The sequence below is a fragment of the Ranitomeya imitator genome, chromosome 1, assembly GCF_032444005.1.
Source record: "Ranitomeya imitator isolate aRanImi1 chromosome 1, aRanImi1.pri, whole genome shotgun sequence".
Taxonomy (NCBI): Eukaryota; Metazoa; Chordata; class Amphibia; order Anura; family Dendrobatidae; genus Ranitomeya; species Ranitomeya imitator.
This window is the reverse complement of record NC_091282.1, coordinates 167,708,503-167,775,016: the sequence shown is the minus strand read 5'-3', so window position 1 is coordinate 167,775,016 and position 66,514 is coordinate 167,708,503. Positions and strand designations below refer to the sequence as shown.

Here is a 66,514-nt window from a genome sequence, read left to right as displayed (position 1 = left end):
TGCACAGTACCACTCCTCCTGTCCTGTATATATACACTGCACAGTACCACTCCTCCTCTCCTGTATATATACACTGCACAGTACCACTCCTCCTGTCCTGTATATATACACTGCACAGTACCACTCCTCCTCTCCTGTATATATACACTGCACAGTACCACTCCTCCTGTCCTGTATATATACACTGCACAGTACCACTCCTCCTCTCCTGTATATATACACTGCACAGTACCACTCCTCCTCTCCTGTATATATACACACTGCACAGTACCACTCCTCCTGTCCTGTATATATACACTGCACAGTACCACTCCTCCTGTATATATACACTGCACAGTACCACTCCTCCTCTCCTGTATATATACACTGCACAGTACCACTCCTCCTGTCCTGTATATATACACTGCACAGTACCACTCCTCCTGTCCTGTATATATACACTGCACAGTACCACTCCTCCTCTCCTGTATATATACACTGCACAGTACCACTCCTCCTGTCCTGTATATATACACTGCACAGTACCACTCCTCCTGTCCTGTATATATACGCTGCACAGTACCACTCCTCCTCTCCTGTATATATACACTGCACAGTACCACTCCTCCTGTCCTGTATATATACACTGCACAGTACCACTCCTCCTCTCCTGTATATATACACTGCACAGTACCACTCCTCCTGTCCTGTATATATACACTGCACAGTACCACTCCTCCTCTCCTGTATATATACACTGCACAGTACCACTCCTCCTGTCCTGTATATATACACTGCACAGTACCGCTCCTCCTCTCCTGTATATATACACTGCACAGTACCACTCCTCCTGTCCTGTATATATACACTGCACAGTACCACTCCTCCTCTCCTGTATATATACACTGCACAGTACCACTCCTCCTCTCCTGTATATATACACTGCACAGTACCACTCCTCCTGTCCTGTATATATACACTGCACAGTACCACTCCTCCTCTCCTGTATATATACACTGCACAGTACCACTCCTCCTGTCCTGTATATATACACTGCACAGTACCACTCCTCCTCTCCTGTATATATACACTGCACAGTACCACTCCTCCTGTCCTGTATATATACACTGCACAGTACCACTCCTCCTCTCCTGTATATATACACTGCACAGTACCACTCCTCCTCTCCTGTATATATACACTGCACAGTACCACTCCTCCTGTCCTGTATATATACACTGCACAGTACCACTCCTCCTCTCCTGTATATATACACACTGCACAGTACCACTCCTCCTCTCCTGTATATATACACTGCACAGTACCACTCCTCCTGTCCTGTATATATACACTGCACAGTACCGCTCCTCCTGTCCTGTATATATACACTGCACAGTACCGCTCCTCCTGTCCTGTATATATACACTGCACAGTACCGCTCCTCCTGTCCTGTATATATACACTGCACAGTACCACTCCTCCTCTCCTGTATATATACACTGCACAGTACCACTCCTCCTGTCCTGTATATATACACTGCACAGTACCGCTCCTCCTCTCCTGTATATATACACTGCACAGTACCGCTCCTCCTCTCCTGTATATATACACTGATGCAATGCAAGGCTTGCGCATCGCTCTCGCATAATTGACATATATAAAGGGTTGACTTATATAAAGCCCCTCTGCTGTATGGTATTGTTGAATGTACAATAGCTATCACTCATGTTAGAAGTGAAATCTGGCATTGTACTATGCCTAGATTTCTCTGCCGTATCTGGGCATCATGAATCGTGGTATGTGTTAAAGGGGGGGGGCACTGAGACTCTGTCGCCCGGGGCCCTCAAAAACCTGGAGCCAGCCCTGTATACATCCAAAGGATGTATAATGGGTCACAAATGATAAGAGTGACCCACTAATTCCAACATATGAATCAATGTAGGAGCTGTACTGTTAATCAAAAGGGATTTTGACTACTGGCCCCCAAAATTACTAGTCAAATATATCCCCTATAATTACGTCAGGAAACAGGGCAGAAGGAGCATACAATGTATCTGTCAAAAAAATATTTTATACTTGCCTATAAGCTCCTATCCTATGGTTTACATTTATAACCACATAGGGTTATTAGCAGTCTTAAGTCTCAGCCATAATAGACAAACCTTCCCTAAGTTTGGGATTAATAAATTATCCCAAGGGATATTGGGCTAAATGTAAGTTATAATGCAGCGCCAGAATATTAAGCGCTGCTTATACTCGTTTGGCAGAATCCCTTTTGATTAACAGTATTTCCATTCACATGACTGGGAACACGATCCTCCATGCCTGTAGTAGTCACCCTCAACACACCATCCAATCCATCCCAGTAGGTGAATTCATCCAAAATTAAATCAGAAACATGGCTTTCCTGTAAGGAGTTTTACAGATGTGGCAGTAATCAATGTCAAATGTCCACAATATTGGAAATTTGGGGAAAATTTCACAATTTTCAAACTTTATTTGTTATGACCTTAAACTGGAGAGATATGTCACACAAAATAGTTAATAAATAACATTTACCACATGTCTGCTTTACATCTGCATCATTTTTAAAATATATATATTTTAAGAAAATTAGAATGGTTAAAGGGAACCTGTCACCCCGTTTTTTGAGATTGAGCTATAAATACTGTTAAATAGGGCCTGTGCTGTGCGTTACTATGGTGTATGTAGTGTACCCTGATTCCCCATGTATGCCGAGAAATACATTACCAAAGTCGGCGTTTTCGCCTGTCAATCAGGCTGGTCTGGTCAGGTGGGCGTGTTCACAGCGTTCTTTTCTTCCCCAGGTTTCCGTTGGTGGCGTAGTGGTGTGCGCATGTCCAAGGTCCGGATTCCCTGTGCCCACGTGAAGACACAGCGCGCGATCTGCGCTGTCATTCCTTTCATCGGTGCGGGCGGCCATCTTCCTGGGGCCGCGCGTGCGCAGATGTAGTGCTCTGCTGCACGGGGCTTCAGGAAAATGGCCACGGGATGCCGCGCGTGCGCAGAAGAGATCGCGGCGGCCATTTTCCCAAAGCCGAGTTTGCATCTCGGCTTTGGGAAAATGGCCGCCGCGATCTCTTCTGCGCACGCGCGGCATCCCGCGGCCATTTTCCTGAAGCCCCGTGCAGCAGAGCACTACATCTGCGCACGCGCGGCCCCAGGAAGATGGCCGCCCGCACCGATGAAAGGAATGACAGCGCAGATCGCGCGCTGTGTCTTCACGTGGGCACAGGGAATCCGGACCTTGGACATGCGCACACCACCAACGGAAACCTGGGGAAGAAAAGAACGCTGTGAACACGCCCACCTGACCAGACCAGCCTGATTGACAGGCGAAAACGCCGACTTTGGTAATGTATTTCTCGGCATACATGGGGAATCAGGGTACACTACATACACCATAGTAACGCACAGCACAGGCCCTATTTAACAGTATTTATATCTCAATCTCAAAAAACGGGGGTGACAGGTTCCCTTTAAAAGCAGATCACCAATTTCTAATTTTGCCAACAAAATTAACAAAATGTACAAAATTTTTATAATGACCACATCACATTTGAAGTGACTTTGGGGGGCCTGTATCAAAAGTGATGCCATTCTAAAAACTGCACCCCTTAAGGACCTCAAAACCACATTCAAATAGTTTATTATAAACTGTTCAGTTGCTTCAAAGGAACTAAAGCAATGTGGAAGGAAAAAAATAACATTTTACTTTTTTTTTCACAAAAATGTTACTTTAGTTCCACATTTTTTTATTTTCACAAGGGTAACAGGAGAAAATGGACCGAAAAATGTATTGTGCAATTTCTCCTGAAAGTGACAATACCCCTTCCAGGGCTTGGAAAGTAAGAAGCACCGTTTGACTTTTTAAACTCAAAAATGGGTGGAATAGAGAGCGGATACCATGTCACGTTTGGAGAGCTTCTAATGTGCCTAAACAGTGGAAACACCCCACAAGTGACCCCATTTTGATACCTAGACCGCTCAAGGAATGTATCTAGATTTGTGGTGAGCATCTCGAACTACCTGTTACTTCACAGAAGTTTATAACATAGAGCCATGTAAATAAAAAATCTAATTTTTCCAACCAAAATGTACTTTTAGCTCCCATTTTTTTTATTTTCGCAAGGGTACCAGTTATGCAATTTCTTGTGAGTACGCCAATACCCCATATGTGGTGGAAAACTACTGTTTGAGTGCATGGCAGGGCTCGGAAAGGAAGGAGCACAGTGTGATTGACTTTTTGAATGCAAAAATGTATGGAATCGAGAGCGGACGTCATATCGCGTTTGGAGACCCCCTGATGTGGCAACACAGTGGACCCCCCACAACCCTATTTTGGAAACTAGACCCCTGAAGGAATTCATCATTGGGTGTATTAGCATTTTTAATCTACAGGTGATTCACAAAACTTTATAGCATTTAGACAAGAGAACAAATAATTACACTCTTCCAATAAAGTACTGTTTTAGCACCTCACACGTGCTTGTACACTACTGTTTGAACACACGGAAAGGATCGGATGGGAAGGAGCGCTTCTTGGCTGTTAGAATTGGGCTCCTGAGCCTCTGATGTGCTAGAACAGCAGAAACCTCCCAGGTGACCCCATATTGGAAACTTCACTGCATAGGGAATTCATCTAGGGTGTAGAGAGTATTTTGAACCCACAGGTGCTTCACAGAATTCTATAACATTGGGATGTGGAAATATGACATTTTAGTGGTAAAAAATGGAATTTTTTGTATTTGCTGCATATTTGTCAGGTACACAAGGTTTAATGTCACAGTTCCACCCCTTAGTGTGTCTGTGATGCAGTTACTGACAGCTTGGCCGTCCAATCTGGTATAGGGGTATGCTGAAGCTGTCAGTACCTTGATTGACAGCTTGGCCATCCAATCTGGTACAGGGGCGTACTTAGCTGTCAATGTGTTGATTGACAGCTCGACTATCCATTCTGAGATTGGGAGGCGTTGGCTGTCTCCATGTGTTCATTATTCCAGTTAATTGCCATGCTTCTTAACTGAGCTGTGTCTCCCAGAACTCTGCCAGTCGTACATTCAGCTATTGAGGTTTGTTCTCCTGTGCCTTGAGTTATGTATGCTTGATCTGTTGCGTGACCTTGGACTTCTGACCATCCACCTGTTTAATCCCTTGAGCTCTGATCCGTTATCCTCCCCATACTCTTGGCATCAGAATGTTACCTGACTACGCTTTTGTTTCTTACTTCTATTTACATACCCTCCTGGCTTCTGACCATGGGTGTTATGGCTGGCAATCAGGCAACACAGCGTGCAGTAATCAGCGCACATACAGAGATCTGGCAATAACCAAAAACAATAGGACAAGCTCTGAGACGTGGAATCTCTGTAGACTGCAGTACCTGATCTATCCTCACACAACTATAAGCAGCAGTGGATTGCGCCTATAACTACCTATGCAACTCGGCACTGCCTGAGGAGCTGACTAGCCTGAAGATAGAAATACAAGCCTGACTTACCTCAGAGAAATACCCCAAAGGAATAGGCAGCCCCCCACATATAATGACTGTTAGCAAGATGAAAAGACAAACGTAGGAATGAAATAGATTCAGCAAAGTGAGGCCCGATATTCTAGACAGAGCGAGGATAGCAAAGAGAACTATGCAGTCTACAAAAAACCCTAAAACGAAAACCACGCAAAGGGGCAAAAAGACCCACCGTGCCGAACTAACAGCACGGCGGTGCACCCCTTTGCTTCTCAGAGCTTCCAGCAAAAGTTAATAGCAAGCTGGACAGAAAAAACAGAAAACAAACTAGAAGCACTTATCTAGCAGAGCAGCAGGCCCAAGGAAAGATGCAGTAGCTCAGATCCAACACTGGAACATTGACAAGGAGCAAGGAAGACAGACTCAGGTGGAGCTAAATAGCAAGGCAGCCAACGAGCTCACCAAAACACCTGAGGGAGGAAGCCCAGAGACTGCAATACCACTTGTGACCACAGAAGTGAACTCAGCCACAGAATTCACAACAGTACACCCCCCTTGAGGAGGGGTCACCGAACCCTCACCAGAACCCCCAGGCCGACCAGGATGAGCCACATGAAAGGCACGAACAAGATCTGGGGCATGGACATCAGAGGCAAAAACCCAGGAATTATCTTCCTGAGCATAACCCTTCCATTTGACCAGATACTGGAGTTTCCGTCTAGAGACACGAGAATCCAAAATCTTCTCCACAATATACTCCAATTCCCCCTCCACCAAAACAGGGGCAGGAGGCTCCACAGATGGAACCATAGGTGCCACGTATCTCCTCAACAACGACCTATGGAATACATTATGTATGGAAAAGGAGTCTGGGAGGGTCAGACGAAAAGACACCGGATTGAGAATCTCAGAAATCCTATACGGACCAATAAAACGAGGTTTAAATTTAGGAGAGGAAACCTTCATAGGAATATGACGAGAAGATAACCAAACCAGATCCCCAACACGAAGTCGGGGTCCCACACGGCGTCTGCGATTAGCGAAAAGCTGAGCCTTCTCCTGGGACAAGGTCAAATTGTCCACCACCTGAGTCCAGATCTGCTGCAACCTGTCCACCACAGAATCCACACCAGGACAGTCCGAAGACTCAACCTGTCCTGAAGAGAAACGAGGATGGAACCCAGAATTGCAGAAAAATGGAGAGACCAAGGTAGCCGAGCTGGCCCGATTATTAAGGGCGAACTCAGCCAACGGCAAAAATGACACCCAATCATCCTGGTCAGACCAATAAACAATCAAGAATTTATCCAGATACTCACGGAAAATGTCATGCATAAAAGACTGAAAAACAGATGGAGCATTGGCAAGTCCAAACGGCATCACCAGATACTCAAAATGACCCTCGGGCGTATTAAATGCCGTTTTCCATTCATCTCCTTGCCTGATTCTCACCAGATTATACGCACCACGAAGATCTATCTTAGTGAACCAACTAGCCCCCTTAATCCGAGCAAACAAGTCAGAAATCAATGGCAAGGGATACTGAAACTTAACAGTGATCTTATTAAGAAGGCGGTAATCAATACACGGTCTTAGCGAACCATCCTTCTTGGCTACAAAAAAGAACCCTGCTCCCAATGGTGACGACGATGGGCGAATATGTCCCTTCTCCAGGGACTCCTTCACATAACTGCGCATAGCGGTGTGTTCAGGTACGGACAAATTAAATAAACGACCCTTAGGGAATTTACTACCAGGAATCAAATCGATAGCACAATCACAATTCCTATGCGGAGGTAGGGCATCAGACTTGGACTCTTCAAATACATCCTGAAAGTCCGACAAGAACTCTGGGATGTCAGAAGGAATGGATGACGAAATAGACAAAAATGGAACATCACCATGTACTCCCTGACAACCCCAGCTGGTTACCGACATAGAGTTCCAATCCAATACTGGATTATGGGTTTGTAGCCATGGCAACCCCAACACGACCACATCATGCAAATTATGCAGTACCAGAAAGCGAATAACTTCCTGATGTGCAGGAGCCATGCACATGGTCAGCTGGGCCCAGTACTGAGGCTTATTCTTGGCCAAAGGTGTAGCATCAATTCCTCTCAACGGAATAGGACACCGCATAGGCTCCAAGAAAAATCCACAACGTTTAGCATAATCCAAATCCATCAGATTCAGGGCAGCGCCTGAATCCACAAACGCCATGACAGAATACGATGACAAAGAGCACATTAAGGTAATGGACAAAAGGAATTTGGACTGTACAGTACCAATAACGGCAGAGCTATCGAACCGCCTAGTGCGTTTAGGACAATTAGAAATAGCATGAGTAGAATCACCACAATAGAAACACAGTCTGTTCAGACGTCTGTGTTCTTGCCGTTCTACTTTAGTCATAGTCCTGTCGCACTGCATAGGCTCAGGTTTACTCTCAGACAATACTGCCAGATGGTGCACAGATTTACGCTCGCGCAAGCGACGACCGATCTGAATGGCCAAGGACATGGACTCATTCAAACCAGCAGGCATAGGAAATCCCACCATTACATCCTTAAGAGCTTCAGAGAGACCCTTTCTGAACAAAGCCGCTAGTGCAGATTCATTCCACAGAGTGCGTACTGACCACTTTCTAAATTTCCGACAATATACTTCTATATCATCCTGACCCTGGCATAAAGCCAGCAGATTTTTCTCAGCCTGATCCACTGAATTAGGCTCATCGTAAAGCAATCCGAGCGCCAGGAAAAACGCATCAACATTACTCAATGCAGGGTCTCCTGGCGCAAGAGAAAACGCCCAGTCCTGTGGGTCGCCGCGCAAAAAAGAAATAATAATCAAAACCTGTTGAATAGGATTACCAGAAGAATGAGGTTTCAAGGCCAAAAATAGCTTACAATTATTTCTGAAGCTCAGGAACTTAGTTCTGTCACCAAAAAACAAATCAGGAATCGGAATTCTTGGTTCTAGCATCGATTTCTGATCAATAGTATCTTGAATCTTTTGTACATTTACAACGAGATTATCCATTGAGGAGCACAGAGCCTGAATATCCATGTCCACAGCTGTGTCCTGAAGCACTCTAATGTCTAGGGGAAAAAAAAGACTGAAGACAGAGCTAAGAAAAAAAAATGATGTCAGGATTTCTTTTTTCCCTCTATTGGGAATCATTGGTGTGGCTCCTTGTACTGTTATGGCTGGCAATCAGGCAACACAGTGTGCAGTAATCAGCGCACATACAGAGATCTGGCAATAACCAAAAACAATAGGACGAGCTCTGAGACGTGGAATCTCTGTAGACTGCAGTACCTGATCTATCCTCACACAACTATAAGCAGCAGTGGATTGCGCCTATAACTACCTATGCAACTCGGCACTGCCTGAGGAGCTGACTAGCCTGAAGATAGAAATACAAGCCTGACTTACCTCAGAGAAATACCCCAAAGGAATAGGCAGCCCCCCACATATAATGACTGTTAGCAAGATGAAAAGACAAACGTAGGAATGAAATAGATTCAGCAAAGTGAGGCCCGATATTCTAGACAGAGCGAGGATAGCAAAGAGAACTATGCAGTCTACAAAAAACCCTAAAACGAAAACCACGCAAAGGGGCAAAAAGACCCACCGTGCCGAACTAACAGCACGGCGGTGCACCCCTTTGCTTCTCAGAGCTTCCAGCAAAAGTTAATAGCAAGCTGGACAGAAAAAACAGAAAACAAACTAGAAGCACTTATCTAGCAGAGCAGCAGGCCCAAGGAAAGATGCAGTAGCTCAGATCCAACACTGGAACATTGACAAGGAGCAAGGAAGACAGACTCAGGTGGAGCTAAATAGCAAGGCAGCCAACGAGCTCACCAAAACACCTGAGGGAGGAAGCCCTGAGACTGCAATACCACTTGTGACCACAGAAGTGAACTCAGCCACAGAATTCACAACACATGGGCTCCTTGACCACTCTGATCGGTTTGGCTGTGGAAGAGACTAGCATTACAGTTAATATGTGAAAATGGACCCCATAATTTATTGCACAATTTCTCTGAAACACAGTGATGCCTCATATGTTGTCAGAAATTATTGTTGGGCCACATGTCAGGGCTGAGAAGGAAAGAGCACTATTTAGCTTTTGGAGCACAGATTTTGGTAGAAGAGTTTATGGAAGACATTTGCGGAGTCCCGAAGGTGCCAGAATAGCAGAAAATCCCCAAAAGTGACCCCACTGTAGAAATTGCACCTCAAAGAATTCATTTACATCTGCAGTGACTATGTTATAACATTCACGACATGCTTTTTTCTGAAGAATTTCAAATATACCAGATTAGTTCCCATACATTGTGCCCCCTTAAAGTGTACATCCCCCATGTTTTGTAGCTCCTGCATATATTGTGCCCGGCTTGTGCTTCATTTGACAAGCACCCTGTAAATGGATAAGCACTCTTTCCCCACTACAATAATGCCAAACATGAGATCGCTTAGGCTACTTTCACACTAGCATTAACTGCAATACGTTAAAATGCGTCGTTTTGCCGAAAAAACGCATCCAGCAAAATATTTTGCTGGATGCGTTTTTTCCCCATAGACTTGTATTGGCGACGCATTGCGACGGATTTGCATACGTCGGTATACGTCTTTCGACGGATGCGTCGAAATTAGGCGACATGTCGTCTGGAAAAACGTAGATTGTAACGTTTTTTGGCCCCGACAAAAAAACGTGTCGCGGCGCATCCTGCGGCATGCGTCTTTGGCTACAATGAAAGTCTATGAGCGACGGATGCGTCGAGACACGTCGTACGACGCAATGCAGCGCTGCAATACGTTTTTTTCTACTGAGCATGCTCAGAATCAGGATTTTGTAGTTAATTGGCCAGACATCCCCAAATCTATATAAACCTGGCCTGGGCCTTCAACCCCACATATGCCAGCAAGACACAGAGAAGATTTGAAGCCTGCAAGACCCCAGCCTGACATCAAGACCCCAGCCTGGCAGCAAGACCCCAGCCTGGCAGCAAGACCCCAGCCTGCCATCAAGACCCCAGCCTGCTATCAAGACCCCAGCCTGGCAGCAAGGACCTTCCAGCCACACTCCAACAGTGTGAGTATTGCCATTTTTGGGTGCGTGTGTGTGTGTGTGTGTGTGTGTGTGTTGGCGCGCATTTGTGTGTGTGTGCGCATTTGTGTGTGTGTGTGCATTTGTGTATGATGTACTGACTACAGCAAGAGCTTAAAACCTGAAGACAACCTGAGGCCTGCCGTCGTCCTGCAACAGCCAGTGCCCTGCTACAGTCCAGATCCACCCTGAGGCCTGCCACTGTGAAGACATCCAGCTCCAGCCGGAGGACTGATGGCCGTGTGTGTGTATTTTTGTACTGCTGTGTGCTTTTGTATGTATGTGTTCACGTGCCTGCACCTTATTATGCCTTCGCCAATATTATGCCTGTTCATGTGTTATTATGCTTGTGTTATGACTCTGCTTGCAGGTATGTTTGTGTGTGTCTTGTTGGTTGCATGTGCATTTGTCAATGCCATATTTTAATGTTGATTTTTGATGTATTTACTAAAGGTACCGTCACACTGAGCGACGCTGCAGCGATACCAACAACGATCCGGATCACTGCAGCGTCGCTGTTTGGTCGCTGGAGAGCTGTCACACAGACAGCTCTCCAGCAACCAATGATGCCGGTAACCAGGGTAAACATCGGGTTACTAAGCGCAGGGCTGCGCTTAGTAACCCAATGTTTACCCTGGTTACCAGCGTAAAAATTAAAAAAAAATAAAAAATACTTAACTTCCGCTGTCTGTCCGTCTGTCCCCTGCTGTGCTTCTCTGCATTGTGAGCGCCGGCCAGCTGTAAAGCAGAGCACAGCGGTGATGTCACCGCTCTGCTTTCCGGCCGCTGTGCTTACACAGGGCAGAGAAGCAGAGCGCCGAGGGACAGACAGCGGAAGGTAAGTATGTTTTTTTTTTTTTTTTTTACTTTTACGCTGGTAACCAGGGTAAACATTGGGTTACTAAGCGTGGCCCTGCGCTTAGTAACCCGATGTTTACCCTAGTTACCAGCGAACACATCGCTGAATCGGCGTCACACACGGCGATTCAGCGATGTCTGCAGGAAGTCCAGCGACGAAATAAAGTTCTGGACTTTCTGCAGCGACCAACGACATCACAGCAGGATTCTGATCGCTGCTGTGTGTCAAACTGAACGATATCGCTAGCCAGGACGCTGCAACGTCACGGATCGCTAGCGATATCGTTCAGTGTGACGGTACCTTTAGTATAGTGGTTTGTGCAGCATGTGTGTTTTTTTTTTTTTTAATCGGATGTATTATTGCAAAGTCTAGTGGTCTGCAGCTTGTGGTTAGAATGTGTGAGTGCTTTTTTTTAAAAAAAAGTGTTGATTTTTTTAATTAACTGTTGAAACCATTCCCAGTTGATGTACTTGTATTTAAAATAAAGAGCATTTCTGCTCCATTGCGATTTAGAAAAAAAAAATATTAATAAAATGTTTATTAAAAAATTGTCCGTAGTATAATTTCATAAAGGTAAATTTAAAACAGGTGTATGTACCAATGGTTACACATGCAATACAGGACATGGAAATGAATGGTATAACGTGCACCTGTTTTTGGGTTTTGGTGTTCACCTATTTCTCACTTTTTAACAGGGTGTTTATTGTTAAACATTATCTAGTTCTGGGGTGGTCTAACTATAAATCCATTATACTTATTATATTACAGATACACTAGGGACCACAGCCACCGGCCGTAGCCACCAGGACCACAGCCTCACATTTTTTAAAGTAAGTTTTGAAGACCCCAAATCTGCTACTTCAATGTATAGAGCAGATTGCAAGTGTCTTTTAACTTACCAGGACCACAGCCAGGGCCGTATTTGCCACTAGGCACTCGAGGGCACGTGCCTAGGGCGGCGACATTGCGGGGGGGCGGCACCTGGGCAAGGATTTTTTTTTTTTTTTTTAAGTCACAAACGCGACCGACGCAAAACCCGGCCCCCCCGCCTGCCTCCCCGCACCCCTCCCCGCCTCCGCATCCCACCCACCCTCCATGAAGAGAGACAATACTCACCTCCTGCTCCAGCCTCCAGCGATGCCTGTTCTCACCGTCTGTAGCGCGTAATGAGTGAGCGGTCACATGGTACCGGTCATTAAGGTCATGAATATGCGCATATTCATGACCTTATTGAGCAGTATCACATGACCGCTCACTCAGTCAGGAAGAAGGCGCTGCGGCGGGACAGAGCGCCAGAGGGATGTCGGCGGCTGCGGCGCGCGCAGTGTGTGGGACAGGCAGCTGAGCTGAGTGACAGGTGAGTATGAGGACGGACGGACGGGGGCGATGTTCTGCAGGGAGGGGGGGCGATGAAGCTCTGCAGGGAGGGAGGGAGGGAGGGAGATGAAGCTCTGCAGGGAGGGAGGGGGGGGCGATGATGAAGCTCTGCAGGGAGGGAGGGGGGCGATGATGAAGCTCTGCAGGGAGGGAGGGGGGGCGATGATGAAGCTCTGCAGGGAGGGAGGGGGGGCGATGATGAAGCTCTGCAGGGAGTGAGGGGGGGCGATGATGAAGCTCTGCAGGGAGGGAGGGGGGGCGATGATGAAGCTCTGCAGGGAGGGAGGGGGGGCGATGATGAAGCTCTGCAGGGAGGGAGGGGGGGCGATGAAGCTCTGCAGGGAGGGAGGGGGGGCGATGAAGCTCTGCAGGGAGGGAGGGGGGGGCGATGAAGCTCTGCAGGGAGGGAGGGGGGGGCGATGAAGCTCTGCAGGGAGGGAGGGGGGGCGATGAAGCTCTGCAGGGGGGGGGGGGCGATGTTCTGCAGCTGTCACGGTCCTGTAGAGTTATCGGACATGTTTGTCTTCTCTGTTGGGCGCAGATGGAGCAGATAACGGCAGCCGACCCCCATCCTCCGCGGAGTCCCGTCCACACTGGGAGATCCCGCGTCCGCAGTCGCTTGTGCCGGTGTCACCCGCGCGGATCAGCGCCGTCCTCCCGCGGAAATATCCGGTGATCAGACAGTGAGGCTTCTACTCTGATATTCTGACCTATAGCGCCGCTCCTCTGGTGAAAGTGAGTGCAGGCGTCACATGACCGGCAGCCGCGTGCTATACTGCACGTGTCCACGGCTACAGAGCGCTCTGTCCCCGCCGTTCTCCGGTGTCTCCTTGTGCTGCAGCTTCAGCCGCCATTTCCATTATATTGCAGGATGTCAGCGCCGGACCGAGCGTTCAACCGAATCTCAAGACAAGTGGACGAGGAGCGCAACACCCCGAAAGGTGAGCGGAGGATACTTGTAACAACCACAGGAAGGTAGACCCCGGCAACCAGATCCAACAGTCACAATAGGAGATGTCACAGCTCACCTCCTCCTCCTCCTTAAAGGGAACCTGTCACCGCCAAAATCGCGGGTGAGGTAGGCACATCAGCATCAGGGGCTTATCTACAGCATTCTGGAATGCTGTAGATAAGCCCCTGATGTATCCTAAAACATGAGAAAAAGACGTTATATTATACTCACCCAGGGGCGGTCCCGCTGTTGGTCCGGGTCTGGCGCCTCCCATCTTCATCAGATGACGTCCTCTTCTGGTCTTCACGCCGCAGCTCCGGCGCAGGCGTACTTTGCCTGCCCTGTTGAGGGCAGAGTAAAGTACTGCATTGCGCAGGTGCCGGGAAAGGTCAGAGAGGCCCGGCGCCTGCACAATGCTGTACTTTGCTCTGCCCTCAACAGGACAGGCAAAGTACGCCTGCGCCGGAGCTGCGGTGTGAAGACCAGAAGAGGACGTCATCTGATGAAGATGGGAGGCGCCAGACCCGGACCAACAGCGGGACCGCCCCTGGGTGAGTATAATATAACGTCTTTTTCTCATCTTTTAGGTTACATCGGGGGCTTATCTACAGCATTCCAGAATGCTGTAGATAAGCCCCTGATGCCGGTGGGCTTACCTCACCCGCGATTTTGGGGGTGACAGGTTCCCTTTAACACCCTCCCATAGAAGTGAATGGTCCCCACAATACAGTCTGATGTTACTTACATATTACAGTGTCACCCGGGCTCAGTACATGGGGTGTCTCGCCCGTCACTCGGGCTCAGTACAGTCATGGTCAAAAGTATTGACACCCCTGCAATTCTGTCAGATAATACTCAGTTTCTTCCTGAAAATGATTGCAAACACAAATTCTTTGGTATTATTATCTTCATTTAATTTGTCTTAAATGAAGAAACACAAAAGAGAATGAAGCAAAAAGCAAAACATTCATCATTTCACACAAAACTCCAAAATTGGGCCAGACAAAAGTATTGGCACCCTCAGCCTAATACTTGGTTGCACAACCTTTAGCCAAAATAACTGCGACCAACCGCTTCCGGTAACCATCAATGAGTTGCTTCCAATGCTCTGCTGGAATTTTAGACCATTCTTCTTTGGCAAACTGCTCCAGGTCCCTGATATTTGAAGGGTGCCTTCTCCAAACTGCCATTTTTAGATCTCTCCGCAGGTGTCCTATGGGATTCAGGTCTGGACTCATTGCTGGCCACCTTAGAAGTCTCCAGTGCTTCCTCTCAAACCATTTTCTAGTGCTTTTTGAAGTGTGTTTTGGGTCATTGTCCTGCTGGAAGACCCATGACCTCTGAGGGAGACCCAGCTTTCTTACACTGGGCCCTACATTCTGCTGCAAAATTTGTTGGTAGTCTTCAGACTTCATAATGCCATGCACACGGTCCAGCAGTCCAGTGCCAGAGGCAGCAAAGCACCCCCAAAACATCAGGGAACCTCCGCCATGTTTGACTGTAGGGACCGTGTTCTTCTCTTTGAATGCCTCTTTTTTTCTCCTGTAAACTCTATGTTGATGCCTTTGCCCAAAAAGCTCTACTTTTGTCTCATCTGACCAGAGAACATTCTTCCAAAACGTTTTAGGCTTTTTTAGGTAAGTTTTGGCAAACTCCAGCCTGGCTTTTTTATGTCTCGGGGTAAGAAGTGGGGTCTTCCTGGGTCTCCTACCATACAGTCCCTTTTCATTCAGACGCCGACGGATAGTACGGGTTGACACTGTTGTACCCTCGGACTGCAGGGCAGCTAGAACTTGTTTGGATGTTAGTCGAGGTTCTTTATCCAACATCCGCACAATCTTGCGTTGAAATCTCTTGTCAATTTTTCTTTTCCATCCACATCTAGGGAGGTTAGTCACAGTGCCATGGGCTTTAAACTTCTTGATGACACTGCGCATGGTAGACACAGGAACATTCAGGTCTTTGGAGATGGACTTGTAGCCTTGAGATTGTTCATGCTTCCTCACAATTTGGTTTCTCAAGTCCTCAGACAGTTCTTTGGTCTTCTTTCTTTTCTCCATTCTCAATGTGGTACACACAAGGACACAGGACAGACGTGGCCATTATACAGTGTGGAGCACTGTGTGGCCATTATACAGTATGGAACATCATGCAGGGCCATTATACAGTATGTGGAGCACTGCATAGCCATTGTACAGTATGAAGCACTGCGTGGCCATATTTTTTTTTTGTTTTAATGTATATGAAACAGTGTGATCAGCAGTGCTAAATGGGTGTGGTTGGGACTTGGATATGGGTGTGATTAGTTGTGAAATGGGTGTGGTCAGAGGCATGGCCTAAAATTTGCCGCGGCGCACTACGTGCAACCTTTAGACCTTTTTCCCTTCAAAAGTTGGGAGGTATGGCACCGCATTTCCCAGATCACATCAAGTACCGCAAATCCCATAAGGAATGAATGAAACCAAACGCAGTGTTGCCGTAAGTGATCCGTTACGTGTCAGATGCAGAAAAACTGCCTGATCTGCTGCAAACGGCAACTTTCACATCAGTGATTCTTCCCAAAGTCACTGCCGATAGTGTCATACTCACCAGAGGGGGAGGCAGAGCTAAAAGTGCCTAGGGCAGCAGAAACTCTAAATACGGCCCTGACCACAGCCACCAGCCGTAGCCACCAGGATCAAAAATGTACTACTAGATAAGGGTGCAACCATAAGTAAAGGGCATCAAGACTTAATATAGATAAATGAATGGTCCTTAATATCCCTAACTAATGCACAGATATAAGCCCAAAGATTGGCGCACCATAGAAAATCAACGTATGATGAAAATATGACCCATACCACCTCCTAATAGAGGTAAAAGTCAGAGTGGTCCCATGAGGAAAAAATTCCCCAGACAGAGCAGTGTGCGACCCAGTCACCCAATAATCACCTGAAGTAGGGAGGGTGAAAACGGCAACCAAAAGTGTGACAGGCCCGGGAGGCAGATGAGCCCAACGCGTATCGCGGCAGAAAAAAGCCGCTTCCCCAATCATACGTTGATTTTCTATGGTGCGCCAATCTTTGGGCTTATATCTGTGCATTAGTTAGGGATATTAAGGACCATTCATTTCTCTATATTGAGTCTTGATGCCCTTTACTTATGGTTGCACCCTTATCTAGTAGTACATTTTTGATCCTTTGCAGTGTGTCCCAATAGCTGTACACACATAATATTTTGTACAGTATTTATTACTACTTTGGTGCCATATCTGCAGTTCACGCAGTGTTGTACAGGCCTTTGGTGTGTGGGGGGGGGGGGGGGCAGATGTTGTTTGTACTGTTTTTAACTGTTCTTAAAATTATGCTTCTAATAAAGTTATTCCTTTTGATACGTATCATTGGTGGTGTGCGAATATGTTTCAGTGGCTTCTTTTTCTGATATTATCTTAGCCACTTGGTTTCGCACCCCCATTATTCTTGTATGAGTATCCTATAATAGAGTGCGCCAGCTTTTTTCTGTATTAAAGGTTAAATGACAATAAACACCAAATGTTTGAAAGGTATAACAATGGTTTTATTACCAAACAAACCACACTTTGGGAATTTTTTTTTTGTTTTTGCCAGAAACACAATTTTTACATAAACAACTAAAGCCATGAAAAAAATGTCACACAATGATGTCTTGCCATGGAATCCGCCCAACAGGTGTCAAAAAATAATCCGCAAACTGGTCCCTCATCCTAGTAACAGAACCTGTGGAGCGAACAGAGGCACTGCGGTAATCCCACAAGGTTGTCTCCAATTCTTCTTCATCCAAGGTAACGGGCTCCTTTGAAATGACAAAATTATGGAGCACCACACATGCCTTCACAACATCGTCTACAGTTTTGGTTTCCAGTTTTATTGCCGTCAGCAGAACTCTCCACTTTGCCGTCAATATACCGAAAGAGCACTCTACTGCTCTTCTTGCTCTGGTAAGACGGTAATGAAATACCCGCTTGGTACGGTGTAATTCACGGCTGCTGTATGGTTTCAGTAGGTGCGGCGACAGTTGAAAGGCTTCATCACCTACACACACATATTGCATGGCTGGTTCACTTGTTCCTGGGAGCGGTCTGGCTGGCGGAAAATCGTATGTATCTCCATACAGGCAGCGACCCATTGGAGAGTTTTTAAACACTTGTGAGTCGTTGGACCGGCCATACGCTCCTATGTCCACAGCAAGGAATCGGCAGTTGGTGTCTGCAATAGCCATGAGTACAATGGAGAAGTATTTTTTATAATTATAGTACTCGGATCCTGTTCCTGCCGGTTTAGCAATCCTTATGTGTTTGCCGTCCACGGCACCAACACATTTTGGGAAATTGCAAATTTTCTCAAATTGTTCAGCACTTCTCAACCAGATTTCCATTGATGGTTGTGGGATATACTCCGGCTGTAAAGTGTCCGAAATCGCCCGACATGTGTCCTTCACTATTCCGCCAATAGTGGAAATCCCCAGCCTGAATTGGAAATGGAGTGAAGTCAGAGACTCACCCGTAGCTAGGAAGCTGAAAAAAATTTTATTTTTTTTTTAAAAATTGCACAGACCATCAACAAAACCAGTGGAATAGCCTCAAACAACCCAAAAAATTACATGCTGCAGAAAATGCTGCGCAATGTGTCAGCGCAGTTTTGTCTGCAGCATGTAATAACAATCAATATGAGCAATCACATAAAAAAAAACCAGTGGAATGGCCTCAAACAACCCAAAAAATTACATGCTGCAGAAAATGCTGCGCAAGGTGTCAGCGCAGTTTTCTCTGCAGCATGTAATAACATTCAATATGAGCAATCACATAAAAAAAGAGGCTTACCGCAGTGTCACCAGGAGCCGCTCCGCCGGTGTGATGGCAAGCCTCATCCTTGTGTCCTGCCTTTGGATGACATCCTCTAGTTTTCCAACCAAATAATCGAAATGTTCCATCCTCATCCGTACATAATTGTAGAATTTCTGTGGGTTGCACCGCAACTCCAGATAGAGAGTGGACTGGACACCCCTGGTCATCCGCAGCTCATTGATTGGATGTATCCAGAATCGTCGCACTCTCCGTTGCATCCTCCGTCTTTCTGCTGCCGCCTCCTTCTCCCGCACTATGATATCCAGGCGATTCGTCTCAAATATAACGTCAGTAACCAAACTTGCAATCCTACCAAGTACACCATCCATCCTTGCCACTAAACTTAAACCCTCAAAGATGGACTGTAAATACAGTCAGTATATAGATTTCCTTATTTTCCAGTAGCCAATCAAATTTTGGTGCCTCCCATTTTAACAACGGGTCCGTCGTAAAAACGGATGCAACGGATGGTAAAAACGTATGCAACGTATGCAACGCATCCAGCATTTCAACGCAACCGTTTATCGGATTTGCGACGGATCCGTCGAAATGCTGTATGCGTTGCATACGTTTTCCACTTTTTTGACGCATCCGTTTTTTCGGGAAAAAGACGTTTTTGTGACGGTTTGCAGTTAACGCTAGTGTGAAAGTAGCCTTACTGTGGTTTAGGCACAATGGAACTCAGAATGAGGGGGCATTTGGATTTGGGAGCATAGAATTCACTGGATTTTTTTTGAGGGGGTGGGATCTATGTCACTTTTCCTGAACTTTTGTTCTACCAGTTGTCATGAATATGCAAACCTACACAGCTCTGCTACATCTCCTTGGCCTTGTACTAGCACGCTCCAGCCCTGATCCCCCCCCCCCTTGCAGCTTCCCCCCTTCACAGCTCCATGTGTGTGTCCACTTCTCCCTCTCCCCTGCTGTACAGCTGTAATGTGAAACCAGTGTGCTAGCACTGCAGCCCTTGCTGGTTAGTTTTATGGCTCTGAACTGGTTGAAAGCAGACTACAGCCTCATGGCCATCTCTTTGTCTACTGCAGTGTTCATTCTAAGACCAAAATATAATGGCATCGATTAGGTGAGATAGGGGGTGTCACAATAATGTAAATATGCCATGTTCTGAGTATACTTCTAGAAGGTTTTATGGCTTTACAAACACATACTGTGGGCTTTCTAACCCCCTCTCTTCCCCCCAGCTGCCTGTGGGTGAATACACTTCTCTGCCTGCCAGCTCTGTGTAATCCTAAACCATTCCCCCCTCCCTCCTGCTTGCAGCTGTGAAACCGAAAATAAAGAGTAGCAACACATGGCAATCCCTTTGTTTAGTTAAAGTCGTCCTTTAAGACCAAATATATCAACACAGGATATTCACAGAAATAGGCAGTTCATATTTCTGGAAACCGCAGGGACAGCGCTCCCAACTGGTGGGTTTTGGAAGCTCAGCGCTTAGCAGAAATTGAGAAACACATTACTGCTTAACCGAGGCTCATAGCCAAGCCATCTTTTGATTTAAATGAACGTCCATGTCGTGCTGAGAAAAACGGTAATTGTGTCGTCCTACGAGGTTCATACACCGAGATATCTTTAATAGATGGTTTTCCATATCTTTCAAAAGGGGGAGTATCCAGCCCACTAAGTGATGTCACGACCAGGGGTATAAGACAGGGAGACCTCATTTTGCATTAGTCTTTGTCCAGGGAGCTAGCTGAGAGACGTTCTGTGATGCATTATGATGTATCGCCCCTCCCCCACACTGCATGGTCTGCTATGAAATGACCCGCCAGAGTGGGAGTAGTTATATCGCCTTCGCTGCAGTATGCCCATTAGCCAGTACATAGCAAGACAGCCTTTCTGGTGACTAATTATCCTCGGTGCGGTTCCCTGTCTGACCTGAGGTTAAGGGGGGTGCCAGAGAGCTGCAAGTTCCAAACCGGAACTGGGAAGTGGGATATAACTCAATCCCCTGCAGATCAAACTGGGGGCAACCAAACACCGCCGGTTCATGACATATTGGTGGCAGCAGTGGGATAATCAAAAAATTCCCTCCTGTGATTTGTGACATATTGGTGGCAGAGTGGTGGGATCATGGAGCATTAGTGATCTGGTTGGAGCAATCATTCCTCTCACTAAAATCTTGCACAGTTCTTGCAAGGACTCTGCGTAAAAAGTCTTGGAGAACGAGCTCAGTGTTTACTAGTCCTGAGACGATACCATGTGTACTTTCGATTACCCCCTCCCTTTCTCTTTGTTTTTCTATCCTATCTTTTATTTGGTAATGATGGCCGCAAAAGGAGAAGACTGGTACACCCATCAGTACAAGGACACTCTGGTTGGAATAAAATTGTACCATGGCCTGGACTCCCATGGCAAAACCAAGGTCCAAATAGTCACAGAACAGGTGTGATTTGAAGCCCATCCTCAGAGCTCAGCCGACACAGAAGCCAGCACCAACACAGGTGGTGCTGCTGCCGAGGGCCAACTGCTGAAGGACGGCCCTATTTGCAACAAGGGGAGCGTAGATCCCTGCCTGCCGCTGGCTCTGCAACAATGCTCCACAGATGAAACAGAGAGACGTCTGCAGCTTATCCTGCAATTCCAAAAAGTGGAAAGAGTTGAACAGGAGGCCCAAGCTCGGAGGGCCCATGAACTGTAGACATCCTAACTTGGGGCAGTACCATCCACCACCCGGGGCAGCAAGTCCAGCAACGCTCAGTTCCCCAAACCCTGACCAGAGCACTTTCCTGTGATGGAAAAGGACAGGGACTTGAACACTTTTCTGAGGGCCTTTGAGAAAGTCTGCCAACAGTACCAGCTGCCTGGGAACCAATGGGCCCAATACCGGACCCCAGGGCTAAAAGGCAAAGCTCTGGAGGCGTTTGCTTCTTTCCTGCCAGACCAAGATGAAGACTATGAAGCCATCAATCAGGCCCTGATAAAGAAGTACCAACTGACTCATGATGTTTACCGAAGAAAGTTCCAGAACCTCCCACGTGGCCCACACGACAGTTATAGCAATGTGGTGCATAGACTCAGGACCCACTTTGACCAGTGGATCCAAGGACTGTCAGCGATCCCCTTTGAGCAGCTGTGAGACCTGATGATCAGAGACCAGTTCTTACATCTTTGCCCCGCTGAGGTGCGACAGTTCGTGATGAACCGAGAGCCCAAAAACGTGGATAAAGCAGCAAGGATTGCTGACGCCTATGAGGCCAACCGTAAATCGGAAGTGTGGAAGCCAGTCACCGCCAGCTGGAGGGGGGTAAGCTTGCTACCAACCCCAATGCCACTGCCAGCCGACTCACTGGAGGCCCTGTCCCCGTTGCCAGCACCAGACCTACCACCGATCTTCACAAGTTTTTTGCCTGCAATAGGACTGGTCATATCAGCGCCAATTGTTCAGAGAAGTAGAAGAACCCCTCAGCCAAGGCCCCAGGGCCTAATGCAGCAGTGATTTTGATGGGTGGGACGGTTGGGAGGCTCTATGACAACATGCAGCACATCACCGTGGGGGGCCATGTCGCTAGAGGCCTTAAGGACACTGGGGCTGAAAGAGCCCTCATCCGACCCCAACTGGCGGCCCCTGAAGAGTTTATTCTGGGAAAACCCTGTTACCGAGATCGGGGGCATTCGCTGTCCCTTGCCAGTGGCCCGGGTGTTTATAGATTGGGGTGTCGGGAGTGAGGTGAAGGAAGTGGGGTTGACCGAAAACTTGCCCACCGACATTTTATTGAGGACTGATTTGGGGAGAATGGTTGCAAATTATGTCCCTGACCCCCCTCTCCAATTCAATGCTGATGATAATGATGGGCAATTGCATGTGTTAACCGACAATGCTTTACCGGTTAATGATTTACCTGATAACCATTTTTCTGAAAATGCCAAGGGTGATGCTAATGACGATGATGATGATGATGATGATGAAAATGTGCATATTTTACCTGCTACCCATTTATTTCCTGAGGATGATGTGTCTACAGGTGCAGGAGTGCTCAGCTACGTCACTCTGCGGGTGAAATGGCTGAGGAACCCCTAACAAGAGCGAGGGATAGTGCTAAGAGAAATGGGAAGATGCATTGGAATCATGAGGAAGGTGGTGCCGTGCAACTGACCAGTGCCACAGAGGAAGGTAACTGCCCCATATATAGCACTGCTCCTGATATAGCACTGCTCCTGAGATGTTGGGGGTGGATTGGGAGGTAGAACCACTGCTGCCACTATACCTCCCATGGATTTGGGGTGAAATTGTACCAGCCACCACTTTAATAAGTGACATGTCGCTTATTGAACATTTTGGAAACTGCATCGATGATGTATGGTTTATCTGGGAGGGTACTGCTGTATTTCTTTATGACAACCTTAAATATAAATGACAAAAATATTAAATTAACTTAAACTGGCCGTGATTTGGAATTTTTGGATATCCAAATCAACACTACAAATATTGGGGATGTTACCACTAATGTATATCACAAGCCCACGGCCACAAACTTCCTACTACATGCCTCTTCGTCCCACCTTCCATCTACCATAAAATGTATTCCTGTAGGACAATTCCTACGTATCAAACGTATTTTTTCAAACAAACTCTTTGAAAAACAGGCCACTGATTTGCGACGGCGGTTTAAAAATAGGGGTTATGCATGTAAGACCATACGAAATGGGTACAATCATGCTAAAAACACCTCTCGTGAAGAACTTCTTTACAAAAGTGGACAAAGGAGGGAAGGACCAAATGACATCAGACTAATTACCAATTACAATAGCCAATGGTCAGAGCTGGTAAAAAATATTCACAAACATTGGCAGGTACTGATGTCTGATCCTATCCTACAAAAATGTTTACCTAAAATTCCTTCAATTACGGCAAGAAGACCCAAAATCCTAAAAGATCTGTTGGTTCATAGTGTCATACCGGCCTCCTCTGATGCTGCGGCCGCTTCTCCTATCAGTCCCGCTCTCTCCATTTCTCCTCGCCGCTCTCAGTGTCGCGCCGGTTCCCCGCGTCCTCTTCCTGCTGCTCGGGGATTTCGGCGTGGGGTGCGCGCTCCTCTTCCCTCCCGTCCTGTACCTGCTCCACACATGCGCCTTAGGACGCGGGCGTGCACTTCTTCCTCCAGTTAACCTTTTCGGACCCTCCCTGCTCCTGTCTCCTCCAATCAGGTACTTCTTTGGGCTATATCAGGCCTCGCCTCCATAATGGAGGTGCCTGATTGTTGTGTGCAGTTTGTACCTTCGTTTGGCCCTGTCTGGTTCAGATCCTTTTCTGCTCCGGTCTGGTCTGTTTTCTCAGGCTCATTCTCCTCCTGTCTTCCCTCCGTTTTCCCAGCCTGTCTCCCTTGGTTCGTCCCTTCCTCCCCTCTCCCTTTTACTTTCATTCCCAGGATTTCTCCTCCACTTCCGTCCTTCCCTTCTGTCCTTTCCAGAGCCGTCCCTCTTGGTGCCAGCTGTTGCGGTATTGTTCCCCTCGGGCCTGCTCCCCAACTATCCCTGTATAGGGGTTGTCATCGCGGGTTCGCTCGCCCCTGGGTGTATCAGTACCGTGACCCAGAGGGTCCACTCTCTGTCCGGTTCTTCCATCCTCACGGTCACTATTGGACTGCGCTCAGATTTCATCAGAGTGCAGTCAGATTGTCACAGTCTTCCGTCCTCACGGTCACTATTGGACTGCGCTCAGATTTCATCAGAGTGCAGTCAGATTGTCTCAGTCTTCCGTTCTCACGGTCACTATAGGACTGCGCTCAGATTACATCAGAGTGCAGTCAGATTGTCACAGTACAATCAGGCCATGGACCCCGCTGGCGCCTCCGCAGCAACCCAGAAGGAGTTGTTGTTCTTACGGGAGAATCAGACCCGTATTATGTCTGTTATGAAGTCTATGGACTCTCGTTTAACCGCCCTACAGACTTCGGATCCTGGTAACGCCCCTCTGCTGGTGGGACTCCAGCAGGAGCTCGCACAGCAGCGAGATACCCAGTCCCATATTCTTACTTACATGGCGTCGGTTGACGACCGCCTTCACTCTCTTCAGTCTGCCGCCGCTGCTTCTGCCTCTCATCGAGATCCTGTACCCCTTCCTCCTCCTCATTTGGGAAAGCCCCCTCGATACAGCGGCGATCCCAAATTGTGTCGGGGTTTTTTGAACCAGTGCCGTCTACACTTCGAGCTCCTACCCCAGCAATATCCCTCTGATCGTGCTAAGGTGGCCTTTATTGTGTCCCATCTCAAGGGAGAATCTCTGTCCTGGGTTAACCCCTTATGGGAGCGGGATGACCCGGTAGTTGCCAGTATACAGATTTATCTGGACACATTTCATAAGGTCTTTGATGAGCCAGGTCGGGTGGCATCTACCACTGAATCCCTCTTTAATCTTCAACAGGGGAACCTTACTGTTGGACAATACGCCATCCGTTTCCAGACACTTTCTTCTGAGCTTGGGTGGAATAACGAGGCACTGGTAGGGGCTTTTTGGAGAGGGCTCTCGTCCAAGATTAAGGATGAGCTCGCAGGTCGGGATACCCCTACTATCCTAGAGGACCTTATATCCCTGGCCACACGTATTGATTTACGTTTCCAGGAGCGCTCTTGAGAATTAGTCAGGGAGAGGAGATCCTTTAGGACTAATTGGGTGCCTGGTTCCTCCTCGGTCAAGTCCTCTGCTTCTTCCGCTCCTGAACCAATGCAGGTGGATCGAGTTAGGTTGTCGGAGCAGCGTCGCAGGGAGAGGTTGGCGCAGGGCTTGTGTCTTTATTGCGGAGGGGTAAATCATTTCTTGCGTTCCTGTCCAGAGAGGCCGGGAAACTCCTCCACCTAGGCCAGGTAAGAGAGGCCTTCCTAGGTGATTCAAATTCCTCTCTACCCCTAACTATTTCAGCTTTGATTTCTGTAGGTCTTGAGCGTAGGTCTGTGGAGGCGTTTGTGGACTCGGGTGCCGCCGGTAATTTCATTCGGCAGGAGGAGGTGAACAAATTTCGGATACCTGTGGTTACTCTTGAGACTCCGCATTTTGTTTCTGCAGTGGATGGCAGACCCCTACCTGTTTCCATCAAGATGGTCACTCTCGAGTTGGACATGCAGATTGGAGCTCTACACCAGGAGAAGATAGCATTTTATGTTCTGCCTAATCTTTCTCACGCTCTGCTCTTGGGTCTACCCTGGCTCAGGTCGCATGAGCCAGTTTTTGATTGGCGCTCTGGAGAGATACTCCGCTGGGGTCATGGTTGTCATGAACGTTGTCTGCTGTCCGTCTCCTGTCCAGGTCTTCCCCAAGCACCCGTCAATCTTCCTAGTCTTCCCTCTGCCTATCTCTCGTTTGCCGATGTCTTTGATAAAAAGGAGGCGGAGTCTCTTCCTCCACACCGAGCCTATGACTGCCCTATCAAGTTAATTCCTGGATCTACCCTTCCCAAGGGAAGAACCTATCCGTTATCTCCGGCAGAGACCTTAGCCATGTCAGAATACATTCGAGAGAATTTAGCCAAGGGTTTCATCCGGAAGTCCTCTTCTCCAGCTGGAGCCGGTTTTTTCTTCGTTCGGAAGAAAGATGGATCCCTTCTGCCATGTATAGACTACCGAGGTCTGAATGCCATCACAGTCAAGAATAGGTATCCCCTACCGCTGATTCCTGAACTCTTCGACCGACTGAGAGGAGCCCAAATTTTCTCCAAACTAGATTTACGCGGAGCCTATAATTTGATCTGAATTCGCGCTGGAGACGAGTGGAAGACTGCCTTCAACACCCGGGATGGCCACTATGAATACCTGGTCTTGCCCTTTGGTCTCTGTAATGCTCCAGCGGTCTTCCAGGAATTTGTGAATGAGATCTTCCGTGATCTACTGTATTCTTGTGTGGTGGTGTATCTTGACGACATCCTTATTTTTTCACCCGACTTGTCCTCTCACAGAAGAAGTGTTCGTCTGGTTCTACAGCGTCTTCGGGAGAATCGCCTCTACGCAAAGATCGAGAAGTGTTTGTTTGAACAGACTTCTTTGCCTTTCTTGGGATATATTATTTCTGACATGGGGTTGGAGATGGATCCTGAGAAACTATCTGCTGTACTTAAGTGGCCTCGTCCTATTGGAGTGAAGGCCATCCAACGATTTTTGGGCTTCGCTAACTACTATAGACAATTCATTCCGCATTTCTCTTCTGTGACCAAGCCTCTCGCCGCTCTTACCCGGAAAGGAGCGGTTCACAATGTTTGGCCTCCGGAGGCAGAAGACGCCTTTCTCTCCCTAAAAAGGGCCTTCACATCTGCTCCTGTTCTTCATCGGCCTGTGGCCAGCAGGCCTTTCATCCTTGAAGTGGATGCCTCCTCTTCGGGTGCTGGGGCAACTCTCTCCCAGAGATCTCTCTCCGGTCGTCTGGTTCCTTGTGGGTTCTTCTCGAAGTCATTTTCGCCTGCGGAATGCAATTATTCAATTGGAGATCGAGAATTACTAGCTATAAAGATGGCTCTACAGGAGTGGCGTTATCTCTTGGAAGGGGCCATTCATCCCTTTAAAATTTTCACAGACCACAAAAACTTGGCTTACATTCAATCCGCCCAAAGACTTAATTCCAGACAGGCCAGATGGTCTTTGTTCTTTTCTCGTTTTGATTTTAAGCTTCATTTTTGACCCGGAGATAAGAATTCTAAAGCGGATGCACTTTCCCGATCCTTGCAATCTCCCGAGACAGAAGAAGGTCCTTCACATATTATTGATCCTGCCAAAATCATCATGGTGGCTCCCTCTAACCTCCTCTCTGTTCCCCCTGGCAGAACTTTTGTCCCGTGTGACAAGAGAACAGAGGTATTGCATTGGGGACATTCTTCCAAAGTTGCTGGACATGTCGGCACCAAGAAGACTCTCGCTCTTCTCTCCCGGTACTATTGGTGGCCGTCTCTCCGACAAGATACTTCGGATTTTGTGGCCTCCTGCACGACTTGTGCTAAAAACAAAGTACCTAGAGGGCTACCTTCCGGTCTCCTGCATCCGTTACCCGTTCCCGAGGCCCCTTGGCAACAAATAGCTATGGATTTCGTTACAGATTTGCCTCGTTCCTCTGGATGCACAACCATCCTGGTGGTGGTGGATCGGTTCTCCAAGATGGCCCATTTCGTTCCATTGCCTGGATTACCCTCGGCTCCAGAATTGGCAAGAATTTTCATCCATCAGATCTTCAGATTACATGGACTTCCTCAGCGAATTGTGTCGGATCGAGGGGTCCAATTTACCTCCAAGTTCTGGAGAGCACTTTGTAAGCTCTTGGGCATTTCGCTGGATTTCTCCTCCGCCTATCATCCTCAGACCAACGGGCAAGTGGAACGGATAAATCAAATCTTGACCTCCTACCTCCGCAATTTTACCAACGCTCATCATGATGACTGGGTAACTCTTCTTCCTTGGGCTGAGTTTGCCCATAATAATCCTCGTAGTGGGGCAACTTCTAAATCTCCATTCTTTGTGGTTTCTGGTCTGAACCCGGGAATACCTCTTCCTATGTCTTCCCCTTCTGGAGTGCCTGCAGCAGACGCCTTTTCTTCTGAATTTTCCCAAATTTGGAGAGAGACCAAGGAGGCTCTCGTTCGGACTGCAGCCCAGATGAAGAGACACGCCGACAAAAGGAGGAGGGATCTTCCACCGTATCATCCTGGTGACAAGGTCTGGCTTTCGACTAAACACATTCGCTTGAAGATTCCTTCCTACAAGTTGGGTCCTCGATACATCGGTCCCTTCGAGATTTTGGGACGTATTAACAACGTGGCCTATAGATTGAGATTGCCGGCTTCTCTCCGAGTCCCTAACGTCTTCCATGTCTCGCTCTTGAAACCTCTCATTCTTAATCGATTCTCTCCTGCACCCATGGACTCCCCTCAGCCCTTTAGCATTGACAATGATTTTGAAATAAAGGATATTCTGGCTATGAAGAGGGTTAGAGGAAGGGTCTTCTATCTTATTGATTGGAAGGGGTTTGGTCCTGAGGAGAGGTCGTGGGAGCCTAGGGAGAACGTTAATGCTCCACGGATTCTGAGAAGATTCACAGCCAGTCTCGGAGGGGGGAGTCTTAGGAGGGGGGGTACTGTCATACCGGCCTCCTCTGATGCTGCGGCCGCTTCTCCTATCAGTCCCGCTCTCTCCATTTCTCCTCGCCGCTCTCAGTGTCGCGCCGGTTCCCCGCGTCCTCTTCCTGCTGCTCGGGGATTTCGGCGTGGGGTGCGCGCTCCTCTTCCCTCCCGTCCTGTACCTGCTCCACACATGCGCCTTAGGACGCGGGCGTGCACTTCTTCCTCCAGTTAACCTTTTCGGACCCTCCCTGCTCCTGTCTCCTCCAATCAGGTACTTCTTTGGGCTATATCAGGCCTCGCCTCCATAATGGAGGTGCCTGATTGTTGTGTGCAGTTTGTACCTTCGTTTGGCCCTGTCTGGTTCAGATCCTTTTCTGCTCCGGTCTGGTCCATGTTCTCAGGCTCATTCTCCTCCTGTCTTCCCTCCGTTTTCCCAGCCTGTCTCCCTTGGTTCGTCCCTTCCTCCCCTCTCCCTTTTACTTTCATTCCCAGGATTTCTCCTCCACTTCCGTCCTTCCCTTCTGTCCTTTCCAGAGCCGTCCCTCTTGGTGCCAGCTGTTGCGGTATTGTTCCCCTCGGGCCTGCTCCCCAACTATCCCTGTATAGGGGTTGTCATCGCGGGTTCGCTCGCCCCTGGGTGTATCAGTACCGTGAGCCAGAGGGTCCACTCTCTGTCCGGTTCTTCCGTCCTCACGGTCACTATTGGACTGCGCTCAGATTTCATCAGAGTGCAGTCAGATTGTCACAGTCTTCCGTTCTCACGGTCACTATTGGACTGCGCTCAGATTTCATCAGAGTGCAGTCAGATTGTCTCAGTCTTCCGTTCTCACGGTCACTATAGGACTGCGCTCAGATTGCATGAGAGTGCAGTCAGATTGTCACACATAGCCACTATGAACCTCCGAAAAGCAGTGACGGTCACAATTGGCTGGACATCAAGGGTTTCTTTCCATGTGGCCATTGTAAGGCCTGTTCAAATATGGTAAAGAGCAGAGTCTTTCGAAATGCAAAGGGGATCGAGTATATACTGTTCAACATCACTTGTCATGTTACTCTAAGGGAGTCATATAGCTTCCGGAATGCAATGTGGCAAGATTTACATCGGTCTAACCAAGAGAGCTCAGGGTGAGAACCAGGGAATATGTCAGAGACATCAAGAAAAACCTAACTGCAGAAGACCCCTCTGTACTAAAAACATTGCCTAGACACTTTTTCAGTCACCATCAAAGCAATGCCAAGCTTTTAAAGGTAAATGGTATCGACATGGTATCTCTTGGCTCCAGGGGTGGGGATCTTGGCAGAGTTCTTGCTCAGATGGAGAGCAAATGGATCTTTAGTTTGGGCTCAATGTCACCATATGGCCTAAATGAGAGTTTTGGGTTTAGTGGCTTTTTATGCTGCTTCAAAAATGGTTAAAAATATCCGCAGCATCTGTTTTTAGGGGATGGGTTTTTTGGGGTTGTTAGGTATATTATAATCTTGTAGAAGAGTATGTGTGTATATACAATCAGTACATCCACACATATCTATAAGTGCGTTTTAATGGTTTTAATTAATAGGTTTATTTTTTTTTAAATTGACATAATTTTCTTTATTTTAATAGATACTTATCATTATCATAGTTGCCTAGACATAGGTGGACAACAGATTACTCGTGGAAAATTCTGGACGTATGCTGGGTGTTCCTTGCTGTTATTTATGCTGTTCAGCCAGTATGGACTTATGCTACTGTTCTTGTGGATACATATGACTGCGGATGATTTGAAGATGTCTCACAACAACAAAGACTACTTTACAGGGACGTTGAAAATGGGAATGTATTTTTTATAAACATTTATGTATATGATACAGTAACATATGTAACAAAATTTGTATTAGCTTACTGTTGTTTTCTAAAAAATGAATAGGGGATATTTAATATTTTTTACTTATTATTCCTCATTATTAATTTTTTTATTCTTTATTTATTATTTATTATTATTTATTTTTATTTTTTACTTTTCAACCACATGTCACTTTGTATATACAATTGATCTAATAAATTATTATTTATTATTGATAGCATGATTAGCGTTTGCTATATATTTAACTCACCCATGTATCTGTTATGATTAGTGATGAGCGAATATACTCGTTACTCATGATTTCCCGAGCACGTTCAGGTGTCCTCTGAGTATTTTTTAGTGCTCGGAGATTTTGTTTTGTGCGCCTTGGTGAATGATTTATATCTGTTAGCCAGCATAAGTACATGTGGGGGTTGCCTGGTTGCTAGGGAATCTCCACATGTAATCAAGGTGGATAACATATGTACCGTATTTTCTGGCGTATAAGATGACTGGACGTATAAGACGACCCCCAACTTTTCCATATAAAATATGGAATTTGGGATATGCCCGCCGTATAAGATGGGGGTCATCTTATACGCCCAGTCATCTTATACGGCGTGTGGTTCCCAGGGTCTGGAGGAGAGGAGACTTTCCTTCAGGCCCTGGGATCCATATTCATGTAAAAAATAAAGAATAAAAATAAAAAACATGGATATACTCACCCTCGGACGGGCCCTGGATCACAGCGCTGCTAGCGTCTCCCTCTGTTCCTTAGAATGCGGTGAGTGAAGGAACTTCGATGACGTCGCGGTCACCTGACCGCTCATGTGACTGCGACGTCATCGAAGGTCCTTCACTCACTGCATTCCTTAGGAACGGAGGCAGACGCTAGCAGCGCTGTGATCCAGGGCCCGTCCGAGGGTGAGTATATCCATGTTTTTTATTTTTATTCCTTATTTTTTACATGAATATGGATCCCAGGGCCTGAAGGAGAGTCTCCTCTCCTCCAGACCCTGGGAACCACACGCCGAAATGCAGGATCGCTCCCTGCACACGCCGTACCCGGCGTATAAGACGACCCCCGACTTTTGGGACAATTTTTAGGGGTCAAAAAGTTGTCTTATACGCCGAGAAATACGGTAAATCATTCAGCTGCGGCGCAGAAAACTAAATCTCTGAGCACTAAAAAATACTCAGAAGACATCCGAACGTGCTCGGGAAATCTTGAGTAACGAGTATATTCACTCATCACTAGTTATGATACCTATTACGAAACACTTATTCATCCACATGTATCCTTATACCACAACTAGGACATTGTTCACATATTCTTTATATTACACAAGTGTCCCACACATGTAAAGGGCACTCATTTGCATTTTACACTCACCCTCACTTTATATCTGGCGCTTCACACATACCCCCTATGCAAAACAACCTGGGCTGTATCATTTGTCCTAATGGAGCGCGCACCTATCTGTGCACAGTCTTTGACCGTGCTGACTTCTGGTTCCTGCGGCCCACTGGAACGCACCGCCGTCATTACTATGACGGCACTACGGGCTTGCGTTTCAACTACCGGAAGTCGCGGGTCACATGATAGTCATGTGCCCAGTGGGCGGCGTGCTGACATTCACTCGGCCAAACAACGAGCCCTTACAGATTTCCATGCAGTTCCCATGTGATTAACATACTCACATTTTCACTGGCTGACAGCAGCATAAAATGACCATCATTTCCCCTTCCTCTTACGTGCCCCATGAAGAAGAATCCACGAAACGTGCGTTGGGCTGGAGGGAAGCACTACCAAATCCCGCACTAATACGCTGGACCCCACACTTGGACTTTCATTGTTATAGGTAAATCTACCTTTTCCTTCCAGTGTTTACATTTTGCATTGTGCTACACTATATGTCACTTTAATTTATATTAATGACATCACATGGGCACTTGTACCTTTCATACTCTGTCATTATTTTAAAACAAAATTATTCAGCACAATGAATTTAACCTAGGATTTTCATGCTGGTTTTTAGATGGTAGATAAGCCTTTTGATGTACAAATAGGACATTGTCCAGCTTAAATCATGTGGGCATTTATGCCAATATAATATATGGGGTGACTGGTATGTCTCCCCTCACACGAAAGGCACTTTGTTGGTATTTGTAATATAGTTTATATGTGTTTTTTTTTAATGTTTAATAACATATTGTGACTTTTAAAACGAACACATTGATATCAGTGGTTATTGCTGTATGTTCCTGGTAATGTGATTGTGCTGGGTCATACTGTTGGATTCTATATTTTGGAAACTGCATCTGAAAGAGTGGATATTTGACAGCAACCAATTTTTTCTATTGAAAACAACAGGACACTTATTGTAGGTGTACTTCATATTTATTTTGGCATTGAAAACGCACATTTTCTGTGCCAAAATATGCATAGAAAAACTCAATATACCCTAAGAATGGATTAGGTATTTAACGCAAACTAATTAGTATTTAAGCTGGTGATACATGATAACTTTGACCATGACATAGACCTAGTGGTCAGAAATCACTGTATGTTGTTGCTACATCGTGGCACGATGTAAGTGAATGGGGTCACATTACAACCCACAAGATACTGAGACAAGCAAATCGCTAAATGTTGAAACCAGTTGAATTTTTGCAACTTGTTTGTATGACGCAGCATGTCTGGGTCACTGCCAAAGACAACTTTTAGCTCCAGCCTTATGGTTTCACATCATAGTGTACACCACCCATCAAAATTCTCTATTGAATAGGGATTCTACTGCTGTGAAACGACTTTGTGGCAAATTACCTAAAATTGGCAGGTTCCGGCAAAATTTGAATAATATTGTGTTCCGATTCTCAAACATGGCAAAATAAAAAATTCCCAGATTGCGGAAAATTGCACAAAAAGAGTGTGGGCTTGTAAAGGTGGAGAAGATGTCTCTGCCTCTCTGAAGATTATATCTAATGTGACCTGTTTATTATTATGTGTTTTAGCTTTATGTGTGCTGCAGCTTCCTGTTAGTCGGGGGTGGACAGGGTTAACTGTAAGGCCAACCCATGATTTGGGGAGGAGTAAGTGGGCACTAGGAGTTAATTCATGTTTCAATAATCTAATTCAGCTACAGAGAAAGGAAGAGTTAAGGTACCTTCACACATAACGATATTGTTAACGATATCGTTGCTATTTGTGACGTAGCAACGATATCGTTAATGAAATCGTTATGTGTGACAGCGACCAATGATCAGGCCCCTGCTGGGAGATCGTTGGTCGCTGAATAAAGTCCAGAACTTTATTTCGTCGCTGGATCTCCCGTGGACATCGCTGGATCGGCGTGTGTGACACCGATCCAGCGATGTCTTCACTGGTAACCAGGGTAAACATCGGGTAACTAAGCGCAGGGCCGCGCTTAGTAACCCGATGTTTACCCTGGTTACCATGCTAAAAGTAAAAAAAACAAACACTACATACTTACCTACCGCTGTCTGTCCCCCGCGCTGTGCTCTGCTCTCCTCCTGTACTGGCTGTGAGCCGGAAAGCAGAGCGGTGACGTCACCGCTCTGCTTTCCGGCTCACAGACAGTACAGGAGGAGAGCAGAGAAGCAGAGCGCAGCGCTGGAGGACAGACAGCGGTAGGTAAGTATGTAGTGTTTGTTTTTTTTTACTTTTAGCATGGTAACCAGGGTAAACATCGGGTTACTAAGCGCGGCCCTGCGCTTAGTTACCCGATGTTTACCCTGGTTACCGGGGACCTCGGGATCGTTGGTCGCTGGAGAGCGGTCTGTGTGACAGCTCTCCAGCGACCAAAGAGCGACGCTGCAGCGATCCGGATCGTTGTCGGTATCGCTGCAGCGTCGCTTAATGTGAAGGGGCCTTAATGCCAGCTGTATTGGGTGTCTAAAGAGAAGAGCAGGCTCAAAAGAATTTAGCAAGATCCTTGATTATCAAGCAACAGAGATGGCAGTTTCTCCTCACAGCAGGCAAGTTGGGGCATCTACATAAAGTGCCCCTCTCTATGGCTCCTCTCTGCTGCCCCCACCTGCTCTCTGCATGAGTTGTTTTTTCTAAACTAAAATCTCAGTATTCAGGTTAAATTGCTGTGTTGGCCCTTTGTGATAAATGAGCGGGTTTTGATTGCAGTTTGGGCACTCGGTCTGTAAAAGGTTCACCACCACTGCCCTATGAGATAATTGTACAGGGAAACAGTGAAAGGACCACAGTGGTATAGAGCTGTTTCAATTTACAGTTGTGACTACTGCCAGTGAATGCAGCCTAAGTCATTGAGCCATCTTGACCACTGTATGTAGTTTATTCCCTGCAGCTTTTCCCTCTCAGTATGTATAGTGCTCAACCACCAGATTTTACAAAATGATCACAGCTTCTACTGTCAGCCAGATATATAATTTATAATGTGCTTGCCTCTATCACCCTGCTTCTACATTTATAGTTGAAAAATATTAATAAGCTTGTGGCTCGTTGCATATTTATACGCTATTTTGTAATCCTTATAAACACTTGTGAAGCTTAAAATATCTTAGAAATAGAGCGATCCCATCATTCAAACAAAATATAATATTGAAATGTGGAATATTTCAAAGTACAATGTCTATGCAAAACACAATTTTTACTGCGTGATATTTTCACTGTCCAAAGTGATATAATCGGCTGATAATGAGGTCAACTCAGAGGCATATCTTGGGGAGGCAGGAGGGACATCTGCCTATGCTCTCAGTAAACAATTTTACTCGCTGTTAGAACACTGCCTACTCTCCTACACAAATCCCTTTCATCCTCCCTGCAGGGATGCCGGTGTGTTCAATTACTCAATCGCAATCCCTAAGCATCTGCTTCCTCCCAGGACTTTCGCACGGCACGCAGGTCCCTTGAGAGTGTGGTTAGGTTGTGCATGCGCATGCTGGCCTCCTAAAGGGCCAACAGTCACACGCTTCTGAAAACATCCCCAGCCAATAGCTGAGGAGATGTCTGACATTTAAGGCATCTTTCCCTATTGGAGGGTGCTTTAGCAACTTCAGCATTCAATCTGTTTTCTGCTATCATGTTGGATAGCCCCTGTACCTGTGTTCTGTCTGAACCTGACACTGCCCATTCTTCTCTGCACAGTCTGAGCCTGTTCGTCCTGCCTGCATCCGATCCTGCCTGCCCTGTCTGAACCGGTACCTGTGTGCCCTGCTGCATCCTGTCCTGCATCTCAACCAATTCCTAAACCCAATCCGTCTTGTCCGCACCTATACAGCTACTATCACCAGTTCAGTCTGAGCCTGCACCTGTGAGGCTGTCCTGTGTTCTTGAACTCATCCTCTTCGTTCCTGATCCAGTACCTGTTCTTTCTACCAGCTGCACATTTTCCGCATTTAACCACACCATCAGGGGCTCTAGGGAAGAACCAGATGTTCACATAGTTATACCCCTCCAGGTTGTCCCGAGACCATGGCACAGTGGTTCTACAACCACTTGCATAGCAGTTTGCTAAGGCCATGGAACCCACTGACTCTCATACCCCTCTAGTCTCAGACCTACTGTATACACATGAGATGACTCATCAGATCAGCAAGACAATGTCCTATCTTATTTATTAATTATAACACCTGCCTGAATGCTTTGACATCAGCCACTGCATCTGCTCTGGTTCAAGCTGCAGCAACCTTGACAGTGACTTTCCAATCCGAAAGTCATTCCCCAGGTCCTGAACCCAACCTGTCTGCACCATCACATTTTGACAGGGATCTGAAGCAATGCTGAAGGTTTATCAACTTGTGCTCACTGCACTTTGAACTGCTAGCTCACCAGTTCACCTCCAATCAGGTGAAAGTAGCCTTCCTAATGTCCCATCTTGGAGGAGAGGCCCTGGCTTGGCTCAATCCTTTGTCAGAGAGGAGAGTTGCCATAATTTCAGATCTATAAGAGCAAAAATCCCGGTTGCATGCTGAATGCAAGGGTGGTGTCACTATTAGTGGCCCACCCTATAAAGGGCAACACCAACTCCAAAGAACATGATGTTAATAGGAGAATAAGGAGTAACAGGTGAATACAATAAACGCATATGTTTTTATTAGAAATGAACAGAGGAGGTAAAAGCAGAAGTACAAAAAAACCCATTTGTATAAGCAAGTAGTACCAGGGGCAGAGCTTACCAGAAGTGAATAGGTGACTCTGAGCCAGATGGCAAGACCCCAAACTTATGCTTTTAGTGTATTCAACTGTTATTTCTTATTCTCCTACTAATCTCATAATTTCAGATCTACAGGTCTTCCTGGAGGTGTTCCGCAAGGTGTTTGACGAGCCATCCTGAGTTACTTCTGTTTTCTCATCTCCCCTCAGATTTCGTCAAGCTAGTCTGTCCATAAGCCAATATGCGTCCGGTTTCGCACCCTTGCTTCTGATCTCAGCTGGAACAACAAGGTAATAGTAGCCGCTTTCTGGGAGGGATTAAGGATAAGCTAGCAGGTCAAGACATTCCCACTACACTGGACAATCTAGTTTACATGGAAATTTGAATCAACCTCCGGATCCAGGAGCGCTTCCGAGTGATAGCGCATGAGAGAAAACCTCTTTGCCTGGCTCCAGCCATTCATAGGCTTCTTATCCCTTAGCCTTCCATGGCTGCAGCATCTCTAGAACCTATGCAAGTTGATAACGTGGACCTGGGTGGGCAACTACAGGAGATCTGTCAAACCAAGGACTTGAGCTTCTATTGTGGAGATTCCAAACATCTCATTCGCTCCTGTCCCAAGAAGCAGGGAAACTCCCAAGCCTCTGTGAATTATGGTGGTTCCCAATTCATTGAGATGGAGGACCTGGATTCCGGTGCAGCAGAGAACTTCATACAGCAAACAGTGGTAGATCGCTTCCAGATCCGCATTCAACAATGCCAGAAAACATTGGTGGTGCTATCTGTTGATGGGAGGCCGTTATTCAAAGCCATTCGGGTGGTCACTGAGCAAGTAGAGAATGATTTAGATAGAAATGCTGCAGACTGAGAAGATCACCTTCTGCGTGCTTACTAGTTTGTCTCATCCACTTCTCCTGGGTTTTCCATGGCTCCGTATGCATGAACCCGTCCTTGACTGGAGATCTGGAGGGGTGCTTGGTTGGGGACAGTATTGTCATGAGAAATGTCTTGTACTTGTACGACCTGTATGGCCACCGGTGGCACCACCTTTCCTGCTGTGGTTACTATCCACCTATTGGTCATATGCTGACACCTTTGACAAGAAGAAAGCAGAGACACAACCCCCACATAGGCCATACAAGTGCCCTATAGACCTGCTTCCAGGATCCTCACCTCCTCAAGGCCATATTTACCCATTGTGCCAGGTGGAGACCCAAGCCATGTCTGAATATATTAAGGAGAATTTGGCTAGGGGATTCATTCAAAAGTCTTCTTCTCAAACAGGAGCAGCTTCTTCTTTATCAAGAAAAAGAATGGGAATCTACAGCCTTACATAGATCATAAGGTTCTCAATCAGATCATGATTAAGAACACATATAGGTTACTGTTGACTATGGAGTTGTTAAATCTCTTTAGAGGTGCCAGGTTTCTTACCAAACTGGATCTGAGAGGGGCTTGCAATCTAATCTGTACACGTTGAAAAAATGAATGGAAGATAGCTTTCAACACCAGGGACGGTCATTATGAGTACGGAGTAAGGCTGGGTTCACACTGCGTTGTGTGAACCCGTTTAATGGACTACGTTACACCGTGGCATAACACGGTGTAACGTAGTCCGTTAACGCCGCCATTACTTGCAATGGCGAACGCATCGCTAGCGCACGCCCACAATGGGCGTGCACTAGCGATGTGCCGTCATTGAGTGATGGACCCGAGATGCGGGCTGCAGCGTTTCTGGGTCCGTCACTGCTAGCGCACTGCTAGCGCAGATGGAGCTAGCAGATGCTCCATCTGCGCTAGCGCAGTGCCAAAGTCCGCACTTGCGTTACTGCAGTCTGTTTAAAGGATTTGTTGAACGGACTGCACAACGCAAGTGTGAACCTAACCTTATGCCTATTTGGCTCAGCAATGCCCCAGCTTTCTTTCAAGAATTTGTGAATGACATCTTCCAAGACCTTTTCCATGCTTGTGTTGTTATATTACCTGGACGATATCTTGGTCTTCTCCCCAGATCTGCCCTCTCAAAGGCGGAATGTTTTCCTACAGCGACTTAGAGAGATTGTATGCTAAATTTTAAAATTGCGTGTTTGAGCTATCTTCTTTGCTTTCTTACGTTATATCATCCCGAACATGGGCCTGAAAGTGTCTTGCATCCTCAAGTGGTCTCGCCTGACTGGCGTTAAAGCTATCCAATGATTCCTAGGATTGGCCAATTACTACCGATAACTCATTCTGCATTTTTAGTCCCCGACTGCTCTCTTCTCCGCTATGATGCGTAAAAGTGCCATTCCAAAAGTTATGGACTCCAGAGGCTGAGAATGCTTTTATCTCCCTGAAATAGGGTTTTTCCTCCGCTTCAGAAATACACCGGCAGGGGATGAACAAGCAGTTCTTTCTGGAGGTAGATGCTTCATCTGGGACTGGAGCAGTTCTAATCCAAAAGTTTTCATCAGGCTGTGGTTTCTTCTCCAAGGCCTTCTCTGTTCCTGAGCGCAACTACTCGATTGGTGATTAAATGTTGTTAGCAATTAAGATGGCCCTAGAGGAGTGGCAGTATTTTTTTCTTGAAGGAGCAATCTATCCAGTTGTCATATATACAGACCATAAGAGCCTGTCCTACTGTGGGGAAAAAAGTATTTAGTCAGCCACCAATTGTGCAAGTTCTCCCACTTAAAAAGATGAGAGAGACCTGTAATTGGCATCATAGGTAGACCACAACTATGAGAGTCAAAATGAGAAAACAAATACAGAAAATCACCTTGTCTGATTTATTTTGCAACTTATGGTGGAAAATAAGTATTTGGTCACCTAAGAACATGCAACATTTCTGGCTCTCACAGACCTGTAACTTCTTCTTTAAGAGGCTCCTCTGTCCTACACTCATTACATGTTTGAACTTGTTATCAGTATAAAAGACACCTTTCCACAACCTCAAACAGTCACACTCTAAACTCCACTATGGTGAAGACCAAAGAGCTGTTTCGAAGAACACCAGAAACAAATTGTAGCCCTGAACTATGCAGGGAAAACTGAATCTTCAATAGGCAAGCAGCTTAGTGTAATGAAATCAACTGTGGGAGCAATAATAAGAAAATGGAAGACATACTAGACCACTGATAATTTCCCTAGATCTGGGGCTCCACGCAAGATCTCATCCCGTGGGGTCAAAATGATCACAGGAATGGTGAGCAAAAATCCCAGAACCACACAGGGGGACCTAGTGAATGACCTGCATAGAGCTGGGACCACCATAATAAAGGCTAGCATCAGTAACACACTATGCAGCCAGGGACTCAGATCCTGCAGTGTCTGTCGTGTCCCGCTGCTTAAGCCAGTACAAGTCTGGGCTCGTCAGAACTTTGCTAGAGAGCATTTGGATTGTCCAGAAGAGTATTGGGAGAATGTCATATGTTCTGATGAAACCAAAGTAGGACTGTTTGATGGAAACAGAACTCATCATGTGTTTGGAGGAGACAGAATGCTCAGTTGCATCCAAAGAACACCATATCTATTGTGAAGCATGGGGGTGACAACATCATGCTTTGGGGCTGTGTCTCTGCAAAGGGACCAGGATGACTGATCCGTATACATGAAAGAATGATTGGGGCCATGTATCATGAGATTTTCAGTGCAAACCTCCTTCCAGCAGCAAGGGCATTGAAGATGAAACATGGATGGGTCTTTCAGCATAATAATGATCCCAAGCACACCGCCAGGGCAATGAAGGGGTGGCTTTGTAAGAAGAATATGAAGGTCCTAGAGTGGCTTAGCCAGTCTCCAGGTCTCAACCCCATAGAAAACCTTGGAGGGTGTTTAAAGTCTGTGTTGGCCAGTGATAGATCCAAAAAAATCACTACTCTAGAGGAGATCTGCATGGAGGAATGGGCCAACATACCACCAACAGTGTGTGCCAACCTTTTGAAGATTTACAGAAAACGTTTGGCCTTTGTCATTGCCAACAAAGTATATATAACAAAATATTGAGATGAACTTTTGTTAATGACCAAATACTTATTTTGCATCATAATTTGCAAAATAAATATTGCCAAATCAGACAAGGTGATTTTCTCGATTTGTTTTCTAATTTTGGCTCTCATAGTTGTGGTCTACCTATGATGTCAATTACAGGCCTCTCTCATCTTTTTAAGTGGGAGAACTTGCACAATTGATGGCTGATTAAAAACTTTTTTTCCACACTATGTGTTCAGTTGTGCTCAAAAGTTTACATACCCTGGCAGAATTTTTGCTTTCTTTTCCTTTTTTCAGAGAATTTGAATGATAATATCAAAACTTTTTCTCCTCTCATGGTTAGTGGTTAGGTGAAGCCATTTATTGTCAAACTACTGTGTTTTCTCATTCTAAATCATAATGACAACCCAAAACAACTAAATGACCCTGATCAAAATTTACATACCCCATTTTTTAATACCTTTTATTGCCCCCTCTAACATCAATGACAGCTTGAAGGCTTTTGTGGTAGTTGTGTATGAGGTTCATTATTTTGTCAGATGGTAAAGCTGCCCACTCTTGGCAAAAAACAAGTCTCCAGTTCCTGTAAATTCCTGGGCTGTCTAGCATGAACTGCGCTTTTGAGATCTCCACAGAGTGGCTCGATGATATTGAGATCAGGAGACTGAGATGGCCACTCCAAAACCTTCACTTTGTTCTGCTGTAGCCAATGACAGGTCAACTTGGCCTTGTGTTTTGGATCGCTGTCATGTTGGAACGTCTAGGTATGTACCATGCGCAGCTTCCAGGCTGATGAGTGCAAATTTGCCTCCAGTATTTGCTGATAACGTGCTGCATTTATCTTTCCTTCAACTTTGACCAAGTTTCCTGTGTCTTTGTAGCTCACACATCTCCAGAACATCATTGATCCACCTCGGTGCTTTACAGTAGGAATGTAGGAATGGTGTTCCTTTCATCATATGCCTTCTTGAATGTAACGTTTATGGTTGTGGCCAAAAAGTTCAATTTTGGTCTCATCACTCCAAATGACTTTTTTCAGAAGTTTTGAGGCTTGTCTCTGTGCTGTTTTTTGTATTGTAGGTGAGATACTTTGTGGTACTTGTGCAGTAATGGCTTTCTTCTAGCGACTTGACCATGCAGCCCATTTTTCTTCACGTGACACCTTATTATGCATCTTGAAACAGCCACACTGCTAGTTTTCAGAGAGTCTTGTATTTCAGCTGATGTTATTTGTGGGTTTTTCTTTACATCCTGAACAATATTCCTGGCCGTTGTGGACGACATTTTTGTTGGTCTGCCTTACCATGGCTTTGTTTTTACAGAGACCCAAATTTGCCATTTGTTAATCACAGTTTGATTGCTGCTGACTGGCATTATTAGTTCCTTGGATATCATTTTGTATCCCTTTCCTATTTTATACAGTTCAAGTAACTTTTCCAGTAGATACGTTGACAATTCTTTTGCTTTCCCCATGACTCCCAATCCAGAAACGTCAGTGGTTGCATGAAAGATGCAAGAGTCTGTCTGGATCCCAGAAACTCACTCAGCTTTTATGCACACACACTGATTACAAGCAAACAGGTCACAGGTGAGGATGTTGCCTTTAGTAGCCATTCAAATCCATTTGTGTCAACTTGTGTGCATGTTTCAGGCCAAAATCACCAGGGTATATAAACTTTTGATCAGAGTCATTTGGATGTTTTAGCTTGGCTTTATGATTTACAGTGCCTTGCGAAAGTATTCGACTCCCTGGAACTTTTCAACCTTTTCCCACATATCATGCTTCAAACATAAAAATACGAAATGTAAATTTTTGGTGAAGAATCAACAAAAAATGGAACACAATTGTGAAGTTGAACTAAATGTATTGGTTATTTTAAATTTTTGTGGAAATTCAAAAACTGAAAATTGGGGCGTGCAATATGATTCGTCCCCTTTACTTTCAGTGGAGCAAACTCACTCCAGAATTTCATTGTGGATCTCTGAATGATCCAATGTTGTCCGAAATGCCTAATGATGATAAATATAACCCCCCTGTGTTTAATCAAGTCTCCGTATAAATGCACCTGCTCTGTAATAGTCTCAGGGTTCTGTTTGAAGCACAGAGAGCATCATGAAGACCAAGGAACACAACAGGCAGGTCCGTCATACTGTTGTGGAGAAGTTTAAAGCTGGATTTGGATACAAAATGATTTCCAAAGCTTTAAATATCCTAAGGAGCACTGTGCAAGTGATCATATTGAAATGGAAGGAGTATCATACCACTGCAAATCTACCAAGACCCGGCCATCCCTCCAAACTTTCATCTCAAGCAAGGAGAAGAATGATCAGAGATGCAGCCAAGAGGCCCATGATCACTCTGGATGAATTGCAGAGATCTACAGCTGAGGTGGGACTGTCTGTCCATAGGACAACAATCAATCATACACTGCACAAATCTATCCTTTATGGAACAGTGGCAAGAAGAAAGCCATTTCTTAAAGATATCCATAAAAAGTGTCATTTAAAGTTTGCAACAAGCCACCTGGGAGACACACAAAACATGTGGAAGAAGGTGCTCTGGTCAGATGAAACCAAAATCGAACTTTTTGGCAACATTTCCAAACGATATGTTTGGCGTAAAGGCAAAACAGCTCATCACCCTGAACACACCATCCCCACTGTCAAACATGGTGGTGGAAGCATCATGGTTTGGGCCTACTTTTCTTCAGCAGGGACAGGGAAGATGGTTAAAATTGATGGGAAGATGGATGGAGCAAAATACAGGACCATTCTTGAAGAAAACCTGTCTGCAAAAGACCTGGGACGGGGATTTGTCTTCCAGCAAGACAATGATCCCAAACATAAAGCAAAATCTACAGTGGAATGGTTCACAAATAAACGTATCCAGGTGTCAGAATGGCCAAGTCAAAGTCCAGACCTCATTCCAATCGAGAATCTGTGGAAAGAGCAGAAAACTGCTGTTCACAAACGATCTCCATCAAACCTCACTGAGCTCGAGCTGTTTGCTAAGGAAGAATTGGCAAGAATTTCAGTCTCTTGATGTACACAACTGATAGAGACATACCCCAAGCGACCTGCAGCTGTTATCACAGCAAAAGGTGGAGCAGCAAAGTATTAAGTTAAAGGGGCCGAATAATATTGCACGCCCCACTTTTCAGTTTTTGAATGTCCACAAAAATTTAAAATAACCAATACATTTTGTTCAACTTTACTATTGTGTTCCACTTGTTGTTGATTCTTCACCAAAAATTTACATTTGGTATCTTTATGTTTGAAGCATGATATGTGGGAAAAGGTTGAAAAGTTCCAGGGAGCCGAATACTTTCGCAAGGCATTGTAAAAAGAGAAAACATAGTAGTTTGACAATAAATGGCTTCAGACAACCACCAACTATGAGGGGAGAAAATGTTTTGGCGTTATCATTCATATTCTCTGAAAAAAGGCCATGAAAGCAAAAATTATACCAGAGTTTGTAAACTTTTGAGCACAACTGTATGTGTATAAACATATATTACCGTATATACTCGAGTATAAGCCGAGATTTTCAGCCCAAAATTTTGGGCTGAAAGTGCCCCTCTCGGCTTATACTCGAGTCAAGGTGGGTGGCGGGGTCGGCGGGTGAGGGGGTGAGGGTGCTGAGGCATACTTACCTGCTTCCAGCGATCCTGACGCTCCCCCTGCCGTCCTACGGTCTTCGGTGCTGCAGTTCTTCCCCTCTTCAGCGGTCACGTGGGACCGCTCATTAGAGAAATGAATAGACGGCTCCACCTCCCATAGGGGTGGAGCCGCATATTCATTTCTCTAATCAGCGGTAACGGTGACCGCTGATAGAGGAAGAGGCTGCGGCAGCGAAGACCAGCTGTGCGGGAGAAGGAGCCGGACGCCGGGAGCAGGTAAGTATGTCATATTTACCTGTCCCTGTTCCACACGCCGGGCGCCGCTCCATCTTCCCGGCGTCTCTCCGCTCTGACTGTTCAGGTCAGAGGGCGCGATGACGCATATAGTGTGCGCGGCGCCCTCTGCCTGATCAGTCAGAGCGGAGAGACGCCGGGACCGGACGCTGGGAGCTGCAAGCAAGAGAGGTGAGTATGTGTTTTTTTTTTTTTATTGCAGCAGCAGCGGCACAGATTTATGTGGCGCATCTATGGGGAAAAATGAACGGTGCAGATCACTATATGTGGCACAGCTATGGGGAAATATGAACGGTGCAGAGCACTATATGGGGCACAGCTATGGGGCAATATGAACGGTGCAGAGCACTATATGGCACAGCTAATGGGGAAATATGAGCGGTGCAGAGCACTATATGGCACAGCTATGGGGAAATATGAACGGTGCAGAGCACTATATGGCAGCTATGGGGAAATATGAACGGTGCAGGGCACTATATGGCACAGCTATGGGGAAATATGAACGGTGCAGAGCACTATATGGGGCACAGCTATGGGGCAATATGAACTGTGCAGAGCACTATATGGCACAGCTATGGGGAAATATGAGCGGTGCAGAGCACTATATGGCAGCTTTTGGGAAATATGAACGGTGCACAGCACTATATGGGGCACAGCTATGGGGCAATATGAACGGTGCAGAGCACTATATGGCAGAGCTATGGGGAAATATGAGCGGTGCAGAGCACTATATGACAGCTTTTGGGAAATATGAACGGTGCAGAGCACTATATGGGGCACAGCTATGGGGCAATATGAACGGTGCAGAGCACTATATGGCAGAGCTATGGGGAAATATGAGCGGTGCAGAGCACTATATGACAGCTTTTGGGAAATATGAACGGTGCAGAGCACTATATGGGGCACAGCTATGGGGCAATATGAACGGTGCAGAGCACTATATGGCAGAGCTATGGGGAAATATGAGCGGTGCAGAGCACTATATGGCAGAGCTATGGGGAAATATGAACGGTGAAGAGCACTATATGGCACAGCTATGGGGAAATATGAGCGGTGCAGAGCACTATATGGCAGCTTTTGGGAAATATGAACGGTGTAGAGCACTATATGGGGCACAGCTATGGGGCAATATGAATGGTGCAGAGCACTATATGGCAGAGCTATGGGGAAATATGAGCGGTGCAGAGCACTATATGACAGCTTTTGGGAAATATGAACGGTGCAGAGCACTATATGGGGCACAGCTATGGGGCAATATGAACGGTGCAGAGCACTATATGGCAGAGCTATGGGGAAATATGAGCGGTGCAGAGCACTATATGACAGCTTTTGGGAAATATGAACGGTGCAGAGCACTATATGGGGCACAGCTATGGGGCAATATGAACGGTGCAGAGCACTATATGGCAGAGCTATGGGGAAATATGAGCGGTGCAGAGCACTATATGACAGCTTTTGGGAAATATGAACGGTGCAGAGCACTATATGGGGCACAGCTATGGGGCAATATGAACGGTGCAGAGCACTATATGGCAGAGCTATGGGGAAATATGAGCGGTGCAGAGCACTATATGGCAGAGCTATGGGGAAATATGAACGGTGAAGAGCACTATATGGCACAGCTATGGGGAAATATGAGCGGTGCAGAGCACTATATGGCAGCTTTTGGGAAATATGAACGGTGTAGAGCACTATATGGGGCACAGCTATGGGGCAATATGAATGGTGCAGAGCACTATATGGCAGAGCTATGGGGAAATATGAGCGGTGCAGAGCACTATATGACAGCTTTTGGGAAATATGAACGGTGCAGAGCACTATATGGGGCACAGCTATGGGGCAATATGAACGGTGCAGAGCACTATATGGCAGAGCTATGGGGAAATATGAGCGGTGCAGAGCACTATATGGCAGAGCTATGGGGAAATATGAACGGTGAAGAGCACTATATGGCACAGCTATGGGGAAATATGAGCGGTGCAGAGCACTATATGGCAGCTTTTGGGAAATATGAACGATGCAGAGCACTATATGGGGCACAGCTATGGGGCAATATGAACGGTGCAGAGCACTATATGGCAGAGCTATGGGGAAATATGAGCGGTGCAGAGCACTATATGGCAGAGCTATGGGGAAATATGAATGGTGCAGAGCACTATATGGCAGAGCTATGGGGAAATATGAACGGTGCAGAGCACTATGTGGCACAGCTATGGGGAAATATGAACGGTGCAGAGCACTATATGGCACAGCTATGGGGAAATATGAACGGTGCAGAGCACTATATGGCACAGCTATGGGGCAAGAATGAACGGTGCAGAGCACTATATGGCAGCTATGGGGAAATATGAACGGTGCAGAGCACTATATGGCACAGCTATGGGGCAATAATGAACGGTGCAGAGCACTATATGGCACAGCTATGGGACAATAATGAACGGTGCAGAGCACTATATGGCACAGCTATGGGGAAATAATGATCTATTTTTATTTTTGAAATTCACCGGTAAATGCTGCATTTCCACCCTAGGCTTATACTCGAGTCAATACGTTTTCCCAGTTTTTTGTGGCAAAATTAGGGGGGTCGGCTTATACGCGGGTCGGCTTATACTCGAGTATATACGGGTATATATTGGGCACTGGAATAGCATGCTGTATACCTGGAAAAATTACTATTTTTACTTTGCACCACTGTGCATTAATTTGTGAAAAACATCTGTGGACTGAAAATAGGTGTATCATTAACCTACATTCTAGCTTAAAAAAAGACAAATCATTAGTAAAAAAAAAATATCTGCTTTATTAATATATGATAGCATATAAGGCAAACTCAACAAGACAATTAATAAACTACCACCTAATACAGGTAGCCCCAGCAAAAAAAATTATGGGCTCAAAAAGATCATCCGATTCACAGAGGGAACCACGTGCTAGAAATTCACATAATAAATCTAGCAATTAATCGGTAGCAGAGTAGATACCTGTAGACATAAAGAGGAAGGGATAAAGGGGACACCCTGTATATCTGTTTTCTCATTCTTATATATGTTCCTTATGAATAAATATTTGTTTTCTCACTTTATTTTTTGTGATTATATATTTTTCATGGGATCTAAGGGGTATCGTTTCTCCTTATGGAGAGTGACATACCATCTCTGGCTTGTCAAGGTAAGGAGGCTTATTCGCCGTGCAATGCTCCTCTGGGAAATATAATATGCAAATTGCCTCTTCTGAGAAAAAGAGGACTTAAACTCTATAGCGCCACCTGTTGGAAGTAGCGATCCTACAAGTCACAATCAACCATTTAACGAGTTGTGCAATATGACTTAGGATAAAAGCCAAATCAATATCTCAGTTCGCAGACACGGTGTTTTGGGCTATTGGCCCTCGTCAGTGCGAAGCATGAGAACTGATTTGGCTAGGTGAGAGGCTCTGGACTGGGGTCTAAGGGGTATCGTTTCTCCTTATGTTTTGGGCCAACAGCCCGAAACACCGTGTCTGCGAATTGAGATATTGATTTGGCTTTTATCCTAAGTCATATTGCACAACTCGTTAAAGGGTTGATTGTGACTTGTAGGATCGCTACTTCCAACAGGTGGCGCTATAGAGTTTAAGTCCTCTTTTTCTCAGAAGAGGCAATTTGCATATTATATTTCCCAGAGGAGCATTGCACGGCAAATAAGCCTCCTTACCTTGACAAGCCAGAGATGGTATGTCACTCTCAATAAGGAGAAACGATACCCCTTAGACCCCAGTCCAGAGCCTCTCACCTAGCCAAATCAGTTCTCATGCTTCGCACTGACGAGGGCCAACAGCCCGAAACACCGTGTCTGTGAATTGAGATATTGATTTGACTTTTATCCTAAGTCATATTGAACGACTCGTGAAAGGGTTGATTGTGACTTGTAGGATCACTACTTCCAACAGGTGGCGCTATAGAGTTTAAGTCCTATATTTTTCATGTTATTTTGTATATGACTATATGCCCCATGACTGTCTATAAAGTATCTAGAGGCTTGCCCAACAAAATTTGAGACCTCTGTTCAATGTTTTGTTTGTGCTTTTGATGTCTCTTACATGATTGAGAATTTGTACCTTTAATTCATGTGATTTCATGCCAATATAAATTTTACGGCAGGGACAACTGGCATAATAACTTGGAATGGTAGTAGAGCAATTGATAAAATGAGTGACCTTAAATTCCTTTGGAGAATAACGTTCACAGGTCACTTTTATCATACAATGAACACCTAAAATGTGAAACAAAATAAAAATGAAGGAATTGCATTTATTCACCGCAGGCTTATATTGAACTGCAGGGATTCAGTCCGGCTTAGTAGATCACCTTTTGCTTTTATGACCTACTACAAACATGATGCAATGTCAGTCATCAGTTTCTGGTACCGTTCCTGAGGAATCATAGACATCTTCATGATCAGAGACCTACAGTTTACTAATATTTTGGGAGTTATATTCTGCAACCGCCTTCTTAATTTTCTACCAAGTTATTGATGGGGTTCAAGTCAACTGACCGGGATGGCCAGTCCAGAATCATTTTCACAGAAGTGTTTAAAAACTGCTAAGGCTGCAAAAAACCTGTCAAAGGTCTCACTCAGCCATCTACTTTTCCTACATTTTACTGTTGAAGGACAAAACCTCCAAAACAGATATATGCAAATGAAGATTATGGCTTGGCTTCATATCTTATTATTTACTGACTGATATGAATGGTTGTTATTAGAGATGAGTGGATCAATGAGTGGAGGATCGAGTTTGAGTTGAAGTTCCTGAAATCCTTGGTTTTACACAAATTTGAACACTGAAATTTGATTCGCGGTTGTCAGAAATAAAATTTGCCAGGCACCATTTACCACACTGCTGAAGCTAATTTGCATCGCTGCTTGGGCTTCCCTATAATGCCCTGCAGCTATGACATCTTACAAATTATCATGCCCTGTATAGGGAAGTCATTACCTGGGACATCAATCGGGTTCCCAATTTAGCACAGTAATTTTCCATCTCCAGAGTCGCTGTATATGTTCCCTCTCCTATAGAGTGTAAGCTCTTGCGGTCAGCAGGGTTGTCTTTCACCCCTCTCTCCCCCACATGTATTTTGCAAACAATTACAAGCTTTTTAGCATTGAAATCTGTGCAAATTTATTTGCTGCAAATAAAATTTGGGAGGACAATTCAGCAAAGTCGATGAATTCAAATTTCAAAAGATTTATTCATCCCTAGCTATTTTTGACTTATAGGATTGTTACTTCCAATAGGTGACACTCCGAGAAGAGGCTTTCTGCATAAATAACAGGTATGGTCATCATTTCTTTACCTGCATTAACAAACATAATTGACTTTAGTGACTATTTTAATGGTGTACTGAGTGTCACAAGGCGAATGATAAATGGTATTTTTTTTCAATTTTCTCAAGAAATCTATTGGTGGTGAGGTTCAGGCGTCAGCTAAGAACAATCAATTGCCTTCTGTTAACTGAGAATTCTTATTAAGGTATCTGGAAATTGTTTTTCTAAACCAGTTAACCCCTTTATGATACATTTATGCATGAATGATGATTGCAATAATGCATTATCATGTCATAGAGGCAATGCTCTTTACAGATAGTGGAGAACATATGTGCTGCCTTATATATCATATTTACTGGAAATATCTTGCTTTGTGGATTATATTAGACAGGATATTTTTGTTCTGTGAATTATCTTTACACTGATACAAATCTTACAGTGACATATAGAATATATTGCCAGTATGAGGCCACAAGGTGTATTTGCCATAGTATTAATTTACTTTTCATATAAAAATACAATATGTTTCTGTGTGCATTTATTGAATTGTCAGGGGCTAAGCGAATATGTCACAGGTTGTAAAACACTGATATACTTTGACAAATCTGTAGGTCATATGTAATAAAGCAGAAATAGCCGAGTTAACCAGAAGTAGAAAATGGCCAATTGAAGCCTACATAACATTCAGCTTATATCAGAGCAGCCAGACTTTCACTCATGAGTCATGATTCCCCGAGACATGTTTATATTCTTCCCATTTATTGCAGGAATGAAAAAATAGACAAAGGCTGAGTGAAAGCTACAGCTGTAAATTCACGAAGATCACGAAGTTTTGTATCTCTTGGTAGAAAAGGAATTAATGAACCGGTTTGGAAATCGTAAGAATTCTATTATCTGTTGGTCATAAATTCTGCGTCTTGCAAACCAGTTTACTTTTGTGATATATCTACTGAATTGTGAAAGTTTGGAGATACAGTTATTGAACAAGAAATGCATTTAACAATAGTTTCTATACATTGCCCATTTTATGTTGTCTGATGACAAGCTTAGTAAATCAAAATGCAAAAAGGTATTAGTGATTTTGTTTGAAGGCTTTCAATTAAACCAATGTCTAAAGCTAGAGCTGCATTGCCAAAGTTTGCTAGGTGTCACTGCTACATCGCAATTCAATACAAGTGAATGGGGTTGCCACGACAGGTTACAAGAATTGCAATTGTTTAAATTTGCAGTGCCACTAGAGTCGCAATGCAACCGCATTCACTTGTATTGAGCTCTGATGTAGTAGTTATATCCTTAGCGTTACAACTTTAAAGGTGCTCGTGAAAACTATTAATTCTTTTTAATGGTTATACTTATCAGCAATAAGAGGATAATCTAGCTGGGAGCTCCTAGATATTCCTAGGATTTTACCCTTTAACCCCTGTAAGCCAATCTTAACTTTACTGTTAATTTTCTTCTTTTCACTAATCCTGGATTATTCGCTGGACTGCCAGTTGATGATCAATGCGTAGGCAAAGATGGAACTAAGTTAAATACAGAAGATAGTCTAATGACTATCAAAAGAGGGGATGAGACAAGAATCAGGAACAGAAGCAAGCCAAGGTCTATATCCAGTAGTAGTGCAACAAGTTCCAAAGAAAAGTCAAACCATCCAGTCAGTAACAACTATACAGGCAGATCATGAGAGAGAATCCAAAGGTAAGGTAAGGTAGCCTTCATTGATGTCTGGCACATACATGTTCACCTGAGTGTTTCAAGCATTGCATTCCTCCGATAGGCAAGACTACCTGATTTCCTATCTTACCACCAGTCAGGTTTTCAGATTAGTTGATAGATCGAGTACTCAAACAAGTACTCAAACAAACAGGCACACATGTCATGCAGCATTTCCAGAAGTCTCATTGCAGACTCAATTGTTGTAATGGCTGGTGAGAAGTGATAGCATAGGATCGTGGAGATGTAAGTAAATTACTAGTTTGGACCATGTCTTGCTTTATGGGGACCTTTCACCTGATGTATACCTGATATATACTACCCAAACTGTAGGCAGCACAAATCTGAGCATAATTGCAGCCAGGTAAATTATTCTTTTAAATGCTCCAGAGTTTCAAAGAAAGTATAATTAGAAGACGTGACTAGGGATCATGGGCGGAGAACAGACTACTTCAGCAGCTCCTCCAGCCATCTCTTCCCAGCATTGCTGCTGGCGATTGACAGATCTCTCACTTTTGGGAGAGTTCGCCCTTGAAAGACTCTTCATTCGCATGCAGAGGCCAGAAAGAGCCGACTGGTTATGATTAGTCCTTTCTCAGGATGGACACTGGTGCAGGTTTAGACACTTCGGATCCTGAAACACTTGACAGGACAAACATTGGTGCAAGTTCAGACAGCGCAGGTTCTAGGATGTACATTTGTGCAGGTTCAAACAGAGCGGATCCTGGAACACTTCACAGGTCGTTCAGGTTCCTACAGAGTGGATCTTGAGCACATAACAAGATGGGTAGTAGGTTCAGGTGCTGGTTCAGACTGGACGAGTTCTGGTTCAGGTATTCAGGTTCAGGAACAGACGGGATAGATTTAGGTGGAGGTACAGAAAGGGAGAAGTGTCAGGTACAAACAGGATGGTTCCAGGTTCAGGTACAGACAGATAACAGGTTCAGAGACCGACAGAAAGGTTTCAGGTTCAGGGACCAAAAAAGTAGTTTCAAGTTCGAGGACCGACAAGGTAGTTTCAGGTTTGGACACTGACAAAGTGGTTTCAGGATCAAGTACAGGTTCAGGATTCAGGTTTAGGAACTGACAGGTCGTTTCAGGATTGGGGTTAAGATTTAGGTACCAATAGGTTGGTTCAGGTTCAGGATTCTGGTTCAGGGACAGGCACCCGACAACAGACTTAGCAGCTTGCGGACCAACTAAACACAAATATTTCACAGGCACCTACCAACAGGGGAAGGTGCCATAAATACTTTAATGTTAAATCAACCCCCTTTTCTTCCTTAAAAAATAAAGGAATTCAAATATTTAAAAAAAAGACATTTGGTATTGACATGTCTCTAAAAGGCTGGTCAAGATATAAAATTATTTAAACAGTATGGTAAATGCCGAAAAGGGAAAACATTTGAAACAGCAGAACTAACTTTTTTAGTTATCACCATCCCCCACAAAGATCAAAATGCTGTTTGCATCCCCAAATGATATTAATAAAAATTACAGCTCAATGCGTAAAAAGAAAGGATTGCACAGTTTCATCAACAGAAGTTAGGGGTCTCAGAAAATGTTGGCAAACAGACCTTCATATTAACCACTAAATATAACAAAAAATGTTTAATTTTGATACTGCTGTAATTGTACTGACCTGGAGAATCATATTGTCAGGTCATTTTACGTCACACTGAACACTCTAAAAGCAAAACCTCCAAATAAATAGCAGAATTGCATTTTTTTGAATTTCACCCCCACTTGGAATTTTTTTCCCTTTCAGTATTCAAAACTGCAACTAGTTATGTAAAAAAAATACAGCTATGGTGAGCAAAACATAAAAAAAATGATGATTCTTAGAAGATGAGACGAAAAAAAAAACGAAATCTCAAAAATTATAAAAGGTCTTGAAAGGGTTAATGGACCTGTTATAACCTAAAAGGAGAATGCAACAAAAGTTACTGCAGCTATGGCTTCATGTGTAGCCACATTTCAAATATTCTCAAGACCTCATTCAGACGTCTTTTTTTCATATGTCTTCTATCTGTATTTTTCACTGATTGGCCATCTAGTATATAATTGTCTAAGGGTCACTTCCGTCTGTCTGTCCTTCTGTCATGGTTATTCAGTCGCTGATTGGTCTCGCCAGCTGCCTGTCATGGCTGCCGCGACCAATCAGCGACGGGCACAGTCCGGAAGAAAATGGCTGCTCCTTACTCCCTGCAGTCAGTGCCTGTCGCCCGCATACTCCCCTCCGGACACCGCTAACACAGGTTTAATGCCAGCGGTAATGGACCGCGTTATGCCGCGGGTAACGCACTCCGTTACCGCCTCTATTAACCCTGTGTGTCCCCTACTTTTTACTATTGATGCTGCCTATGCGGCATCAATAGTAAAAAATGTCATGTTAAAAATAATAATAATAAAAAAAACCTGCTATACTCACCCTCCATAGTCGCTCGCGCTGGCCGCCATCTTCCGTTGCAGGTTCCGGTGGCAAAGATGGTATGGGAGAAGGACCTGCCATGATGTCACGGTCATGTGACCGCGACATCATCACAGGCCCTGCGCGCCTGCGTGAGAAGGACCTGCCATGACGTCACGGTCATGTGACCGCGACGTCATCACAGGTCCTGCGCTCATACCAACCCTGGGACCGGAAGCTACTGTGGACTACAAGGGGCCCTCGGAAAGGTGAGTATATGTTTATTTTTTAACCTGTGACAAACCTGGCTGGGCAATATACTACGTAGCTGGGCAATATACTACGTGGCTCTGTGCTGTATACTATGTCACTGGGCAATATACTACGAAACTGGGCAATATACTACGTAACTGGCCAATATACTACGTGGCTCTGTGCTGTATACTACGTCGCTGTGCAATATACTACGTGGCTCTGTGCTGTATACTAGGTCACTGGGCAATATACTACACGACTGGCCAATATACTACATGGCTCTGCGCTGTATACTACGTGACTGTGCAATATACTACGTGGCTGGGCAATATACTATGTAGCTGGACAATATACAACGTGGTCGGGCAATATACTACGTCACTGGGCAATATACTACGTCACTGGGCAATATACTACGTGTCTGGGCAATATACTATGTCACTGGCCAATATACTACGTGGCTGGACAATATACTACGTGACTGCAATATACTACGTGGCTAGGCAATATACTACGTGGCTGGACAATATACTATGTGACTGCAATATACTACGTGGCTGGGCAATATACTACGTGGCTGGGCAATATACTACGTGGACATGCATACTCTAGAATACCCGATGCCTTAGATTCGGGCCACCATCTAGTATACTCATAATAGAATATGGTCTATGATACACATTATAGTCTATGGGATTATTCAAACATCTTTTTTTTACTAGTGATGCACTGATGAGCGAATATACTCGTTACTTGAGATTTCTCGAGCACGCTCGGGTGTCCTCCGAGTATTTTTAGTGCTCGGAAATTTAGTTTTTCTTGCCGCAGCTGAATGATTTACATCTGTTAGCCAGCATAAGTACATGTGGGGGTTGCCTGGTTGCTAGGGAATCCCCACATATAATTAAGCTAGCTAACAGATGTAAATCATTCAGCTGCGGCAAGAAAAACTAAATTTCCGAGTACTAAAAAATACTCGGAGGACACCCGAGCGTGCTCGGGAAATCTTGAGTAACAAGTATATTCGCTCATCGCTATTTTTTACCCTTCACATGCAATCCATGAAAATCTCTGATGAAATAATGATAGTGAAACTGGATACACTGACGAAACACTGATGTAAATCTGTTCCTAAACACTGATGAAAATTGGTCTATTTTTTTTTTATTTTTGCATATTTCGCTTATGAGAAAAATCCCAAAAGTCTCATGAGATCTTAGACTTTAATTGCTAAAATGTAAAATGTATTTTTTTGGTAATGAAGTTGTATACATTTATACGTCAAAAAGAACAAACAGCCAAAACCTAGTCATTCAGTCATTCTTTTATTTGACTTACAAAAAAATAGACTGAGTTTCATCAACGATTTTCAGCAGAGCTTCATCAAAGTTTGGTCAGAGTTTCAAGTTTTTATCACTCTTGAGAAAAAAAATAACATTTATCCACCTACTATTATTTATCAGTCAGTGAAAAACGAACAGCACACAGATGGCATCCGAGTGCTGTCAGATTTTTTCATGGAAACTTAGACTTACATTGACAATTTTGATCTGACACTCAGATCAATATCAGACATGTATCCACAATTTTGCATGTTCCAGTCAGCCCAAGGAACAAAAGCCGACATGTGAACAGCCCCATAGACTGTCATAGGTTCCCAAGAACCAGATGGGATATATTACTAATATTACCCTGGATGGAGGAAAGAAAGATTTACTACATGACCAATATTTCGAATGATACCCATGGCATGTTGGGTAAGTGACGGAGTCAGTGACTTTGTGCTTCATCACAACTGTTAACATTATGGGTGTCCTGAGAACATCGATTCTGTTAACAAAGCAGCCCACATCCAGACCGGCCCTTCTGGCATTTGCCAGAATTGCCCAATGGCCAGTCCGGCCCTGGATAGCACTCAGCGTGAAAAACTGACGTTTGAATGAGCGATAACAGGACCACTCAATCCTAGTCAAGTTTAGCTTCCTCATAAATGTTACATTTTTCAATATGATTACTTGTTTGTTTTTCTTTATAGAACAGAAAAAACAGGTAACATTTTGAATAGCCTCCTTTAAAGAAGTTGTCCACTACTTGAACAACTCCTTGTAATACCCCACGCTTGGCCCTGATACAATAAAAAAGCTTATACTCACCTCCCATGCCGGGCGCCATTCCTGCGGTGTTGGCATTCACTCTTCCGGAGCTCCCATGCTGTTGTTGTGACACGTGACCCCGACGCCCAATCACGTCACTGTCTCCGCCTTCTGTTGAATTAAACATGGCGATGAAGTCAGAGATCAGCTGCATCCCAAACTTCCTTTTCATGTTCAATTAGACAGAAGGCGGAGTCAGTGACGCCTGCACAGATTGGGCATCGGGGTCAGGTGGAACAACAACAGCAAGGAAACCCTGGGGAGAGCGAGTACCGACACTGCAGGAATGGCGCAGTCACGGGAGGTGAGTAGAAGTATTTTTATTTTATCAGTGCCAAGCGTGAGGTATGACAAGGAGTTGTTCAAGTAGTGGACAACCCCTTTAAATCTTGGAATTTTGTACATAGTTTGATTTGTGGTGAAATGATCAGATGTAATTTTCCTTGTAAATGTATCTTTTTCCCTACTGTGGCACTTCTGGAGACATTGTACCATCCTGCCAGCAAAATAGGACATTAGTATTATTTACACCATATGGCATTTTTATTTGCTGTGATTTAAGAGCCTCTTAACATGGCTGGTTCCTAAAATAAATCTCCCAGCTCTCTCCGAGCACTTTACTGTTCTAACACTAACAGCACAGAACTGAGGATTGGGTAGGAGAAACTCTCAGACATGCTTAATTGCATTTTATAATGACCCAATAATGATGCCTTTCAATTGTGCACTTAGTCGCAGAGCTTGGAGACCACTGAGATTTTCTTTTTAAATTATTCCACGTGCTGATTATCATATTCACTTGTTCCACGACAAATAAGCTTACAATTGATTTAGCTTTTTATTACCCTCTCAAATCTATTACATTTCTAAACTGTCTAGTAGAAGTCAATAGTGTTTGTCAGTGATGAGATTGTTGATTTATCCTGACTCTTCTTTGAGTTTAAGCCTGACAGTTTTGTCAGGTGAAGCCAACCAGACCGGTGGAACAAATACGTGTTACTGAAACCACAGAAATGAATCCGAAAACATCTCCAGTGTCACATTATATTCTCAAAATCTGCAGACTGAGTTCAACGATGGATAAACACTACATGCCCCATGCTGAAAGACTGAATGTTCAAGTTACAGAGTGAAGCAACATCATAAAATGCAAAATATTAAGCAGAATAATAAATTATTTGTATATGATAGTTTTATAAGCAAAATTCACTGTTTTTACCATCTAAAAATGTCCTTCCTTAGCTTTCATCTTTGCTTGTTGCTGTATATCCCTAGATCTATTCTGTGTAACATCTACAAGTATCTTGTATTATTTACTACTACTATTTATTTATGTACTTACTATAGTGTATTTGCTCATTTTGTTTTTATCCTAGGTTTTGTTAAATTGCCACAGTGTGAATGTGCACCTACTGTATATACTTATACCAACATTTATTCTGACTCTTTTTTTGGTGATGCTTTAGTTTTTTGTATTTTGTACAAACGGAGTGAGACGGGGCCCCATCTTTTGAGCCAGGCATCCTGTCTATATAGCTGTTATGATAGCCAAAGCACATTCACTAGTATAACATACAAACCAGAAAGATAAACACCTTAACCTGTCAGGACTCTGTTCAGACTAGGAAAAGTCCTTCTCTGACCCTGATCTGTTCTTACCTGTCCACAGAGGTTGGTGCCCTAAGATTACGTAATAGCTCCCCATTCGATGGTTGCTTACCCTGAATGTCCTTAGCAGCTCCTAAGATTGCTAGAGTAGCAATTCCCTAAGGAATAAAGGAATCGCGCCCAAGACAACTGCAACTAACACAAATTCAGCAAAGTGAAAGAGTCCAACAAAGTCTATCACCAGCTGGAAACACGAGTAGGGGAAGGTATTTAAAGTTGCTCTCGAAAGCTGATAGGACAGATAATCAGAGTAAATAAAAAACACCTGTTACCCAAAACTGACAGAAACAAACATAATAGATCTAAAACACCCAAAGAAAAAGTGTATCAGTTGTGGCTCATTGGAAAGAGACGCCAACCACAGAACACAGAATCAAGGGTTCGAATCTAGAAGCATGACAATAGCTTTTCACCAGCAGATGTCTGAACATAGATGTTTAATACTAGAGATAGGAGTGTCCCAATTGGGTACACCTTGTTGCACTGGCATGGCTTTTACATTTTTTTTGTATCAAAACAGTGTAACTAAATACCGTATATTACTTACATGTACTGTACTATTGTCACGGGTTTACCATGAAAGAGGCCAGAAGACCACTGTGTTTGATATCTCGTACTCCTGCACTGATTAGAAGCACTTCACCTTCATATTAATCAGTTCAGGTTTTTGTTAGCAGCGCAGGGGTTTTTCTGTTCAGATGAGAGCTCCTGGAAGCTTTCCTGCTTTGATTGTCTCAGCTGTTCCGTGTTGGCCACTCCTTTCTGCTGTATATATTCACCTCTGATAAACAGGGATTGTCAGTGATAGTTTAATACTGACTGGTTCTGGAGTTGGAGGTGTTCGTTGTTAGGAGGCGTTTGGAGTGTTGTTCTAAAGACTGTTGCTTGGATATTTGTCTGTATGTATATCTTATTCCTCTCCTATTTTGTTTTCCCTCCCTTTACTTCCCTGTGTTCCACTCTGTTGATTGTGAATGCATTTGTTTGAGTGGTATTCTTATTTATCCCTGTATGTCTTTTCCTGTTAGTCTGCTTTGTGTATACACTGCTACTCCCCACTTCCCTGGGTGGGGGAGGGAGCAGATAATGGTACATTGCCTAGCTTCAGGGATAGGGAAAGAGCTCCTAACATCAGGATCTTTGGCAGTTGTGCCGTAAGAACTATTACTATTTTTTATTTACATACTGCAGGGTATTTCCTCATTTTGTTTTTATCTTAGGTTTTGTCTGCTAAATGACCACAGTGTAAACATGCACCTACACCAACATATGTTCTGTGCTATTTCTTTTATACCCTAAGATGAGTAGCAGAAGACTGGCTTTGAAGAAAAAGGCATGAATACAAGTCAAGATGTCTTTGCTATAAGAGTCTACATGTGGCACCCATTGGTGCTGAGGCTGTGGCCTATTTAGAATTTTGCAATAATGCCTCGTTAATGTACTACTTTTGAATATAGTGATTCTATTGAATCCTCCTCCCTAGTAGAAGCGCCAAGTATTTTGTTCTGCCTTCACCCTTTTCATGACCATTGTGACAAGTAATCACCCTTTTATTTGCACAAAGTCATATAATGGGAAGGGGTTAAGGATAAATTCACAATGATACCTGCATGTGCACATCTAAGATGAGAAAAGTGTCTTGCTCCAGGATTCAATCCCTTGAGTTTGTGTTCTGTGGTCAGCTTCTCTTTCTGCCGAGCCATAGGAGACATACCTTTTTTCTGGGTGTTTGGGTTGTGCTTTTCTGACTGCATTCTGTTTAGCTCATTACGGGTGTTTTCGTTTGTGTGCCAATCACAATTTGGGTGCAGCTTTATATTCTGTCCTCCTGCTGGTGTTCCCTGCTAGTGATAGATTCATTCGGATGTTCTGACATTCTATTGATGTTTTAACCCCTTTACCCCCAAGGGTGGTTTGCACGTTAATGACCAGGCCAATTTTTACAATTCTGACCACTGTCCCTTTATGAGGTTATAACTCCGAAACGCTTCAACGGATCCTGGTGATTCTGACATTGTTTTCTCGTGACATATTGTACTTCATGATAGTGGTAAAATTTCTTTGATAGTACCTGCGTTTATTTGTGAAAAAAACGGAAATTTGGCGAAAATTTTGAAAATTTTGCAATTTTCAAACTTTGAATTTTTATGCAATTAAATCACAGAGATATGTCACACAAAATACTTAATAAGTAACATTTCCCACATGTCTCCTTTACATCAGCATAATTTTGGAACCAATTTTTTTTTTTGTTAGGGAGTTATAAGGGTTAAAAGTTGACCAGCAATTTCTCATTTTTACAACACCATTTTTTTTTAGGGACCACGTCTCATTTGAAGTCATTTTGAGGGGTCTATATGATAGAAAATGCCCAAGTGTGACACCATTCTAAAAACTGCACCCCTCAAGGTGCTCAAAACCACATTCAAGAAGTTTATTAACCCTTCAGGTGTTTAATAGGAATTTTTGGAATGTTTAAATAAAAATGAACATTTAACTTTTTTACACAAAAAATTTACTTCAGCTCCAATTTGTTTTATTTTACCAAGGGTAACAGGAGAAATTGGACCCAAAAAGTTGTTGTCCAATTTGTCCTGAGTACGCTGATACCCCATATGTGGCAGTAAACCACTGTTTGGGCGCATGGGAGAGCTCGGAAGGGAAGGAGCGCTATTTGACTTTTCAATGCAAACTTGACAGGAATTGAGATGGGACGCCATGTTGCGTTTGGAGAGCCACTGATGTGCCTAAACATTGAAACCCCCCACAAGTGACACCATTTTGGAAAGTAGACCCCCTAAGGAACTTATCTGGATGTGTGGTGAGCACTTTGACCCACCAAGTGCTTCACAGAAGTTTATAATGCAGAACCGTAAAAATAAAAAATCATATTTTTTCACAAAAATTATATTTTTGCCCCCAATTTTTTATTTTTCCAAGGGTAAGAGAAGAAATTGGACCTCAAAAGTTGTTGTCCAATTTGTCCTGAGTACGCTGATACCCCATATGTGGCAGTAAACCACTGTTTGGGCGCATGGGAGAGCTCGGAAGGGAAGGAGCGCAGTTTGACTTTTCAATGCAAAATTGACAGAAATTGAGATGGGACGCCATGTTGCGTTTGGAGAGCCACTGATGTGCCTAAACATTGAAACCCCCCACAAGTGACACCATTTTGGAAAGTAGACCCCCTAAGGAACTTATCTAGAGGTGTGGTGAGCACTTTGACCCACCAAGTGCTTCACAGAAGTTTATAATGCAGAACCGTAAAAATAAAAAATCATATTTTTTCACAAAAATTATATTTTTGCCCCCAATTTTTTATTTTTCCAAGGGTAAGAGAAGAAATTGGACCTCAAAAGTTGTTGTCCAATTTGTCCCGAGTACGCTGATACCCCATATGTGGCAGTAAACCACTGTTTGGGCGCATGGGAGAGCTCGGAAGGGAAGGAGCGCCGTTTGACTTTTCAATGCAAAATTGACAGGAATTGAGATGGGACGCCATGTTGCGTTTGGAGAGCCACTGATGTGCCTAAACATTGAAACCCCCCACAAGTGACACCATTTTGGAAAGTAGACCCCCTAAGGAACTTATCTGGATGTGTGGTGAGCACTTTGACCCACCAAGGGCTTCACAGAAGTTTATAATGCAGAGCCATAAAAATAAAACAAAATTTTTTTCCCACAAAAATTATTTTTTAGCCCCCAGTTTTGTATTTTCTCTAGGGTAAGAGGAGAAATTGGACCACAAAAGTTGTTGTCCAATTTGTCCTGAGTACGCTGATACCCCATATGTGGGGGGGAACCACCGTTTGGGCGCATGGGAGGGTTCGGAAGGGAAGGAGCGCCATTTGGAATGCAGACTTAGATGGAATGGTCTGCAGGCGTCACATTGCGTTTGCAGAGCCCCTAATGTACCTAAACAGTAGAAACCCCCCACAAGTGACACCATTTTGGAAAGTAGACCCCCTAAGGAACTCATCTTGATGTGTTGTGAGAGCTTTGAACCCCCAAGTATTTCACTACAGTTTATAACGCAGAGCCATGCAAATAAAAAATATTTTTTTTTCCACAAAAATTATATTTTAGCCCCCAGTTTTGTATTTTTCCAAGGTTAGCAGGAGAAATTGGACCCTAAATGTTGTTGTCCAATTTGTCCTGAGTACGCTGATACCCGATATGTGGGGGGGAACCACCGTTTGGGCGCATGGGAGGGCTCGGAAGGGAAGGAGCATCATTTGGAATGCAGACTTAGATGGATTGGTCTGCAGGCGTCACATTGCGTTTGCAGAGCCCCTAATGTACCTAAACAGTAGAAACCCCCCACAAGTGACCCCATATTGGAAACTAGACCCCTCAATGAACTTATCTAGATGTGTTGTGAGAACTTTGAACCCCCAAGTGTTTCACTACAGTTTATAACGCAGAGCCGTGAAAATAAAAAATCTTTTTGTTTTCCCACAAAAATTATTTTTTAGCCCCCAGTTTTGTATTTTCCCAAGGGTAACAGGAGAAATTGGTCCACAAAAGTTGTTGTCCAATTTGTCCTGAGTACGCTGATACCCGATATGTGGGGGGGAACCACCGTTTGGGCGCATGGGAGGGCTCGGAAGGGAAGGAGCATCATTTGGAATGCAGACTTAGATGGATTGGTCTGCAGGCGTCACATTGCGTTTGCAGAGCCCCTAATGTACCTAAACAGTAGAAACCCCCCACAAGTGACCCCATATTGGAAACTAGACCCCTCAATGAACTTATCTAGATGTGTTGTGAGAACTTTGAACCCCCAAGTGTTTCACTACAGTTTATAACGCAGAGCCGTGAAAATAAAAAATCTTTTTGTTTTCCCACAAAAATTATTTTTTAGCCCCCAGTTTTGTATTTTCCCAAGGGTAACAGGAGAAATTGGTCCACAAAAGTTGTTGTCCAATTTGTCCTGAGTACGCTGATACCCGATATGTGGGGGGGAACCACCGTTTGGGCGCATGGGAGGGCTCGGAAGGTAAGGAGCATCATTTGGAATGCAGACTTAGATGGATTGGTCTGCAGGCGTCACATTGCGTTTGCAGAGCCCCTAATGTACCTAAACAGTAGAAACCCCCCACAAGTGACCCCATATTGGAAACTAGACCCCTCAATGAACTTATCTAGATGTGTTGTGAGAACTTTGAACCCCCAAGTGTTTCACTACAGTTTATAACGCAGAGCCGTGAAAATAAAAAATCTTTTTGTTTTCCCACAAAAATTATTTTTTAGCCCCCAGTTTTGTATTTTCCCAAGGGTAACAGGAGAAATTGGTCCACAAAAGTTGTTGTCCAATTTGTCCTGAGTACGCTGATACCCCATATGTTGGGGTAAACCCCTGTTTGGGCACACAGGAGAGCTCGGAAGGGAAGGAGCACTGTTTTACTTTTTCAACGCAGAATTGGCTGGAATTGAGATCGGACGCCATGTCGTGTTTGGAGAGCCCCTGATGTGCCGAAACAGTGGAAACCCCCCAATTATAACTGAAACCCTAATCTAAACACACCCCTAACCCTAATTCCAACGGTAACCCTAACCACACCTCTAACCCTGACACACCCCTAACCCTAATCCCAACCCTATTCCCAACTGTAAATGTAATCTAAACCCTAACCCTAACTTTAGCCCCAACCCTAACTGTAGCCCCAACCCTAACCCTAATCCTAGCCCTAGCCCTAGCCCTAACCCTAACCCTAGCCCTAACCCTAGCCCTAACCCTAGCCCTAACCCTAGCCCTAACCCTAGCCCTAGCCCTAGCCCTAACCCTAGCCCTAACCCTAGCCCTAACCCTAGCCCTAACCCTAGCCCTAACCCTAACCCTAGCCCTAACCCTAGCCCTAACCCTAGCCCTAACCCTAGCCCTAGCCCTAACCCTAGCCCTAACCCTAGCCCTAATGGGAAAATGGAAATAAATACATTTTTTTTTATTTTTCCCTAACTAAGGGGGTGATGAAGGGGGGTTTGATTTACTTTTATAGCGAGTTTTTTAGCGGATTTTTATGATTGGCAGCCGTCACACACTGAAAGACCCTTTTTATTGCAAAAAATATTTTTTGCAATACCACATTTTGAGAGCTATAATTTTTCCATATTTTGGTCCACAGAGTCATGTGAGGTCTTGTTTTTTGCGGGACGAGTTGACGTTTTTATTGAAAACATTTTTGGGCACGTGACATTTTTTTATCGCTTTTTATTCCGATTTTTGTGAGGAAGAATGACCAAAAGCCAGCTATTCATGAATTTCTATTGGGGGAGGCGTTTATACCGTTCCGCGTTTGGTAAAATTGATAAATCAGTTTTATTCTTCGGGTCAGTACGATTACAGCGATACCTCATTTATATCATTTTTTTATGGTTTGGTGCTTTTATACGATAAAAACTATTTTACAGAAAAAATAATTATTTTTGCATCGCTTTATTCTCAGGACTATAACTTTTTTATTTTTTTGCTGATGATGCTGTATGGCGGCTCTTTTTTTGCGGGACAATATGACGCTTTCAGCGGTACCATGGTTATTTATATCTGTCCTTTTGATCGCGTGTTATTCCACTTTTTGTTCGGCGGTATGATAATAAAGCGTTGTTTTTTGCCTCGTTTTTTTTTTTTTTTTCTTACGGTGTTTACTGAAGGGGTTAACTAGTGGGCCAGTTTTATAGGTCGGGCCGTTACGGACGCGGCGATACTAAATATGTGTACTTTTATTGGTTTTTTTTTTTTATTTAGATGAAGAAATGTATTTATGGGAATAATATTTTTTTTTTTTTTTCATTATTTTGGAATATTTTTTTTTATTTTTTTTACACATTTGGAAATTTTTTTTTTTACTTTTTTACTTTGTCCCAGGGGGGGACATCACAGATCAGTGATCTGACAGTTTGCACAGCACTCTGTCAGATCACTGATCTGATAGGAGTGCAGGCTGCTTCACAGTGCCTGCTCTGAGCAGGCTCTGTGAAGCCACCTCCCTCCCTGCAGGACCCGGATCCGCGGCCATCTTGGATCCGGGGCTCGAGCAGGGAGGGAGGTGAGGAGACCCTCGCAGCAACGCGATCACATCGCGTTGCTGCGGGGGGCTCAGGGAAGCCCGCAGGGAGCCCCCTCCCTGCGCGGTGCTTCCCTGCACCGCCGGCACATCGCGATCATCTTTGATCGCGGTGTGCCAGGGGTTAATGTGCCGGGGGCGGTCCGTGACCGCTCCTGGCACATAGTGCCGGATGTCAGCTGCGATAAGCAGCTGACACCCGGCCGCGATCGGCCGCGCTCCCCCCGTGAGCGCGGCCGATCGGCTATGACGTACTATCCCGTCCAGGGTCAGATAAGCCCAGGGCACCTCGACGGGATAGTACGTCTAAGGTCACAGAGGGGTTAAGCCAGTCTGAAATTCCAGCGCACGGTTTTCGCTTTTCTGTTTCTTTGTTATACTTTGCATCTATTCTTTGTTTATCATTAGGAAGTAGGCAGTATATTTTTTAACAGTACTTGCTTTATTCTTTGCTTGATATTTCGCTATTTCCTTAACTATTTCTGGCATCTTTCGCATGTTCAGCATACTTTTCTTCTTGTAGGTAATTCACACTCTGCTCTGCCCTCCAGTTCTTTAGGAGGAATGCGAAGCAACTCGTTAGCCTTTTACGTAGGCACTGGGAAAAGTCAAAGAGCCCCGGCACATGTGCACTGCAGTACCTTACTCTGCCCTAGTAAAGGCAGAGAAGTACACCTGTAGCGTGATGCCCGAGAGACTGCATGGATGACGTATGGACGCGTCCTCCACACCATGCAAGAAGGAGGAAAGCATCGAAAGAAGAAGGGAGGCACTGGACTAAGATCAGTGACATCCCTCTGACTGGACTGCCCTGCAGGTGAGTATAATAAAAGGTATTTTTCTTGCCTTGCAGATCGGGTTGGGGGCATATATACAACATTATATAATGCTGTATATTAGGCCTGTAAGGTGGTGGTCTTATCTCATATCTGTCAAACCTGGTGACTAGTTCCCTTTAAATTATTACAGACCAAACAGCTATAAAATCTCTCAGCAGTATTCTAAGCTGAAGTTCTTATCCAAAATATTACTAGAACAATTATCTGAAGACTAAATGCCTGAGTCATTTGGATAGTTTGACATCGGCCCTGAAATGGATATATGGTTAACCCCACAGCAATAAATAGGATAAAATAGAAATTCCAGTGAATTATGTCAGATAACTTCAATTGGCCTAAAATACAATGATAAGATCATCGGAATAAATCATTTTTACAACCTATCTGCCCCAAGTCATTTAACAAGCAGTTAGATTTCATTGCCTGCCCTCCATTTTATAGCTCACTTTGTAGAAATGACTGAAGCCAATTAGGTGTGTGTTCCAGCCATCCAGCAATGTGTATGATAGCCTTTTGTTTTTATGCTTGATCATGTACAGCTTATCTGTATTAACATGTGATATCGACTCA

The 66,514-nt window shown here is 44.7% G+C and overlaps 1 long non-coding RNA gene across 1 annotated transcript; it reads left to right on the top strand.

The window, feature by feature from the left end:
• Nucleotides 1-12,709: 12,709 nt before the first annotated feature.
• LOC138657664 (uncharacterized) lies at nucleotides 12,710-13,863 on the top strand. The gene is made up of 3 exons (XR_011317120.1): nucleotides 12,710-12,802; nucleotides 13,364-13,557; nucleotides 13,693-13,863. It is a non-coding gene; the product is annotated as an uncharacterized lncRNA (long non-coding RNA).
• Nucleotides 13,864-66,514: the final 52,651 nt, after the last annotated feature.